Source organism: Passer montanus, unplaced genomic scaffold (genome assembly GCF_014805655.1).
Source record: "Passer montanus isolate IOZ18808 unplaced genomic scaffold, ASM1480565v1 scaffold8, whole genome shotgun sequence".
Classification (NCBI taxonomy): domain Eukaryota; kingdom Metazoa; phylum Chordata; class Aves; order Passeriformes; family Passeridae; genus Passer; species Passer montanus.
Genome location: NW_024373256.1, coordinates 1,808,992 through 1,879,161, shown reverse-complemented (window position 1 = coordinate 1,879,161; position 70,170 = coordinate 1,808,992). Strand labels below are relative to the sequence as shown.

The following is a 70,170-nucleotide window of genomic DNA, read 5'->3' as shown; positions in this document are numbered from 1 at the left end:
TTTTTCTTGATTTATTAGAATATTTTATTTATCCACGAATTTTTATTAATTTATTTGAGACTTTTTATTAACTCCTTAAAGGATTAATCCCATTCCTCACAAGAAATCCCCACCACAAGCAAGAGCCGAACCCACCAGAAGCCGACCGCGCTTTCCCAGAGAAACAACCATTTCTGAAGGCCAAAACTCCCAATTTACCCCATTCCTTGTTCTTCCAGCGCCTCCACACCGAAGTCCTGGGCCCAGTTCAGCCACGACAACATTTCCAGGGCGGAACAGGAAAAATTGGCGTCGGTGCAGCTCCGATCCCTGATCAACAGCATCATCCACGACGCGTCCGAGGACCTGCGCATGCAGCGGGCGGCCGTCAACGAGGCCTTCGACACCCACTGCAGGGAGCTGGATGATGCCAAGCTGCGCCTGGAGCAGCACCTGCAGCAGGTCCGGGGTGTCTCCTGCAAGTCTGGCGTCGTTAAACCAAAAAAAATTGGTTTAATCCATGGGGGAGTGAGATATTTTTGTGTCGGATTAGGATGCGGGGTTTGGTTGTGATCGTGGTGCTTTTTGGTGGGATGGAGTTGAGTTAAACAATTTAATCCTTGGGAGTGAGATATTTCTGAGTTGGATTAGGATGCGGGGAGAGGTTTCGGGGTTTGGTTGTGATCGTGGTGCTTTTTGGTGGGATGGAGTTGAGTTAAACAATTTAATCCTGAATGAAACACTTTAAATCTGAATTAAACACTTTAAATCTGAATTAAACCCTAAAATTGGCTGAGCAGGGAGCTCTGGTTGAGCCAGGATTCCCAGATTTTTCTGGAATGGCAGCGAAGTCAACCTGGCAGGTGACTTCAGCCTCCTCTAAAGTGGAACAGCTCCTTCTTTTGTGGGTTTTACTGGATTTTACAGGGAATTCTGTGCTCTTTAAAAATTATTTATTATTTTTTTTAAATGATGGCCTGCTCCTTCTTTAAAAACTTTGGGAGTAAAGATTTTCCTCATCTCTGCACCGAGGCCATTGGAAATGTGGGGAAAAATTCATTCCCTAGCCCCTGGTGGTAATTCCTGGGCTGGGGATGTGTTGTCATCCCACAGAACAAATGGAAGTGGTTTTGATGGAATATTTTCTCCTTCTTTTAGACTGAAAATGGCATTTTCCATGTAATAATAAAAATAAAGAGGTCAAAACCACCACAGTACTTTTATTTTTTCTATGAACAAGGGTGGCTTTGGGCCCTTTCCTTTTTCCAACATGGAGCAGCTCCTTTTTTCACTTTCAGCCATTGGCAAGTGTGGAAAAAGTAATAATTCCTTAGGATCTGGGAATGACAGCTGGATAACTTTAATTTTTCATGTGTATCAATGGTTATGAAGGGAAGGATTTCAGTTTACTGTCTTTTCCATTTTCTTGAGAAAACCAGGTCTTTCCAAGCTGATCAGCAGCTCTCCTTCAAAATAAATCGATTTTTTTCTTGGATTTCCAGTTAAAGTTTACAATTCAAAGCACTCCATGGAGATGGGATGTGTTTTCGTCCCACAGGAGGCATGGGAGAGGTTTGGGATCTCTCCCGTGGTTTTGGGACATGGCAGAGGCTGCAGAATATTTTCTGTTTTATTTAAACTAAATCTGTGATTCTCCGTGTAATATTAAAAATAAACAGGTCAAACCCACCTTAATTCTTATATTTAATCTTAAATAAAATTTAATTGTATTATCATCTAAAATGAAAATTATTCTTGTACTTAATTCCCCAGACTGGTGGTGAAGATTTTAACGCTTCACCATGAACGGATCTTTTTGGGGATGATATTCATCATTGTTTGAAGGGGTTTTTTTTCCATGGATTTTCTCTCCAGATCCTGAAGGATATTGGGGATGAGGAAGCCAACATTGCGAACCTGAAAAAAGCCATCAGGGACAAGGAGGCCTACCTGAAGGTGGCTCAAACCAGGCTCTACGACAGATCCTTCAGGCCCAACGTCGAGCTCTGCAGGGATGAGCCCCAGTTCAGGTCATCAATCAACCCCAATTTAGGCAATTAACCCCAGCTTAGGTCATTAATCAACTCCTCCAAGGCTCCTGTTCCATCTCAGAATGATTTTGGGCAATTTAGAAAATTTTTTTACCTCACAACTTCTAATTTTTTGCCTCATGACTTTTAATTTTTTTACTCAAAGTCAGAAATTATTTTTGGATTCTGTAGTTGATCTTTATCCCAAATCAAATCTTTTATTGGATTTTTCTGAGGCTTTTTCCTGATGACTTTTAGATTCTGTAGTTTATCTTTATCCCAAACCCAATCTTCGATTTTTCTGAGGGTTTTTCCTGACAAATTTTAGATTCTGTAGTTGTTCTTTATCCCAAACCCAGTCTTGGATTTTTCTGAGGCTTTTTCCTGATATTTTTTTTTTTATTCTGTAGTTGATCTTTATCCCAAATCTTATATTTTTGAGCAATTTTTCTGAAGTCTTTTCCTGATGAATTTTAGATTCTGTAGTTGACCTTTACCCCAAATCCAATCTTTTATTGGATTTTTCTGAGGCTTTTTCCTGATGACTTTTAGATTCTGTAGTTTATCTTTATCCCAAACCCAATCTTCGATTTTTCTGAGGGTTTTTCCTGACAAATTTTAGATTCTGTAGTTGTTCTTTATCCCAAACCCAGTCTTGGATTTTTCTGAGGCTTTTTCCTGATATTTTTTTTTTATTCTGTAGTTGATTTTTATCCCAAATCTTATATTTTTGAGCAATTTTTCTGAAGTCTTTTCCTGATGAATTTTAGATTCTGTAGTTGACCTTTACCCCAAATCCAATCTTTTATTGGTTTTTTCTGAGGCTTTTTCCTGATGAATTTTAGATTCTGTAGTGTTCTTTATCCCAAATCCAATCTTGGATTTTTCTTAGGTTTTTTCCTGATAAATTTTTTGTTCTGTAGTTGATCTTTATCCCAAATCTTATATTTTCTTGGATTTTTCTGAAGTCTTTTCCTGATGAATTTTAGATTCTGTAGTTGATCTTTACCCCAAATCTAATATTTTCTTGGATTTTTCTGAAGTCTTTTTCCTGATGAATTTTAGATTCTGTAGTTGATCTTTACCCCAAATCCAATCTCTTTTTTCACCACCCCCTGATTTCTCATGACTGAACCCAACTCCTCCCAGGCTGGTGAACGAAGTGGAAGAGCTCACGGTATTCGTGGAGGCCCTGAAGAGAAAACTGATGGAGTCGGAGCAGAACCTGAAGAATTTGGAGGAGACCAGGATGAAGCTGGAGAAGGAGATTGCTGTGAAAGCCAACAGCATTTTTATTGACAGGGAGAAGTGCATGGGCAACCGAGTCCGCTACCCCGTGGACCTGGAGGTGGCGAGTTACAAACAGTGATTTCTGTGCCCAGCCTGCAAAATCCAGGAGAAAAACAATTCCTTCTTTTCTACTGAGCCATTGGCAAGTGTGGAAAAAAATCTGAGAGCTTTCGTATGAAATAAATTGAGAAATTGTACATTAAAATGTATTCACTTGGTTTTCTTCTACTTGGGTTAAAATGCTTTAAGTTCCTTTCCTTTCCTTTCCTTTCCTTTTCAATTTATTCCACCTGCAATCTATCTATAGCATGTGTGCCTATTTTGGGGGATTTCATCCTAATAATTAAATAGGAGTCAACATTTATTAGGAATAATAAAGAATGGGAGTGAATATAGGAATAATAACAATATCCAGGTGGAAATAAAATATTTATAGCTTGAAATGAGAGCAATAAAACTGAGGATCACCCACTCAGCAAGGAATTTAAGCTGCTCAGATATTATTAATAAGAAAAACCCAAATGTTCTACAAATTTTCCAGGTTTGATGCCAATCTGCCCTTGGGAAAACCGCTCCCAATCCATGGCACCTGCTGAGATGAATCCAAGGATTTTTAATTTAAATTTTTTTTCAAGAAAAAAAAGGAAGATGTAACCAGTTTAGGGATGCAATCCTGAATTTCCACTTCAGCACTGGGATGTGGAATGGAGCTGGTGCTGTGCTCTGGCTTTTCCCTGGAAGCACAGCCTGTGGATGAGCTCTTATCCATCATTTCACATTTCATCTGCAATTATCCACGTCAGCTCCCCCTGCAAATGCCATGGAGCCATTATTGGGCGTTTGTTACATATGTGACGTGTCCAAAACCAGGGAAAAACGTCCAGACCAAAATTCCATCATTTCCTGTTTTACAGGGAGTTTTAACCTTTAAAAAGCAGCTGCTCAAAGGGGAAAGGAAAAGAAAAAAAAATCCTTAAAAGCAAAATTCCCACCAAAAAAACCCTGGCCAGGGGCATTTGCAGAGCCCATGGATGGGGTGTGGGGTTGGAATTCCTGGAATTTTGTGTTATCTGAATTTAGGATTATCCAGGAATTGCTATTCCTGCTGAAAGCTGCTCATTTCCTTTGGGGATGGCAAGGAGGGTTTGGGATCCAAGGGTTTGGGTTGTCCTTTGGGGTTTTTCATGGATTTCTCTTCATGATAGCGTTTGATAGTCCAGACGTTGGATCCAGAGGGAGAAATCAGGGAATCCTGGAATGACTGGGCTTGGAAAAGGCCTTAAAGCCCATCCAGTTCCAACTCCAACACCTTCCACCATCCCAAGTTTTTCCAAACTCTGTCCAACCTTGAACATTCCAGGGATGGGGCAGCCACAGCTTCACTGGAATTCCATCCTAGCCTGGAATTTCTTCCCAAAATCTTCCCTCTTTTCATTGCTAAACATATTTATAATATGGAATTATTCTATTTTTTAGGGTTTAATATAGAATTATTCTATTTTTTAGGGTTGTGACTGAAGGGAAAACCCTGGAGCAGCCTTTATCCCGCTTTTCCCAGGATTCCAAACAGCAAAGTTTTGCTCCCACCCCTCCCAACCAGCAGCACTTGGAAAAAGAGAAACCTCGGCGTGGGAAACCTCAGCCTTTAATCCATAAAAAGTGAAAAAATGGGCTGGGAAAAAAGAATCCAAACATCCCAAGGCATTTGAACAAATATTCCAACACATTTATCCAATACCCTGACACATTTATCAAATATCCCAACATTTATCACCCTCTGCTGATAAGAGGGATTTTATTCCCAGCCTGCTTGAAAGTTAGAGGGGGAAGGGTTGGGAAATTACAGTGAAATGGAATTTCTTTTATTTTCTATAAAACCCAAACGGTTTGGGTTGGAAAGGACTTTAAAAATCACCAGAATTCTGGTTTTTTGGAGCATCTCCTCTGTAGGGAGGGGTTGATCCCATTCCCATCCTGCCAAGGGCAGGAAAATGTTGGGAGAAGGATCCCAGAGCGGTTGTGCCCCTCAGGGAGAATTCCCAGCCCCTTTCCCTCCATCCCCAACCATTCCCCTCCTTTCCCCCCGGTGGTTCCGGCTGTTTTCCCACTTTCCCCGCAGGGAGCGGCGGTGCCAATCCCTGTGATTCAATTCCTGGGGATAATTGGTCTGGAGGGAAAATGGAATGAAAAGCAGAGGAGGCAGAAATGAGATTATTTTCCAGGCTCCATTTAACTGCCTGTGCCATCGGAGCGCACGGATGTTCCCGAGGAACGGGCAGGGCCCATTTGGCTGCAGTGGAAATGTTTCATTCCTGGGAAAACAGAGCCAATTTGGCAGATTATTGTAATTATTTTAGACTGGATCTGCTGGAGAGAGGGAGCCTGGGAGCTGGGATAGTGAAAAATTCTGGAAAAGCAGTGAGGAACAGGGCTGGGAAAGCTGCACAACCCAGGGATGAGCAGCTTTGGGATGGGGCTATGGGGCCTGGGCTCTCTGGCTTCTCTTCATCCCAAATTTTACATCCATGGGTCAACCTTCCCTTCCCCTCTTTCCTCCCCTTTTTCCCTTTTCCCTTTCTCCTCCTTCCCCATTTTCCCATTTCCTCCCCTTTTTTTATTTTCCTTCCCTTTTTTTCCTTTTCCTTCCCTTTTTCCCTTTCCCTTTTCCCTTCCCCAGCTCCAGGACAGGTCTCACCTTCCCACCCCAGCCCCTCCCTCTGAGCAGCTTTTCCTCCTCCATCCTCAAATTTCAGGGAACATCTGCTGGGATGGAGCTATTCCACAGGTGGAAAAAAGGTGGGAATTAAATAAACACCAGCAGCTGGGAATAAATTAAACCTCATTTAGGATGATGTCCCCCAGGGAATGAATAAAAATGGAGTGGCAGAAATCCGCCAGGGAGGTAAACACAGTGTTCCTGCCGTGTTTTCCTGGTGGGATTTGCCAGAGGAAAAACAGGATCCTAAATCTGGGAAGGGCCTGAGGGATCCCATTTCCCTCTGTGGGATTGGGAGCTGAGGCATTCCCACATCTCAGGTTGGAAAATAAAGGATTTTCTGTGATCATTTCAGGGAGCAGTTCACTCATAAATCAAACTTTTCCCTGATTTTATTAAAACGGGAGCAGGGAAGTGGGAATGGTTTAGAGTTTGCGGGAATAGGAAAAACAAAAGGAAAGCTGGGATGATGCAATTCCTCTCCCAAAATTCTCAAACTCAGCCATAAATCCTCAATTTCCCAACTCTTTTTTCATCTCAGGTTTGGCAATGCCAGAATCCCCTCTGCAATAAAATTCCAGCTGGTTTTGCTGCCCTGCAGGGAGAAGTGAAGGAGGTTTCCTCTGAAAAAAAACCAAAATTCCTTTGGAATTAGGACTTGCTGGGTTCATTTGGGGCCAGAGCCTCCTCCACCACACCAGAGATTCACCCTTCATATCTGGAATTTCTCCTCTCTTTGCTCCCTTCCCATCCCGGCATTTTCTGGAGGAATCAGGTCGGGAATTTTATTTTGGTGTGGATTTTTAAATTCCCACCCAGAACAAACGGCAGGAAGGAGCTGCCAGTTTTTCCAAGGATTCCCACGCAGGCAGGGCAGGAATTTCTGGTGTTTTCCTTAAATACCTCAGTGTTTGCAAGCTTGAGCAGATTTTTCCAGCAGGTGGCAAAGGATTTATTCCTGGAATTTTCCTCACCCACATTCCTGCTTTGCCTTCCCCACCCTGGGTTTCTCCAGAACCAGGAGAATCTTGGAGCCGCAGCTTTGGGTTCAATGATTTTCCAGAAATAAATGAAGGCAGAATTCCTGCCTCTTTTCCCAGGTTTTGCCCCAAGCCATTCTTAATTTTGCTTTATTTTCTGGAATTTAAATCAGGAATATCCAGAAGATTCCTTGGCTCTTGGACTGTCCCAGCCAGACCATCCTGGAGCCACTTCGGGGTTATTTCCATTATTTATTTCCATGGGATTATTTCCATGGGATTCCTGGGATTTGGCAAAGTTTTCTGCTCTTTGATGATGGGAAACAGAACCCAGGGAAAATGGATGGAACTCCCCAAAATCACCCAGGATTGTGGTGGATTTCCCCATCTTTCCTTTCCCTTTTAGGGGAGAAAAATCCCTGATTTTGCCACAACTGGAATGAATCCATCCCCACAAAAAACCCCTTTTTTTCCCCTAAAAATTCTTCCACTCAGCCCAAACTCCTTCACATGAGGGGAAAATCTGGGATTTTCCAGTGGAGCAGAACAAATTCCACAAGATTCCAGAGGCTGGGCTGGGCCTTGGCACTGGGTCTATTTTTAATCTACCCCCAGTTCCAAAATGTGGGGTAAAAACCCATTTTGGGGTAAAAAGGGGGGATTAAAATGTTATTTTTAGTACTCAAGGTGGATTTGGTTGGACAATTCCATTTTTCTTTATTTCCAGCAGGGATTTCAAGGATGGCCCCTGAAAATTGGCTGCTCTCAGGAATGGGGGAAGCAGAGTCTTAGCAGAGCTCCCAAAATATTAAAAATCTCCTTTATTGTGCCCTGGGAAGAAGCAGGAGAGGGTTTTGCTCCTGGAATTCTTTCTTCCAGCAGATCTCTCCCAAGTGCATTCCAGAGGGATCATTAGGAAAAGGCTGATATTCCCAGAATTCCAATTCCAATAGTTTTTGGGTCCTTATGGCTAAAACCATTTTTATTCATTTTTGGGGGTTTTTAATTTCCATAAATGGGATTCTGAGGGATTTTGATGAGAGCTGAGCGTTGTTATCTTCCCAAGGCAGGAATATTCACCAGAGGTTCCTTCTGCAATGTGAAAATATTCCCAAAATTCAGCACTTGGGATTCCTGGGGAGAAAAGCAGGAATCCTTTTCCTCCAGGGAATTCTGGGAGCCCCTGTCCCTTCCTGACCCGTTCCTTAATTTTATTCAGAGTCTGGCATGGTGGGAAATGCATTTCCAGGAATTTCACCACGTTTCAGAGGCGCTGGACAGAAAGAATTCCAAAAATAATGGGATTTTGCACGAGTTCCTGTTCGGCTTTGTCCGGGAGAACAATTCAAGGCTATCAGGGATTGTCAGGATTTGAATGGATTTATTCAAACCTCGTGTGAAAAAAAAATTTCAGTGCTGCTGGTTGGCACCTCAGCCCCAATCTACGATTTTTAGGGAACAATTCCATCCGGGAATGACTCACTGGAAGCAATTAGAAACTTCGGGCTTGTTTGGAAGTGGGAAAGTTAAATGGGATTTAAAGTGGGTTTAGTGGGAGCAGGAATAAGGCACTGCTGTGCTTCAGGATCAGCTTTCCCTGCTGAATTCTGTGGATTGGAAAGCATGGAATTCAGGCCGGAATAAATTCCTGCTGGGAGTGGGAGCTGGGGGGAAAATGAGGCCAAAAAAGGGAATTTTTGGTGCGTCTGGAGCCTCTGCAGCACCACGGAGAGCGACAAACCACGAACGCGTCCTCGCCAAGGGTGGGGAATTTTGGCAGATGGGAGGAATGGGAAAATAAAACTGATAAGGGTCACAGATAAGAGAAAGAATTTCCGAGAGGCTCATCCATCCTAAAGGGGATTTAACTCTTGTTTTAGGCTTGGTTTTGAACGCTCATTTAAGGCTTGACTTTAACAGATGAGCGGTGGAGGAACAGGAGAATAAAGCTGATAAGGGTCGAAGACAAGATAAATCCTTTTCTGGAGGCTCATCCATCCCAAAGTGGATTTAATTCTCGTTTAAGGCTTGACTCGGAGTTTAACTCCTATGAGGCTGGAGGAACAGGAAAAAAAGCTGAAAAGGCTTAGAAAAGGTCACAGATAGGAGAAATCCTTAACCAGAGATTCATCCATCCCAGAGTGGATTTAATTCAGGTTTAAGGCTCGACTTTAACTCATGTAGACTGGCGGAAGAGGAAAATAAAACTGATAAGGGTCACAGATAAGAGAAATCCTTTTCTAGACGCTCATCCATTCTAAAAGGGATTTAATTCTTGTTTTAGGCTTGGCTTTGAGCACTCGTTAAGGATTGACTTTGAGCTTAACTCATAAGAGGTGAGGGAACAGCAAAATAAAGCTGATAAGGGTTGAAGACAAGAGAAATCCTTATCCAGAGGTTAATTCATCCTAAAGTGGATTTAATTCTTGTTTAAGGCTCGACTTTGAGTTTAACTCATGTAGTCTGGAGGAACAGGAAAATAAAACTGATAAGGGTCACAGATAAGAGAAATCCTTTTCTAGACGCTCATCCATTCTAAAAGGGATTTAATTCTTGTTTTAGGCTTGGCTTTGAGCACTCGTTAAGGATTGACTTTGAGCTTAACTCATAAGAGGTGAGGGAACAGCAAAATAAAGCTGGGAAGGGTTGAAGACAAAATAAATCCTTATCCAGAGGCTAATTCATCCTAAAGTGGATTTAATTCTTATTTAAGGCTTGACTTTGAGTTTAACTCATGTAGTCTGGAGGAACAGGAAAATAAAACTGATAAGGGTCACAGATAAGAGAAATCCTTTTCTAGACGCTCATCCATTCTAAAAGGGATTTAATTCTTGTTTTGGCTTTGAGCACTCGTTAAGGATTGACTTTGAGTTTAACTCATGTGAGGCTGAAGGAACAGGAAAATAAAGCTGGGAAGGGTTGAAGACAAGAGAAATCCTTATCCAGAGGCTAATTCATCCTAAAGTGGATTTAATTCTTATTTTAGGCCCAGCTCTGAGCACTCCTTTAAGGCTCGACTCTGAGTTCAACTGACATGTGGCTGGAGGATCCACTCCCAGGGATGGGGCAGCCCCAGCTCCTCTGGGAATTCATCCCAGCCCTCCCAGCCAGGAATTCCCGAAATCCCATCCATCCCTGGCTCTGGCAGCCATTCCCTGTTCCTCCATCCCTTGGAAATATTCCTCTCCATGTCTCCTGGAGCTCCTCCAGGCCCTGCAAGGCCACACTGAGCTCACCGAAATATTCCTCTCCGTGTCTCCTGGAGCTCCTCCAGGCCCTGCAAGGCCACACTGAGCTCACCCCGAAGCTTCTCCTCTCCAGGGGAGCATTCCCAGCTCTGCCAGCCTTTCCCTAGTGTCCTATCCTGATTTTTGCTCCGTGGGGAACAGCTGGAAAGGCACGGAAAGAAAAATAAATTCCCAGGCAAGCTCCAAGCTCCAGAAATAAATTCCCAGGCAAATTCCAAGGCCAGCTTCCCTCCAGGTGGCAAATCCAACCCTTTGGTTTCCTGCTCCGAGGAAAGTTCCCAGCTCAGAACTCCCAGCTGGAGAAATCCAACCGGGAATATCTTCCCCGTCCCAATTCCCAGTCTGACACCAGATGGGTCTGGAATTGCAGCCCCCTTGGAGAGGCTCTGACAGGCGCGGATTTCCCTCCCTCTGGAGCAGAACAAAGGGAGGTGAAACCGTGTCCTGAAATTCCTGAATTTCGCTGAAATTCCCAATTTTCTCGGTGTAAGGAAAACCTTGGGCTGCAAACTGGGAATGTCACGGAGCTGCTCCCAGTTGGGAGCTGAGCTTGGGTTCTGGGAGCTCCCAAAGTGCTCAGGCTGAACATCAGCGTTAAAAAAAGCCAAAACAAAAAACCCCTAAACAAACAAACAAAATTTTAAACAAAGTAAAAATAAAAATAATTAAAAAATTAAAAAATTAAAATTAAAATTAAAATTAAAATTAAAATTAAAATTAAAATTAAAATTAAAATTAAAATACAGAAATAAAAATTAAAATAAAAATTAGAAATACAATTAAATTTTTTGAAAAAATTACTATTTAAATAAAAATTTAAAATAAACAGAAAAATAAAAATAAATCTTCCTGCTGCACGTGGAATTCCTGGGAGAAGGAAAACCTGGGAACCAAGCGCTGTGGCTGGAGGTGGTGATGGATATCTGTGGATATCTCTGGAGCAGGGAGCAGCAGCAAACACATCCATTTATTTCTATGGCAACAGGAATAACTGAGGGCTCACCAGAGCCTAAATCTCAGCTGCCTTTGGAAACTCCAAGTGATGATTTCCGCTCTGATCCATGATTTCCCCAGCAATATCCAGAGCTCTTATCCCCTTCATCTCCTTTTTCTCAGGCCAAGTCAAGTTAAAAATCAGAATTTAAAATCCTTAGAGGAAAGCGTGGTGGGAATTCCAGGCAAAGGCTGGGATGGTTCCTCAGGAGTTGGGATTGAGTCTCACATTGACTGGAAATGCTGGGTCTGGCTGGGATTGGGATCTTCCCAAGGCCCTCCTGCACTTCAGGGAATTTTGTGGGAATGAGGAGAGGACAAATCTCCAGCCCCAGCCCTCTGTGTAAGCAGGAACTGCTTCCCTCTTTTCCAAAGCCTCCAACTCGATTTTTTAAAATAAAGCTGCCCCTTCACCACTTGGGAGGGTTTTGATTCGGTTGATTCCCAACTTAGCCAAGCTCTGCAGGTTTTCCCTCATTTCCACACTCCTTCCACTGGCTTTGACCCTTTTCCTCTGCTGGATGTGAAAATTCTGCATCAAATCCTTCCCATCCCATCCATTTGCGGAGCAAAGGCTCCAAAAACTGGGAGCAACCCAAGGACCTTCTGCTCCTCGGTCCCTCTGCTGTTCTGAGGTTTAAAAGGATCTTGATTTGCCTATTCCAGTCAGAGTGAGCTCCAACTCCAGCATTCCCATCTAATTCCAACATTTCCATCCAATTCCAGCATTTCCACCCAATTCCAACATTCCCATCCAATCCCAACCTTTCCATGCAATTCCAGCATTTCCATCCAATCCAGAATTTCCACCCAATTCCAACATTTCCAACATTTCCACCCAATTCCAACATTTCCATCCAATCCCAACATTTCCATCCAATTCCAGCATTTTCATCCAATTCCAGCATTTCCACCCAATTCCAACATTTCCATCCAATTCAAACATTTCCATGCAATTCCAGCATTTCCACCCAATTCCAGCATTTCCATCCAATCCAGAATTTCCATCCAATTCCAACATTTCCATCCAATTCAAACATTTCCACTCAATTCCAACATTTCCATCCAATCCAGAATTTCCACCCAATTCCAACATTCCCATCCAATTCCAACATTTCCATCCAATTCCAACATTCCCATCCAATTCCAACATTCCATCCAATTCCAACATTCCCATCCAATTCCAGCCAGGCTTGGACCCGAATCTCTCCTGGAGGTGATTCCACACCCCTCATTCATTAATGCCAATCTCCACTGGGAGAAGCTGCTGCCACAAGTTTCTCCAGGAGTTTTTCCTTCTAAAAACAGGGATGCAGCTCATCCGTGCTGCCTCAGCCAGATTCCAAAGGCAGGAGGAGCCTCCCGAGCCCTGTCCCTGCAGCTCCCCCGTGTCACTCCCGCAGGAGTTGGGCTGGGATGGTGCCAGGACGTGTGGCAGCATTTCCCCATCCTCAGCATTCCCGGGGAAAAACCCAGCCAGGGATCGTGCCAGGACATGGAATTGCTGGGTGGGATGGAGTGAGGAGGCTTGGAACAGAATGAGGGGGATTTGGGAGGGGTTTGGACATGGATCATGGAATCCTGGGATGGGGCAGGCTGGGAGGGAGCACGGGGGTCATCCCAGAGTGGGATCACATCCTGAAATTCGGGAATATCCCCAAGAGAGAGATCCACACCCTCTGTGGGATCTGCTCAGGGCTGGGCAGAAGTTCAGGGGGGATTCCTGGGACCAGTCCCTGCCTGTTCCTCTGGAGCAGAGCCCTCCCTGCAGGACAGGGTCACCCGGGGACACCCAGAAAACCATGGGGACACCCAGGGACACCCAGGAACAGACAGGGACACGTGAGGATACCCAGGGACATCCAAGGCCAGACAGGGACACCCAGAGACACCCAGAAATCCATGGGACACCCAGGGATATCCAGAAATAGACAGGGACACCTGGGGACACCCAAGGACACCCAGAGAGACCCAGGGACACCAGGAACAGACGAGGCCACCCAAGGACAGACAGGGACATCCAGAGACACACAGGGATGTATGGGATACCCAGGAACCCATGGGGACACACAGGGACACACAGAGACACCCAAGGGACAGACAGGACCACCCAAGGACACACAGAGACACCCAGGGCCACCCAAGGATGCAGAGGGACACCCAGGGACAACCAGGAACACCCAGGGACAGCCAGGGCTGTGGCTCCTCTCAGCTGGGGCTCCTCTCCAGGCAGAGCAGCCCCAGCTCCCCCAGCCTTTCCTGGGCACGGAGCTGCTCCAGCCCTTCCTCATCCTCACAGCCCCCCAGGAGCTCCTGTCCCCTCTGTGCCGGGACCCAGAGCTGGACACAGCACCCAGAGGGGCAGGGTCACTCCTTGTCCTGCTGGGAACGCTCTTCCCCACACACCCCACCATCCCATTGTCCTTCACAGCCACGAGGACACGCACAAGGAGCAGAACCAGCCCAAATCCCTCATTTTGAGGCTTTTATCTCCGCCTCAGCTCTCCTTCCTCTCCGCAATGTCAACGTAAAAAATGTCCCAGGCGCGCGGATCATCAAATATTCCATCCAGCAAAAGGAGAGACAGAAAAATTCAAAAGAAAAGAAACCCTCCCATCCCTGTGGGGGGCTGTGCCCTGTGCCACCAAAGGTCTCTGTGCCACCCATGCCAGGAGCTCTTTGCCCTCTGCTCTTTGCCCAGGGGAATCAGGCACAGAAATCAGGATTGCAGGGAATGCTCTCCCAGGCTTTGTGTTCCCTCCATCCAGCCCCAACACGGCGCTGTTGGCTCAAGTGGGTAAAGAATTTAACCAGCCTGGAGAGCTTTTGAAAATCCTGCCCTTCTCCCTGCACAGATCCCAGTAAAATTCCTCTTTTCCCAGTGTTTATTTACAGGAAAAGTGCTGCTTTCTTCAGGGCAACTTAGGCACCACCGTGTTTATCCAGCAACATTTTCCCTAGCACAAACCGCCAATAAATTCTAATAAAATAAAGGTAATTCCTTTAAATTAACCCCATTTGGCTTCAAGCTGTCATTCCTGGCGGGATCACTGCTGGGCAATAAATTGTGGGCATTTTCTGGGCGTGTTTGCCGAGCAGGTGATCCGAAGCTCCTCTGCTTGCCTGTTTATCATGCCAAATTCTATTTTTATCAGATGACTCTTCCCATTGTCATGGCGAGAGCAGGCTGGAGTCTCACTCGCATTTAGCAACCCATGCCCATAAATACATCAGCAGATTGAATTCCAGCCTGACATGCCAGCAGCAGCTCTGCCTCGCTTTTTTTCCCCCGTGTTCACACGTCTGACTCAAGCACCCGGCTCTAATTGAAAAGCCTCAGCAGAGGATTAAGATCAGATCCATTATTATGAGCGCGATGCTCTGTGCATGCTGATGAGGAGGGGCTGAGCTCGGGGCTGCTCTGAGCCCCCCAGCCTGCCCAGAAAGTGGGGAGAAAACACTCGAGGTGATGCTGGGAGTGAGGTTTGAATATGTGACAGCACAGGGAGGGTGCGGGGAGGAGGGGGGAGAGCTCTGCCTCACTTTTATCGCACTTGTTGCATCGCAAAATACTCAAAATCCCAAATACTTCAACCTCTTCCTGCCCAGCAGCACCCCGGGGAGTTTAGGAGGGGGTGAACCCAACACCGGGCTCCCCTCGCTGCTGGATTTTCAGCCCCCATCTTCCCTCCAGGAGCGATTTTAGGGCCTGACTCGGAGCCAGCTGGAGGAAAACCTCCCCACATGGGATCGCGCTCTCCGGGGAGACGCTCGATGTGTCCTTGGCACTCGGGCTGTGCTTCTGCCCAGGGACAGGGCAAGAAACCAGAGCCCCGCAGGTGCCAGAGCCCCCCAAACGCTGTCCCCAAACGCTGTCCCCAAACGCTGTCCCCAAACGCGAGAAACCAGAGCCCCGCAGGTGCCAAAGCCCCCCAAACGCTGTCCCCAAACACTGTCCCCAAACGCTGTCCCCAAACGCTGTCCCCAAACGCAGCCTGGGCTCGGCTGCCCCCTTGGGGGGTCGGGAGGGGCTCGCTCCCAGCCTGCGGGAAGCTTTGGAGGAATTATCGGGGTTGGACAGGAGATGGAGCCGGGGGAAATGCGGCTCTTCCCAATCTGGCTCAGCCCCGGGAGCGGCAGAGCCGGGTGAGGACAGCCCGGGATGGGGAACGAGGACAGGGATGGGGATGGGGGACGGGGATGGAGGAATAGGAATGGGGATGGAGGGACAGGGACGGGGATGGAGGAACAGGGATGGGGAAAGAGGAATGGGGATGGAGAACGGGGATGGGGATGGGGATGGGGGACAGGGATGGGGATGGAGAACGGGGATGGAGGGACAGGAATGGAGGGACAGGGATGGGGGAAGAGGAATGGGGATGGGGAACAGGGAAGGGGATGGGGAATGGGGATGGGAATGAGGGAACAGGGATGGGCAGGGGGAACAGAGACAGGGGACCAAGCATAAGGACAGGAGCACAGGGATGGGGGAGTGGGGAAGGGATGGGGACACAGGCATGGGGAGGTGGCACAGACATGGGAAAGGGGACAGACAAGAAGAGGTGGCACACACACGGGGGGTGGCACACACACACCCGCAGGTGGCACAGACACACGGGGGGGTGGCACACACACACGGGGGGGTGGCACTCACACACACGGGGTTGGCACACACTCACACGGGGTTGGCACACACTCACACACGGGGTTGGCACACACACACACTCGCAGGTGGAACACACACACACACGCGCACACTCGCGGGGGCACCGGCGGGCACAGCCTCCCTGCCCAGCGCTCCCGCTGCCCGCAGCAGCCGCCCCCAGCTCCATCCAGCCCGAGCTGCCGAGCAGGGGGCGGCCCCGGGGCTGCGGCACCCCCGGCCCCTCCGGGCCCCCTGGCTCCTCCCGGGGGAGCGGCCAGCGCGGGGAGCGCTCCCGGCGCGGCTGCGGGAGCGGCAGGCTCTGCTCCGGGAGAGCAGCCCTGGAGCCGCAGGTGAGCACGGCCGGGATGCGGGAGCGGCGAGCCGGGATGCGGGGAGCGGCAGCGATGGCTGCGGGGAGCACGGGCACGGGGCAGGGGGGGGCCCGCGGGGCGCACCCCGCTTGGGGGCTCGATGGGAACCACCGGAGCCGCCGGTGCCGCTCGTGGAGACACCGAATTTGCATTTCTGAGGGGGGGGTTGGTGCTGGAGTGACTCCATCCTGGCTGGGGGATGGCGAGGGGACGCTCTGGGCAGGGGGGTGACCCCTCCTGGTCACCTGGTCACCCTCCCGTCCTGGTGGGGATGCTGGAGAGGGATCCTTTGGGCAGTGGGGTGACAATCCTGGCTGGAGGATGACAAGAGGGGACCCTCTGGGCAGTGGGGTGACAATCCTGGCTGGAGGATGACAAGGAGGGACCCTCTGGGATGTGGGGTGACAATCCCGGCCGGGAGGATGACAAGGAGGGACCCTCTGGGCACTGGGATGACAATCCTGGCTGGAGGATGACAAGAGGGGACCCTGTGGGCAGTGGGGTGACAATCCTGGCTGGGGCTGCCCGGGAGGGACCCCGGCCGTGGGGAATGCCGCGTTTGAAGCCGGAGCAGCCTGAGCGCGGCTCTGGAGCTGAAGGGACGCGAAGGCACCAGCGGGCACAGCCCGGGGCCGCTGTCACCCGGGGCTGTGACAGAGCCCTGGGGTGACACACGGCAGGGAGAGCAGGGGGGGCAGCTGCTCCAGGGGGACAGCGAGCAGATGTCAAGGTCACGGTGACATCGGGGGGGTCGGGCCAAGGTGACATCGGGGGCCGGGCTGGGAGCAGCTCCGGCTGACCCTGGGCTGGCTCCCTGCAGCCCCCAGCCCCCGAGCCCAGAGCAGGGAAAGAAGAGCCGGGCTCAGAAAGAGCCGGGCTCAGGAAGAGCCGGGTTCAAGCGGTTTGGGCTCAGGCAGAGAGTTTTTGTAGCTCTGGGGAGGAGGAGGAGACCCCCGGGTGAGCCCCACAGCTGCTCCCGGGGTGCTGGGATGAGTCTGGGGGTGCTTGAGGGACCCCCAGCTCCTGGGGACAGCCCGCAGGGCTCGGTGCTGCAGTGGAGCTGTATCCAAGGCAGATGGATCCCAAAGACACCCCAGATCCTGGAATTTGCCCCCGGAGCTGCTGCTCCTGAGCTCCTTCCACCACGGGGCCCGGGGCTGTTCCTGCTCTCCCTCAGGCTGGAATTAACGCTCCTGCACCCATCTGGAACATCCCTGAAACCTCCGCGTGTCCCTGGACTGCAGAGGGGAAGGGAGGAACAGAAACCTTTGGGAAAACCCCCGGGGTTTGGGGAGGTGCTGGAGCTGGGGCCGGTTTGGGAGCTGCACCCCAGCCCCGCTGCCCGGCGGGGGAGCAGAGATGGAGCTGCACACCTTGCTCTGCCTGGAGCAAACCCAGCCTTAAATCTGGGGCCAAACCCAGTTTAAATCCAGGAGCAAACCCAGTTTAAATCTGGGAGAAAACCTATCTTAAATCTGGGAGCAAACCCAGCCTTAAATTCGGGAGCAAACCCAGTTTAAATCCAGGAGCAAACCCAGTTTAAATCTGGGAGAAAACCCATCTTAAATCTGGGAGCAAACCCGCTTTAAATTCGGGAACAAACCCAGTTTAAATCCAGGAGCAAACCCAGTTTAAATCTGGGAGCAAACCCATCTTAAATCTGGGAGCAAACCTGCCTTAAATTCAGGAGCAGACCCACCTTAAATTCGGGAGCAAGCGCGCCTTAAATTCGGGAGTAAACCCATCTTAAATCAGGAAGCAAACCCAGTTTAAATCCAGGAGCAAACCCAGTTTAATTCTGGAAGGAAACCCAGCTTAAATCTGGGACCAAACCAAATTTAAATGTGGGAGAAAACCCAGTTTAAACCTGGGAGCAAACACATCTTAAATCTGGCATGAAACCCAGTTTAAATTCAGGTGCAAATGCATCTTAAATCTGGGAGCAAACCCACCTTAAATCCAAGAGGAAACCTACCTTAAATTCGGCAGCAAACCCATCTTAAATTCGGGACCAAACCCAGTTTAAATCTGGGAGCAAACCCAGTTTAAACCTGGGAGCAAACCCAGCAGGATTTGCTTTCCACGAGTGTTGGTGAGGCAGGAGCAGCTCAGCCCCAGTGAGTAATCCCTGAGCACGACTTAAACGTGTTTGGGGAGGAAAAAAAGGATTCAGCAAAGATTTGGGTTTATGAGTTGTTTCATGAGTTGTTTGCTCCTAAAAATCGGAGCAGCTTCTCAGGTGCTCTGGGAAACCCTGGGATGAGCTGAGGGATAACCAGGTGGTGACAAATATACATTTTAAAAAGATTTTTTAGGGTTAAAAGTGGGAAGAAGTTGTTGAACTCGGAGTTCAGCCGATTGGTTTAGTCCCAATTCAGAGAGTGGAAGCAGAGGAGCAATTTCAGGTGAGAAAGTTTTGTTTTCAGCAGAGAAAAATCCATAATTTGTTTTTTGGGGGTAACAAACTCCCCCTGAGAAGCATCAAAGGCAGATTTGTCCAAGAAGAAAATTCCTTTTTGGGAGAATCTGAAGGATTCCTTCATTTTTTTAAACTCCAGGTGGTGGGAATGGGACACCAAAGGTGTCTCTGCTGCATTGTACAGAACATTTTCATCCCTCAGAGCTGAGGCAGCTCTCGGGGTGATGCTGCATTTATTTCCCTGCTGCTCCCACCCAGTTTCCCGGGATTCTGAGTTATCCCAGAGCTGCACTGCCAGGCCTCTCCTGCCTGCTCCATCCCCCAAACCCAGGAACGAGCCCCCACGGCTCTCTGGGGAGCAGCAGGTGATGGACACTGAGCTCCAAGCCATGGAAATGATGAAAAGATGAAAATCCCAGGGATTTATTGCAGCCAGCTCCACGGGATGGGAGCTCTGCTGCCGGGAGACAATTCCTGGAGAGTTCTCCGGGTGCTTTTCCTCCCAAGACAGTTCGAAAAGCCTGGATTCCCACTGGCTGTGTTATCCCTAATTATCCTGCTGCTGGAAGCAGCAATCTGCCCTGCTGGTGCTGTAATTCCATTCCCAGCAATTATCGTGGATGAGAGAGTGATGATTCCAGAGGCAAACAGGCAGCAGGATCCAATCCAGCTTGGAAAATCAGGTTTAATTCCTGCAATTCCTGCCTGAGCCCTGCCCCACTCTCATGCAATGTTCTCCATGGAGTTATTTTTGCTTTCCTGCTGTGACCAGAGCCCAGGGAAAACTTCAGCCTTGATCTGTCTGAGCATTTTTAATTTTAAATTAAAAATTTTAATTCCATTTTAAACGTTTGTTTTTCCTTAGGTCGGGACGATTTTTCACTCGCTGTTCTGTTAATTCTTGGCTTTTTTTCACCCAGGTTTATTTAGGAGTTTTCACAAATGTGAAATTCTAGCACCATAACACCTCTGCTATTTATTCCCCGAAGTTTTTTGGGAAGCAGGGACAGAGATATATTCAGCTGCTGTGGATGCTGATTTTTTTTTCCTGGATGGTGCTCTGTTAAAACTTGGAATTCTGTCAGTGATTATTACAGGTCTACATTCCCAGCTCCTCAATTTTAAGCAGAAAACCCAAAATTTATGGACAATCCCAGGGTGGGGGCTCGGAAATCAAAGAGAAGAAAAGCTGGATGAGAGGAAATCCCCTGGAGGCGTGTTTGTTATTAATCCCTTAATTAAGAACAACAAACAAGGCTATGAGGGATCAATCAGCTCCTCTTAATTACCTTTAATCATCGTCTTTAATCAGCCTTTGTGGAGGTTCAGGGTCGTGGTGACAAAAGGAGCTGAGGCCAAATCGCGCTGGTGAGGGACAAATTGTCACCTGGATAAAATTCCCTGTGCTCCTCCAAGGCAGCCAGGAAAACATGGATTTGCAGCTGGTCAGGGTTTTTTTCCAGGAAAAATCCCAGAATTGTGGTGGCCGCAAGGCAAAGGCTGAGGGAGGCAATTGTGGGATGGGGATCTGGGTTTGGATTGCAGATCTGGGGGACTTTGGGACGTCAAATCCTGGGAATGGGGAATGTCCAGGTGGAGTAAATTCCTTCCTGGTGCTGAAAACAGCAGGAAAGAGTTGGAAGGAATTGCAGCAGAGCCCTAGGAAATGGATTTTCCCTCAGGAAATGCACTGGGACATCCCTGGAATTGTCCACATCCAGGCGGGAGCAATCGGGGATATTGGGAGGCCCTTCTGACCCAAAGCGTTCCAGGGTTCTGGGATTCCCTTCCCAATCCTCTCCGTATGACAGGGAATGTTGTACAGTTCATCCCACGGAACAAAAATCGCAAGGGAAAGGTGAATATTCCCACAAACCCACAGGAAGAGCCCCAAAACGCTGAGGAGACAAAGTGTCCCTGACTCCAGGAGAAGTCTGGCTGCTGAGGGAGCCTGGAAGTTCCTCTCTGTTGGAAAATCCAAAAAATAAATCCAAAAATCCACAAAACAATCAAAAATCCCACCCCTCTCCATGGAAAACACACCCAAGTCCTTTTGAAAACCCCTGGAATGCCAATGGACGGCTGGGAGAGCCCGAGGCCCTCTGCAAACAGGGATTTGGGGCTGGAGGATTTCTCCAGGGGGAGAAGAAATGGGAATTATCCAAAGAAAAAAGCTCCTCTTTCCAAGGCCTGAGCTCCAAAGGCGCTGAAAGGACCAGGACTGAAGTTATTGTGTAATTCCTCCAGTCCTGAATCCAAGGATGTGCACTGTGGAAAAGAGACTTTGGAAAATGTGTCCTTTTCCATTTTTTAGAGGATGAGCCACACTTGCCTGCCCCTCCTGACCTTCCCTGCTGAGCTCCAGCACTGCTTCTTTCCCTGCCTTCTAATTTTTCCCAGGCTCAGGTGGAAATTTGGGTTTTTTGGGCCCAGCCTGGATGTGCCGAGCTTGTCTGGGAAGAACATTCCCAATCCCAAGGATGCAGCTCCATGGATATGAGTTTATAAACCCTTCCTGACCGATCCCATGTATTTTTCCTGCCTGTCCTTCCCTTCAGTGATCCCAGTGGGGTCACAGCAGGAAAATGGGAATTTCCAAACCCCTCCCAGCTGAGAATGAGGGGTCCCAGCTTCGGCTTCTCCCAGAATTCCCCCATAAATAACCTGAGGTTTGCTACAGCTCAGGAATTCAAAACAGGTTGGAGGTCAGGATTTAAAATTCCACTTTTTCAGCCAGAACTGGGCTTTTGCTGTGCTGTTTTACCCAGGCCCTGACCCACTCCTGTTTCATTTATGAGCAGCTCGGCTGACCTCTGCCTGCAGCGGGATGTTGGGAATGGCAGGGATGCTCCCAACACCTAAACCCCAACCATTCCAGCAGCACATCCAGCTCCTGCTGCCCCATCCCCACCCCCCCGGAGCTCCAGCAGCTCCCTCAGCTCTCCCTGCACTCCCGATTTCCCCGGTGCATCTCCACCCAGCCACGTGAGACACCTACTCCCCATCTGCACATTCCCAAAGCAGCTCGGCACATTTGTGATTCCTCCCGGGAGCTGCAGGGGCTCCTCCTCTCCCCCAGGTTTTCTCACCCCAGGAGAAAGCCCAGCCGCTGATGGAGGTGGTTTCGGATTGCTCCTGGAGACAAGGAGTTTTTGCAGGGCTGTGGGCTGGCTGTTTGTGATTCCAGATCCAAACCCCCGGATTATTGTGGGATCGTCAGGTGATGGCAGCAAAAATTGCTGGGTGTTTCTTCCACCTTCACCAGGATTTGCTGTGGGATTTGGTGCTTTAAGTCTCCATTTTTTAATATGATGTTCCCAAGTTTCTCCACCTGATAAACTGAACCTCACTCTGACAAAAAGGTGGAAAAATATTCCTGGGAATCAAGCTCGCTACAGGAAAGGGGTGTTGGAAATTCTCCACCTTTTTCAGAATGGCTGGAAAAATTTATTCCAGCTTCAAATCTGCTCAGTTGTCCTGGAGCTGCCCACTGCAGCTTGGATTTCCTGCAAGAAAAGGGAATTTTTGGGATAAAAAGCAGTTCAGGGTGAGAGGAGAGGATGTGGGAACACAAATATTAATTGTGAGAGATGGAAAAAAGGAGTTTATTCCTTCCCTTCTCTGTGCACACGCCCTGACCTGGTGGGGAAGATCTCAGACATGATCCTTTCTGTCTTGGAGCTCAGGGATTTTTTTCCAAGGGTTTTCCATTGTTATGGAAAGTTTTACTTCCTCCCCTGATCCCAGTTCCAGCCCCATCACCTTCCTCTATCCCAGGTTGCTCCAAGCCCCGTCCAACCAAGCCTTGGACAGTTGCTGGGATGGGGCAGCCACAGCTTCTCTGGGAATTCTGTTCCAGAGCCTCTCCACCCTCACAGGGAAAAATCCGTCACAGCTTCACCCAGCCCTGGATCCTGTGAAAAGGAAACAGAACCTGGGATCTGCTGGGATGAGCACTGGGATGAGCATGGGGATTCTCCCATTGTGCAATTCCTTTGTTGGGCATTGATCCCATCCTACTCCTTGTCTCAGTAATCCAACCCCAAATCCTGAATAGAAGAGAAAATGGAAGTGATTGTAAAAGTCCACTTTGTAAAAGTCCTGTCTCTCTTTTCCTTGAATTTAAATTTTTTTTTAATTTTTGAATTTCTGAAGTTTTGAATTTTTGAATTTTTGAAATTTGACTTTTCGAATTTTGAATTTTCCTTCCAGGAACAAGATGCCCGTGAAGTTTAATCTCTCCTAAGAGGAAAAGCCACGGAGAGAAAACAAAACCCCATGGATCCCCTGTACTTTTCCAGCACGTTCAGCATGGAAGCCGCTCCCGGCGAGGCGAACTCCTCCCTGCTGCCCAACGCGACAGAGAACGGGACGCTGGCGGAGCCGCCGCCGTTCCAGTACATCCACAAGGTGCTCATTCCCATCTGCTACCTGCTGGTGTGCGCCGTGGGGCTGAGCGGCAACGCCCTGGTCATCTACGTGGTGCTGCGCCACGCCAAGATGAAAACGGTCACCAACATCTACATCCTCAACCTGGCCGTGGCCGACGTGCTCTTCATGCTGGGCCTGCCCTTCCTGGCCACCCAAAACGCCATCTCCTACTGGCCCTTCGGCTCCTTCCTCTGCCGGCTGGTGATGACCGTGGACGGCATCAACCAGTTCACCAGCATCTTCTGCCTGACGGTGATGAGCATGGACCGCTACCTGGCCGTGGTGCACCCCATCAAATCCACCAAGTGGAGACGCCCCAGGGTGGCCAAGCTCATCAGTGCCACCGTTTGGACCTTCTCCTTCTTGGTGGTGCTGCCCGTGATCATCTTCTCGGACGTGCAGGAGGACTTCCAGACGTGCAACATGAACTGGCCGGAGCCGGTCAACGTCTGGTCGGCGGCGTTCATCATCTACACCTCGGTGCTGGGTTTCTTCGGCCCTTTGCTGGTCATCTGCCTGTGCTACCTGCTGATCGTGGTCAAGGTGAAGTCCTCGGGGATCCGCGTGGGCTCCACGCGGCGCCGCAGGTCGGAGCGGAAGGTCACCAGGATGGTGGTGATCATCGTGGTGGTCTTCGTGTTCTGCTGGCTGCCCTTCTACACCATGAACATCGTCAACCTGATCCTCATCCTGCCGGCCGACCCCGTCCTGGAGGGGCTCTACTTCTTCATGGTGGTGCTGTCCTACGCCAACAGCTGCGCCAACCCCATCCTCTACGGCTTCCTCTCCGACAACTTCAAGCAGAGCTTCCAGAAGGTTCTCTGCCTCCGGAAGGGCGACGGAGCGGAGGACGGAGACCCCGTGGAGCACAGGCAGGAGAACAGCAGCCGCCTGCAGGAGTCCATGCTGACCCAGAGGAACGCGGAGTTCAACGGGCACATGCAGACCAGCAAGGTCTGAGGGCACGGCCCGGCACTGCAGAGTCCCTGGAGGACTTGGGGACTTCAAGGAGGGCAGGGCCTGGCACTGCAGAGTCCCTGGAGGACTTGGGGACTTCAAGGAGAGCTCAGTTCATGCAAAAGGAAAATGTGGAACCCCAGAAGCTCCCAGCAATGTACACAGAGGGCTCTTCCCTGCTTTTCCCAGCTGGAAGTGCCAAGCTCTCGTGGTGTCCTGATGGATTTGATGTCTGGGACCACTTTGGGTCCTCCAGGGAATGATTTCCAGGCTTCGTACCCCTTTAGTGATGCAAATCAACACTAAGCCAGTTCAATTCCCTCGTTAAGCTTGGTTTAAGGCTGCTTTGCACTGCTGGGATCAGCTCTGAGCAGCAAACAGCTCAGCTGGGATCTTTGGGAATTCTTCAAGGGGATTTCTGAAAGGAAAATGAGATTTCTTCAGAGTTTCATGCAAAAAAGGCACCAGCACTGCTCTGGAAATGGGTTCTGATGTGCTGCGTGCTGCCTTTGCTTTGTTTTCCTGCCATGAACCCATCCCAGGGAGCCAGCACAGCCAGGAACCCTTCAAACACAGCCAGAAAGGATAAAAAACCAGTGGAAATGAAAACATTGTGGAAAGGAATCAATGTAGCCATGACATTTCCACCTTCCCACCCCATGAAATGTGCTGTGACCCCGTTGTTGTGATGTCAGTGCTGATGGCTGTGGGGTCCTGGGGGGATTTTGTGTCCATTCCTTGGTTCTGAGTGTAAATCTGGACTTAAAGCTGTGATTTCAGAAATTAAACCCAGCTCAATCCCCTCTGAGTGTAAATCTGGGCTCAAAGCTGTGATTTCAGACACTAAACCCAGCTCAGTCCTGTCTGAGTGTAAGTCTGAACTCAAAACTGTTTTCAGAAATTAAACCCAGCTCAATCCTGCTGACTGGTGCAGTTTCCAGGGGGTGTTTGTCAATCCTGGAGGTTTTTCCCAACTTTAATGATTCCATCATTCCATTTATTCTGTTGGATGTGACACTCACATTCCCAAAGCCAGGAAATCACAGGATGCACCCAGAGCCTGGCTGGGACCATGAGTAATTTACTCCCAGGTTTCTCCCAGTAGCAGGCAGTGCCCACATTCCAAATCCCAGCACAGCCAGGTTTAGCTGATTAATTAATAAAATTAACTTTTCCCATTGGTTTGGTGTGAGCTGGGCTGTGATTCCCTCAGTTTTCCACCTGAAATGATCCCTCCTGGAAGCTCTGGAGTGGGAAATGACTGGAAAGCTCAAGGTTGGGGCAGGAAAATCTGCTTTGGAAAGAAAAAGGATTTTAATAAATTCAGATTTCTGGGAAGGAGCTAAACCCTGTTTTGAGCAGAGCAAAGAGCATTTGTCCCTTCCTTCCATGGAGTTTGATCAAATCCTTGGAATTAAGCAAGGGAAGTTTTATCTGAGGGGAAAAGAGGTGGATAAACCTGGGCCTTGTTTTCCACCCGCCCCAGGCTGATCCCACATCTTTTCCCACCCCCTGGATCAGGACTGGGGATCCCAATTCCCAGAAAACAGAAATTCCAGCCAGCCCATCCAGCATTCCCGTTGGGAATGCTGAAATCCATCATATTTAAGGAGCAAATTTAGGAAAGCTTTCAATGCCCCAGTTCCCAGAAAAATTCCAACCAGCAGCTCCCTGGCGAATTCAGTGCCATGGGAATGCTGCTTTGCAGGAGTTTATTTTTTTCCTGACCCAAGGAATTTTTTTTCTGGGAGCAGCTCCTGCAGATCATCTCTCCAGTGCCACTCAGCCTTTGCTCCAAGGGATTCCCTCCCCATCCCAAAAAATCTTTCCCCAGACCTGCTCGGTGCCTTAGGAAGCTCTGCTGGCTTTTCCCTGAACCCCAAACGCCGATCCTGGGCTTCTCCTGGCAGCTTGGCAGTGGAATTTTGAGGAGCCAGCTGAGCTGCCAACCTCCCTGCACACATTCCATCAAAACATGTCATCCTTCCACAAAGACTGACAAACTCCCTGGAAAATCTGTCCTCCCAGCCAGCCCTCCCCAGGAGGCTCCAGACAGCACCGACACTCCCCAGATCCCTTTTTTCTCCACACATTCCAGCCCTAATCCCTCAGCCCCAGCGATTGAGTGACATTTTTAATATCTCGACAGACAATCCTTCCAAATTCCAGCTTATTCAGCTTTTCCTTTGATTCATCCAAGGATTCCAAATGTTGGCTCTGCTCTGCTGGAAAAAAAACAACAAACCCACGGGAAGATCATGGAAAATTTGCCTGGTGCCTACCTGACCTTCAGGAGGTGGAAAAATCATTTGGATAAAATAAAAATGAAATAAAATAATAAATAAAAAATAAACTGGGATTTCTGGTTCAGGCTCCAGCTATGAATATTCAATGAGATCCATGCAATAAAGGGAATTCCAGCTGCTGGATACCAAAGGATGGGAAGGAAGGTTGTGTGGAAAAATCCACCAAGCAACTTTTGGGATACAGGAGCAGCTTCCTTCAGGGATTCACTTTTTATTCCATGAAAAATGGGTTTAATTGAGGGGGGAAATCATGGATTCAGTTTGGACAAGTGGCATTAGGAGATGGCAATTCCAAAGGGCAGATTCCAGGTGGGCATCCCAGAGGGTTTGGGATTCATGGGCACTTCCTGGGTTTCAGCAGGGTCACCATGGAATCCTCTGGCTTTGGGATCTCTCCTGGCTGCTCCCCAAGGGAGGAAAAATCCAGGAAAGTGCCTGAGGTGTGGAATTTATCCCGGGATTTAAGTGTGGAATTTATCCTGGGATTTATCAGTGGCTTGATACTGGAGTAAGAGCAGGGCACACATGGAATTTTTGCACCTTCCCTCTGTTAAACTCCAAGCTCTCTGTTCCCTGAGGTTCCGGGACTGGAATTATCCCTGGGATCCAAACATTCCCTGCAGCACAAAGTCCTGGCCCAGCCTTGATCCACCAGCAGCATCCTTAAATCCTACAAATCCCAATTTCCAATGCCTGTCCCTGCTCCTTGGAACTGCAGCCGAGGCAGGAGCGGCTGATTTCATCCCCAGATTTATTCCCAGGATATTTTCTCCAGCTCCAGCCCCTGGCTCACCTGGGATGCCTCAGCTGCTCACCTCACCCTGCTCCTGGTGTTCCTGGATCCTCCATTCCCACCCTTTTGGGCGTTGTTTGGAGAACTCCATGGAAATCCGGCGCTGTTGCCATGGGATGGGCGGCGCTCCGGGGTTTCTGTGTTCCCTCTCCCTTTCACACTTAATCCTCCCTATCTGCCCATCATTCCCTGGAAAGTCACGGCAGGTGAAGCTGTCCCTGCTGGCTCCCTGCTCCTGAGCCTTTAAGCCCCGGATCCCGTTCCTGACCTCGAGCCAGGAGTCATCCCAAAGGCTGGATGCATCCCACTCCCTCAGCCTGGGATGAACCCGCTGTGCTTTCCCAACGGGAAAAGCAGCAGCCCTTGGAAAAAGCTGGGAATGAACAACCCTGGTCTGTGGGGGTGGGAGATAATGCAGGAATTTCTGTGGGGATTTGGCCCTGGATGCAAACACAGCCCAGGCCTGGAAGTGCAGTGTCCTGGGAATTATCAGGGAAGAGTTTTCCCTTCACCTTCCATGGATCACCTCTGCTGGCTGCATTTGGGGTTTATAATCCTGGTGCATCCCTCTGGGATGGGAGATCCAGGATTACAGCCCCCCCTGCTCCAGAGGATCCTTATTTCATATTCCAGAGGGAGATTTGGGGCTTTTCCCCTCCCTGCTCCAGAGGTGAATCCCACCACGGTTTTCTCTGGAGGATCTGGTGGAAAAACATAAAGAATAAAAACCCCTCCAAGGCCTCAATGAATTTCTGCACTCCTGGCTTTTCCTAGCAAAACAAAGAATCATGGAATGCTCTGGATTGGGAGGGATTTAAAGCTCATCCCATTCCCCAAGAGCAGGACCAATTTCCTCTGTCCCAGGGTGCTCCAAGCTCTGGCCTTGGACACTTCCAGGGATGGGGCAGCAGTCCTGGACACAATTCCTGCATCCAGGAGGAACAACAGAGCCAGGCAGGACAAATCCCATACACAATTCCCAATTCCAAGAGCCAGGCAGCACAAATCCCATACACAATTCCTGCACAATTCCCAATTCCAAGAGCCAGGCAGCACAAATCCCATACACAATTCCTGCACAATTCCCAATTCCAAGAGCCAGGCAGCACAAATCCCATACACAATTCCCGCTTCACCGGAGGAGAAGCGCTGGCTCCGGGAGCCGTGGTGACAGCAGCTCCCCTGGGCAGGGTAATTAATTAATTATGCATTCCCAGAATTAATGAGAGCATCCTGTTTGCATCCCTGTCCCGTTTTTCCACAGATTCCAGCCCCATATGCCGGGTGCCAGACAGGGCTGACGGGCCCCCATCCCACACTTGGAATTCTTTTATTTCCTGGCGTGTCTGTGCCTGGCTCCTGACAGGAATCAGAAGCATTTCCATGGAATTAATTCATGGCACTCGATGGTGTTTTGGATTTTTCCAGCACGTTTTCAGGGAGGGAAAAGCAGATCTGTGGATTTCTGACCTGATAAAAACCTGGGAGCTGAGCTGGGCCACGCAGACACAGGCAGGAAATGGGAATGGAGGGTTCTGCATCCCTGGAATCACAGGATCACTGAGGGGGGAAAAGATCTCTGGCAGCACTGAGCCCATCCCTGTCCAGGTGTCTTTTCCGTCCTGGAAAAATTCAGGATTCTGACTTCAAAGGGATGAAAAACCAGAAAATCAGGGAGAAATGATCTGGTGGACGAATTGTTTTGGGTTCTTCCTTGCATGGAAAAAGGGAGACAATTCCAATGTGATCCCCTGGGAATTTACAGGCTCTGTGCTGGGTTTTGGATCAGCAAAACCCCAAATCCAGTGGCAATTCCTCAGTTTCCTGCACGTGGAATTTCAGTCCTGAAATGGCCTTGGGGTGGCTGAGATTGCAGCATTCCAGCCTGGAGCCAGCAGAGAGGGATTTGCTTCCAGAACAATCCAGAGAGGAAGCAATTCCTTGGAGAGCTGATTTTAATGTGATTTTCCCTGGAAATAGCATTAGGCTGTCATTCCCAATGTCTGGCAGGAATTGTTGGGTGCCCAAATCTCTGCAGCAGCTTTTGGCTGGAATACAAAATGCAGCTGGGGAGGGAACATCCACAGCTTTGGGAACAGGGAAGAAAATCCCTCCTCGTCCCAGGGATCCAGCTCATCTCCCTGTTTGCCCATTCCTGAGGGGATGAACCTCTTCCCACATCTCTGCAAGGACACAAATCCAGAATTTTCCTCACAGGAAGGCCCTTCACATCCAAATCCTAGGGATTTTACTGAAAAACCCGGGAGAGAACAGGAAATCTCCCAAAATTAAGCAAGGAGAAGGTGCTGATGTTAGACAGCACATGGATTTTCCAGGTGCTGCAACCTGGATCTTGCCAGGAAAAATAAAACTGCTCTGGAAAGTCAGGAGAATGAGGAATCCTCAGGATTTACAGCAACAGAGCAGGGAGCAGGAACAGGGAACCCCAAAATGAATCCCACCTCTCATTCCAGGGAAGGATAGAGATTCCAGCCTGTCCACGTTTGGGAATTGCCTTTCCCAGCCTGTCCACGTTTGGGAATTGCCATTCCCAGCCTGTGCAGGGATTGGGAATTGCCATTCCCAGTCTGCCCAAGGTTTGGAAATTGCCATTCCCAGCCTGTTCTCTGTTTGGGAATTGACATTCCCAACCTGTTCTGGGTTTAGGAATTGCCATTCCCAGCCTGTCCAGATTTGGGAATTGCCATTCCCAGCCTGTCCAGGTTTAGGAATTGCCATTCCCAGCCTGTCTAGGGAGGGTGTGGAAGGCCAAAGTCTCCATCGGAGCTTTTAGCCAGGATTGCTCCCTGGCTTGGAAGCGCTCTCTGTTTGTTTTCCCACTTTCCCCCTCCCATCTCCTGCATTTTCTCCCAATCCTTGGGGTGGGATAGATCCTTGCTGGAGTCATTAAATCCTATTCCACTCATCCAGAGGCAATCCATTAGCCTGATTTGTTGCCTGGTTTCCTTATCGGCCTCGATGTTATCTCGTTCCTGTCGTAAATCCAAAGTTTCCTCCTGGAGAGGAAGGGAAGAGTTTGCCCAAGGCACCCGTGCCTGTTGTTATTCCCGAGAAAAATCCATCCAGAGGGACAGAACCACACCCAAACAGGCTCTTTGTCCCCAAAACAGGCTGGGAGGAGATGGGAAGGAGGGATTGTGGCATTCCTGGGATAGAGGGAGCGGAACAACACAGAGCAGAGGAGGTTTCACTTGGATTTTAGGGATTCCAGCCTGGGAAAGGGATTTTAAAAGGTGGCAGTGGGAAAATCTTTGGACATTCAGCTTTTAGAGATTTAATTCCCAGAAAACCTCAGCAGGCTGAGATTCCTGGTGGTTTTTAGGCCATCTGGATCTTGTGGACACTCTCTGGATTTTGCCCCTGGAACTGATGCAGATTTCAAGATTTCCTTCTTTATTCCCCAAACAGGCTGGGAGGAGATGGGAATGAGGGATTGTGGCATTCCTGGGATAGAGGGAGCTCAACAAGCAGAGCAGGGGAGGTTGAAGTTGGATTTTAGAGGTGTCCAAGCCTGGAAAAGTGATTTAAATGTGGGAACATTCAGCTTTTACATATTCCAGTTTTTCCCCAAAAACCTTGGCAGGTTGAGATTCCTGGTGGTTTTTAGGCCATTAGGGATAATTTGGATCCTGTGGATCCCTTTGGATGCTTGGAAAGGTCGTTGTGCCACTGGAATTGACGTGGATTTAATGATTCCCCTGCTCCTGGCACTGGGATGAGTCATGAGAGCTCCAAAATCCAAATATCCCTCCTGGAGATGAGTTTATTCAGGGATAAAAATGATGGATTTTTTGCTGCTTCCCAGGACAAAGGGATTTCTCTGGAATTCTGTGGATTGAAAACGTTCTGGGTGTGGTTTTTCCAGCCCTGGAAATAATCAGGGAATTTTTAATTGTAATTTTAGTCAGTGCAGCAAACAGGGAATGGGAAAGAGCCAAAATTGTGGAAAACTGCTGGATCTGTGAGGAATGAAGAATTCCAGAGCAGCTGGGAATGCTCCTGCTCCACCACAGAGCTCCTGCCAGCCTGAGAATTCTTTTTCCAACCTAGGGATGGGATTAGAAATAGGAAAAGGAGGGAAAAAGATATGGAGCTCTCCAATGTGGCTTTAAAATCATGGAAATTTCCCAGGTTTCCTTTTCAGGATGCAGGTTGAGGGAAGCCAGAGCACACTCGAGGCTTCAAGGTTTGGGATCCATTTTTATCTGGAGTTTTCTACTCAAAAGTCCCTATTTTCAGCAAATTTGGGAGATCTTGAAGATTTGGGATTTATTTATAGGAAAAGGAGCTGGTGAGAGCTTCCTTTTGGGAGTTTTTTGGATTACAGGAGCTAAAATTGCCCCCAGAGACTTTTCCAGGGGCAGTGTGGTGCTTTTAGCCAGGGAATGCAGAAAAACTTATGGAAAAAACTTGTGGAAAAGAGAGAAACAACCCCAGGTACAGAAAGCAAAATCTTTATTTCAGCTACTTTTCCCAAAGCTGGGGAAGGTGAGATCCATGGAAGAGTTTTCCTGGTAAGAATTTCCCTGGATTCCTTTTACAAAAGGTTTGGGAAGCAAACGAGAGACTGGGAGAAAGGAAAAGAAGGAATGGGATAAAATGATGAGGTTTTGCTGCATGCACCATGGTTCTATGCATCATTTTTTAGGAAAAAAACCCCAAATCCCTAAAAATCCCTCCTTGAAGAAAAGCTCATTTTTCTTTCCAGTTTTTCCTCCACTTTCCATAAATGATGGTGCCATAAGATGGTGATTTCTGAGAAAAACACCCCCAAATCCCTGAAAATCACTGCTTGAAGAAAAACTCACTTTTCTTTCCCAATTTTCCTCCATTTCCCAGAAATTATGGTGCTCCAAGTCAGTAATTTCTGAGGAAAAAAACCACAAATCCCTAAAAAAACCCAACCAAAACAAACAAACAAACAAACAAAAAACCACCCCAAACCATTTTCTTTCCAGTTTTTCCTCCATTTTCCAGAAACCACAAATCCCTAAAAAAACCAACCAAAACAAACAAACAAACAAACAAAAACCCCAAACCATTTTCTTTCCAGTTTTTCCTCCATTTTCCAGAAATGATGATGCTCCAGAATGGGAATGTCCAGATGGGAGCACAGCCTGAAATGCCAGCTTGGCAAATCCCAAATTCCCAGCACGTTGTTCAGTTGGGAAGCACATTCCCAGGCAGGCTGGGTGTTCTTCTGGGAAGTTTTTCTCTGGAGCTTGTGGTTGTACCGAGCTCTGTTTCCCTGGAAAAGCTTTCCTGAATCCATCTGCTGTTATTGCTGTAATTCCACCATTCTGCTGGAACCATGGAATGTGACACAGAATGGAACCAACCCGGAATTTGGGATTAATTCCTGTGCAAAATATTGATTTTAATGCCAAAATTCTTGCCTGAGAGGAGCCAACATTGTGCTGATGAGGAGGGTGGCTCTAATTAGCCAAGATTTTTGTAGGAATAACAAAATTCCTTAATTAGCACCTGGATAATCACTCTGGTCCTTAAGGATGATTATTTTATCATAATTATATCCTAATTATTGTAATTCCTTATCTAAAGCACAGCAAAGGAGGGAAATTCTGCTGCCAACTTGGCAAATTTTTGGGGATGTTCCTGAGGGGCTACACAGGGAGCTGGGAATCTTCTGGAATTTTTGTGCAGGTGGAACAGTTCCCTCCATCCACAAAGGGGTGGAAAACCACTCTTCAAATATTCCAAATGGGACAGGAGATGCAGAGCAAGGTGGAATTTCTGCTGTCAACTTGGCAAACTCTTCAGGGGTGTTCCTGAGGGGCCTGGGAACCTTCTGGAATTTTTGTGCAGGTGGAAGAGCCACCTTTGTCCACACAGGGGTGGAAAGCCACCCTTCCAGGGGTGGCAAATATTCCAAATGGAATGGGAGATGCGGGGAAAGAAGGGAAATTTTTGCTGCCAACTTGGGAACTGTTCAGGGATTTTCCTGAGGGGTTACACAGAGAGTTGGAAAACTTCTGGAATTCTTGTGCAGTTGGAACAGTTCCCTCCATCCATAAAAGAGTGGAAAAACCACCCTTCCAAGGGCTGCAAATATTCCAAATGGAGTGGGACATGCAGAGAAAGAAGGGAAATTTTTGCTGTCAAATGGACAAACTCCAGAGATGCTCCTGAGGGGCCACAAGGGGAGCTGGGAACCTTCTGGAATCCTTGAGCAGCTTGGACCCACACAGGTGTGGAAAAACAACTCTTCCAGGGCTACAACCATTCCAGATGGAATTAGAGATGCACTTCTAGAGGGCAGACACTGCTGGATGGCCCAAAGCTTTTCCCTGGAGCCCAGGAGCTCCTACTCCAGGGCGGGTTTGATCAGGTGCCCGTTGAAGATGATGTACACATCCGACTCCTCGCTGTAAATGGCGTTTTCCCTCTCCCTCTTGAACATCCTGACCCAAACCTCATCCCCTTCCTGCAGATCCAGCATCAGGCTCTGGCTCTGCATGATGCTCCTGTCGCTGGGCTGGGCGTACAGGATGGCCACGGCCTGCTCGTTCCTCATCAGGTGCACGTAGGTCTCCTTGAAATTCCAGGTGTGCACGTTGAGGCTGAAGTAGTAAATCCCAGGGACGTAGCAGAAGAACTTCCCGGTGAACATGTTGAAGTGCTGGTAGAGGTTGACGAATTCCGTGTCGAAGGTGACGTGCTGGAAGTAGTCGGAGCTGTGCAGGGCCTTGCGGCGGCCCACGGAGAAGGCGGCGAAGAGCTGCTTGCAGGAGTGGCCCTGGGGCCCGGGCTGGCCCTTCTGGCCCTTGCGGCCGCTCAGCCCGCGGGATCCTCGCTCCCCGGCCTTGCCGGCTGCTCCCGGGAGTCCCCGCTCGCCCATCTCGCCCTTCTCGCCTGCCAGGGGGAGGGAAAAGCGGGGAAACACAAGGATGGGGAGTTCAGGTTCCAGGAATGGCATGGAGACAGGCAGCAGAGGAGCTGCTGGGGCAATGCTTGCCCAGCCTGGGAGTATCGGTCAGATATCAGCACCTTCCCCTTCCTCTGAAGGTTTAACCCAGGAATATCAATCAGATATCAGCACCTTCCCAATTCCCGGAAGGATTAACCAGGAATATCAATCAGATATCAGCAGCTGCCCAATTCCCAGAAGGATTAACCAGGAATATCAATCAGATATCAGCACCTTCCCAATTCCCAGAAGGATTAACCAGGAATATCAATCAGATATCAGCAGCTGCCCAATTCCTAGAAGGATTAACTTTGGGCCATGTTTGGGCACCACTATATTTTGGGGACCCCTTGACCTGGTTTTGGACACATTTGGGCACAACCATATTTTGTGGACCCCTTGATTTTATTTTGGGCACCACCACATTTTGGGTGGGCACATTTTGTAGTCCACTTGACTTTATTTTGGGTACATTTTGGGCAAAACCACATTTTGGGCACCCCTTGACCTTTGCTTGGGCACACTTTTGGACACCCCTTGACCTTGTTTTGGCACTTTGGGGCACATTTGGGGCACCCCTTGATTTTATTTTGCGCACCTTTGGACACAACCACATTTTGGGCACGCCTTTACCTCGTTTTGGGCACAACCACATTTTGGGCACCCCTTGTCCTGATTTTGGGCACTTTTGGGCGCCCCTTGCTTTTGTTCTTGAATTTCAGGCCGAGTTCTGCTGTTGGGAAGCACCAAGGAAGAGCAGCAAGGAGAAGGCCGGGAGCCAGCAACACCCACCCACCTTTGAGGATGGTGATGTCGATGGTGGGCTGGATTTTGGGCACGGAATATTCTGGCTGGGCGCTCATCCTGGCAGACCTTTGGGAGAAGATGGACACGGGCTGCTCCGAGGGCCCGCAGCACCTCACGCACGCCAGGCGCCGCCGGGGCAGCGCCTTCTCCGGCTGGGACGCGCCATTCCCGGCGGAAAGCAGGAGCAGCAGGATCACGGCGCTCATCCTCCCTCGGGAGCAGCTGGGGAGGAGAGGGAACACAAACCATTAACGGGGCGATCCCAATCAGGGCCACCTGGCCAGTGCTTTCCTTGGGGTTAATGATTAACGGATCCTGGAGTGGCACCGGGAGACTCCGGGTGGGAACGGTGCCCCTCGGAGCGCTGGGAAAGGCGATTCCTGGCTGGCATTACCTGTGACAGATGCTGAGAGACACCAGGTCAACAAAAGGACGGGGGGGAAAAAAATCCCAAGCCAAACAAAACCTGCTGGGAGCAGAAGCTCGGCTGGAAAAGCTCTTGGAACAACCGCTACAGGAAATTGCTAGGGAAAAGACAAAAGTGATATTCTGTTGGTTTGCTTGGTGCCTCAGTATCCCAAAAAATTCAAAATTAAGGAAAAAATATGGAATTTTATTTAAATATAGAGCCGAAACCTGATTTTTTTGGGGACAAAAATCCCAGAAGAAAAACAAAAGCAACAAAAATCAAAAGCATTTCTATCTTTAAATGTTCTCTGGCAGCTTCTTGCTGGTGACTTCTTTCCATGGTTTATCCATTCCCATATTCTCTTCCAATCGGAATTCCTGTGTGTATTTTCCAGTTTGAGTTTCCCATGTGTGGAATGGAAACCCAAAGAGCTGCACTAAAGTGGATTTGCTCGGCACAAACCCTGGGGTTTGGCAATCCTTGGTTAGATTTTCATCTGTCTGATTTTCATCTGATACTGGGAGAAATCCAAGGGAAAGAATTGGCTCACATGGGGGAAAAAGAGGAATTTTCTCTGGCTCCTCATTTACCTGTTCCTAAGGAAAATTTGAGCTGATTCTTGGAGAAATCTGGGGAGAAAATTCCTCTTTTTCTCCATCTGAGGTATTTTTTCCCTGGATTTCTCCCAGATTCAGCTGAATCCTTCCCTAAGAACAGGTCAGTGAAGAGCCAGAGAAAATTCCTCGATTTTCCACATCAAAGGCATTTTTCCTCTGGATTTATCCCAGAATCAGCTCCAACCCCTCCCTAGGAACAGGTGAAAAGAAGAGAAATTTTCTCTGGCTCCTCACTGACCTGTTCCCAGGGAAGGATTGGAGCTGGAGACTGGCCACTCATTCCCATTCCATGTGTAATTAGTGTCATTGCACTGATTGCAGTGGAGCCTCATCCAGGACAGATTTCTTGGATCGATGCCTCCGTGGATCTTCTCCAAAGTCCAATTAGTGAGATGGACTCGGGCTGACCCTGGGCTGGGAATGGCTCCTCTTCCACCAGCTGGAATTCCTGGAACAGGTCGGGAAGGGGTGGATGGCCTGGATTCCATTGAAAATCCAGGATTCATGGATTTCATGGATTTCATTCCATGGACACCCAGAGGGAGGGAAGGAGGGAAAAATTCCAGCCTTGGAGCTGCTTCCTTGGGAATAAAATGAGCCAGGTGGGGAAAAAAGGAGGAAAAACCTGTCAGAAGTGGGATTGGAGCAGCATTCCTGGGAAATGTTTTCTTCCCATTCTTCCCTGCTGCAAATAAAGTGTCCGTCACACTGTTCCAGCTTCCTGGAAATCCAAGAAATCTTCATTAGCAGGAAAATAATGACTTTGCCTCTGAGAGCAGGGAATGTTCTTTCCTGAAATCCTTTGCATTTGTAGTTGTACCTCATTCCAGTGGCAGCTGGAGGAGGGATCAATCCCCCTTTCCCATCAGCATTCATTGCTTGAATTCCATGTTATTAAATCCTTTTTCATTTCCATTAATTTTTAAAGTCATCTTTGAGTTTCCAGCTGGAAATGGAAGCACAGGAAGATTAAATGGGCAGAAAATCCTAAAAACCTGCCCAGGATGGACTTGATGATCTTGGAGAATTTTTCCAACCTCAGGAATTCCAGGACTCCCTGAGCCACTCTCTGAATTCCTGCTGATGTTTTCCTTCCTGGGGTTATTCCCAGGGCTTCCCTTGGAACAGAAATCCATAACAATCCTTGTTTTAAATTCATGGACAACACCAGGCACTGCCCCTTTTAATTTAGGACAAACCTCGATTAAAACCCCACAGTTAAACCCAAAACCTTGATGGAAAACTCACGGATGTGCCAGCCCCGAAGCTCAGCACCATTCCAGAAACATGGAAAACATTCCAGTTGTGCCTTTTTACCTTTTATCTTCTGTCCAGCCTGAAGCTCCTCAGGGCTCTGGAGCTCCTTGGAAGGGGAGCAGCAGGAAACGAGGCATCCTCAGGGCTGGGATTGTCCCACACTGCGCTTCCTCTTGGAAAGGATTTCCCGGGATTTGTTTTATTTTCTCCCCCAGGAGGATCTAAAATTTCTTAGTGGGCAGCTCCCTGTGGAAAAGCCCAGAACACTGGAGGATTTTGTGCGTTTTCCAAGGAAAATGCTGCTGGATTTTGGTGCCGAGCTCCGGCAGCTCCTGTCAGATAAAATATCCCAGAGATCCTGCAGGAGCTGAGCTGTGGCAGAAGTGATTTGAGAACTCCCAGGCAGGAATATTTGCATCCCAAAAAGGAAGTGGGTTAGGAATTCCCACTGCCTGTCGTGGTTGGAGGATGAGCGAGGTCCTTGTCCGGGGTGTTTATCCAACCCTGGGATGATGGAGAAGAGGGGCTGGATGTGCTGCTGGAGCTGTGAGAGAGGCAGGAATGGAGGGAAAAACAGGATCCAGCCATGGAGAGATCCAGGAGTGCAGCTGCAGCTGGATTTGCAGTGAGGCTGGATGTGCTGCTGGAGCTGAGAGAGGCAGGAATGGAGGGAAAAATGGATCCAGCCATGGAGAGATCCAGGAGTGCAGCTGCAGCTGGATTTGCAGTGAACATTTGTCTGGGAATTTGCAGCTCATTTTGCAATTATCCAGTGTATTTTTAAATTCCTGATGTTTTTTAGCCTGGGCTTGTTTCAACTGGGGGTGATTCCCTGAATTCCTCCATCCTGGGAGGAGCCAGCCCTGAGCAGCAACCACTGGGGTGCTCGCCTGCTGGGAATTCACCAGGAATTCACCAGGAATGGGAAGAGACGAGGTTCCCAAGGAAATATCCCTGCACCAAGGGAGGTTTGGATGGATTTAACACAATTCCATGGCGGTGCTGCAGGAGGAGAGGCTGTGCCTGGATGGAAACACTCCTGGATTCCTGCAAATTCCCAAGGTTCCATCCTGCCCTAGCAGGAGGAGGTTCCTCATTCCCAAGGGAACACGGACAGAGAGCAGAAGGGGGTTTGTGATTCCCAAGGGAAGAGCTTTTCCCTTTTTCTTTCTCTTTATCCCAGGATTCCACCCTGCACTGGGACAGGGAGCAGGAGGATGATCCTGATTCCCAAGGAACACGGACAGGGAGCAGGAGGAGGTTTGTAATTCCACAGGGAGCACGGACAGGGAGCAGGAGGAGGTTTGTAATTCCACAGGGAGCACGGACAGGGAGCGGGAGGATGTTCCCGATTCCCAAGGAACAGCTCTTCCCTCTCTCCTTCTCCGTGTCCCTGCCCGCACCTCTGACTCCTGCAGTGTCCTGGAATTGTCCCTGCTCCAGGCTGGGCGGCTCCCTGGCAGAATTCCCGGCTCCCGAGCCAGCCCAGGCGGTGATTCAGCAGGAATTACAGTAAAAGTCATTCCCAGGGCAGCTTCTCCCGCAGGACAAACCCCCCGATGGAAGCGATCCCTCCTTCACCCTTCCCGATGGAGAAGCAGCTTTCCCGGGATTTGCCAGTCTTGGGAAATCAGCGAGAATTCGGGGTTGTCCCTGCAGAGACTCCCGGGTGGGATTTTTCCCCCCAGGATGCGATGCCTGAATCCCGATCCCATCCCGGAGCGAGCAGCGCATTCCAAAGGGCTGGAGAAGCGAATTCCTTGGAAGTTTCCACGCCTGTGGAGACTCCTGGAAGTCTCCTTCCTTCTCCTTCCATCCCCATCCCGCCGGGAGCAGCATCCCGCTGGGAAAAGCTCCAGCTCCGTCCTGGGGCGTGCAGGGTGGATAACGGGACAGGGAATTTTAACTGGGACAAATTAAAGCCAGCCCAGCATTCCCAAACCCCCCAAATTCCTGCTTTTCCCAAGGAATCTGCTCAGCAGGGTGGGAATGTTCCCACAGGAGATCCCATTCCTTTATCCCGATCCCTGTAACTCACCTGGTCCCTCAGAATCCCGGGATTTTCCTTCCCTTGCTGTTCCTCAGCTGCTGCTGCTGCAGCTCTCCAGCCAGGCTGCAGCTTCCGTGCTGGGATCCAAGAGAAACACGGAAAGTCAGGCTGGATCCTTAGGAAACCTTGGCAAAAGGAATTTTTTCCCTGGTTTTCTCTGCTTGCACCAACTTGTGCTGAGCTCCTGAGCCTTTGTCCCGCTCCGGTTTCCTCGGGATTCGCTGCCAGTCTGGAATTCTGCAGGGCCTCTCCCAGGGATGGAAATAAAAAGTGAAAAAAATGGGATTAAAAAAAAAAAAGGATGAAAAAACTCCACCACAGAACCCAAAACCACATCCAGAGTTCCAGCCAAGAGGGAAAGTGCTGGGATCACATGGAAAGAATTTTTCTTTGGGAGTTTTCGGCATCTTTTTAAGCAGGAGAAAGGAAAAAAAGGAAACAACGAAGCCACAATAAAATCTCTGGGATTTGTGCATGAGCTGAAAAAGCAGGAATGGCTTTGAGGTGAAAGAGGGGAGATGCAGATGGGATATGGGGAAGGAATTCTCCCCTGGGAGGGGCTGGAATGGATTTCCCAGAGCAGCTGGGGCTGCCCCTGGATCCCTGGCAGTGCCCAAGGCCAGGCTGGGCTGGGTTTGGAGCACCCTGGGATGGTGGGAATTATCCCTGCCCATGGAGCTGCATCAGCCTGAAGGCCCCTCCCAACCCAAACCATTCCAGAATTCCATGATTTTCATGCCCACACTTTCTCACCCTCGGTCCCTTCCTTGGGAAAAACACTTTGGGGATTTATTTAAAGTCACTTTGGGCTGTGAATTTCTTTTTCCCATTCATTTTTCCCATTCCTTTTCCCATTCCTTTTCCCATTCCTTTTCCCATTCCTCTTCCTCTTCCTCTTCCTCTTCCTCTTCCTCTTCCTCTTCCTCTTCCTCTTCCTCTTCCTCTTCCTCTTCCTCTTCCTCTTCCTCTTCCTCTTCCTCTTCCTCTTCCTCCTTTCCCATGAATTGCAGCAGGGTGGAAGGTCCGGGTATCCCACGGCAGCTCCAGCATCATTCCTTCAGCAGGGATGAGAAGGAAAAGGGAATCTTGGATCAGCCTGGGAACACCAGGAGGGAACGGGGAGTTTTGCCCTCTCTGTGCCTTTCCCATGCCAGGATTGAATATTCCCTTCCCTGGAGTTTTCCCGATCCATTGGAGCTCCCAGAAATTCCCATTCTGCCCCAATTCCCAGTGCTCCCAGTGCTCCCCACAGCTCTGAGCCTGGAGCAGAGGCGGGGCTGTTTCCATGGAAAAGCTGACACAGCTCTGGAACAGCTTTTCCAAATAAAAGAAGGAAAACAACCTTTAAATCCATGGGTGGAGCTGGGATAAATAAGGGAAAAAAATCCTTGGCGGATGAGTTTTGTCAGGAATGGTTTGGAGTTGGTGGAGTTTAAGGAAATGAGCAGGTGATGATTTTTATAATGAATAAAAGGATTTTTGAATATAAATACATTCAAAAATTGAAAAGAAAAATATTTTTATAAGGAAAATACTTCATGAGTGGAATATTTTATGGATAAAATTGTTTTATAAATAAAATATTATTACAAAGAACAGGTTTTATTAATGAAAATATTTTTATTTTAAAAAAGTTTTCCCGCTGTCCTGGCGTGATCCCGAGCAGGATCCAGCTCTCCATGGGGCACCCTTTGGATCCCAGCTCCTCCAAGCTCTCCAAGGCCAAAAAAATCTGGAATTTGAGTGGGCACAGCTCTGTTTCCACAGGGGGTGAGGCTGCAGCCAGGAGCTTCCACACGTGGAGAGGAAAACAGGGACTAAACTGAAGAAAAAAGAGCATTTGGGGGTCTGAAAACCTGGAAAACTGGCCCCAAACTGTCCAGGAATGGTCCAAATGGGAGCTTTTAATTTAGTCTGGATTTTATGTAAGCAGCGCTGGTGTCTCCAGAATAAACAGGATTTTGCCTCTTGGAATGACAGCTTGCTTTTTGGGAATAATAATCCCATTCAGGGAAGGATATTCCTGTTTACACAGTGGATTTATAGGGCTTGGATTTTGTCCATGTGGGAGAAAAAAAAAAAAAAAGACAAAAATCAGTGCAGAAAAATGAGGAATAGGGAATCCAAAAAAGAGGGAATTCAACAATATCCAGGTAGGAGAGAAGAGGCTGAGAAAATTGGGAATATTTCCCTGGAGAAAGGAAGGTTTGGGCACCTCAGACCCCCCTGGAGAGGCTGCAGGGAAGCTGGAGAGGCAGGAAAAGTGGGAATGGCTTCACAGCTGTGAAACCTCCTCATGATCCCCAGCCTTTGGACATCCAGGGAAAATCCAGGCATGCAAAGGGTTAACCGAGGAGCTCGTGGTCTCCATTTGGAACACAAGCAATGGGAATGTGGGATCTGCTGTTGTTTCTTGGAATGTTTGATTGAATCCATGGGAGTTTTTATGCAAGCTGTGCCTCATACTGAATTTTGGGCACCAACCATTGTGCTTGATATGGATTTAAAATATTCCAAGCCCCACTATTCCCAACAAAATAATGAGGCTGGCTTTATATTTGTGTTTTGCAGAGCCTGGAATCCCAGTGAATTCCTGCAAACTGGATTTGGAGCGCTGCTGGATGCTCAGTGCCAGGCAGCAGCACGGGCGGGGCCCTGGGAGAATCCCACAGTTCCCATTGGGATTGTGTCCCTCATTCCCTGGGAGAATCCCACAGCTCCTGGCTGGAATTGTGTCCCTCATTCCCTGGGATAATCCCACAGTTCCCATTGGGATTGTGTCCCTCATTCCCTGGGAGAATCCCACAGCTCCCATTGGGATTGTGTCCCTCATTATTTGGGATAATCCCACAGTTCCCATTGGGATTGTGTACCTCATTCCCTGGGAGAATCCCACAGCTCCCATTGGGATTGTATCTCTCATTCCCTGGGAGAATCCCACAGTTCCCATTGGGATTGTGTCCCTCATTCCCTGGGATAATCCCACAGTTCCCATTGGGATTGTGTCCCTCATTCCCTGGGATGATCCGATGGTTCCTGTTGGAATTGTGTCCCTCATTCCCTGGGATGATCCCATGGTTCCTGTTGGGATTGTGTCCCTCATTCCCTGGGATGATCCCATGGTTCCTGTTGGGATTGTGTCCCTCATTCCCTGTCCCTCCAGATGGACACACCCCAGTCTGGGTTCATTCCCAAGAATCTGCATTCCCATCCAGCCTCCCGGATCCTCAAAATTATTGGGAATAATTTGATGGGATTTCACCATCTCAGGGAGGGTTTGAAACAGGACACAAACCCTGCTCAACTTCACCAGCATCCCAAAAGATCCTTGGATTTCATATTTAATTTTTTGCTATTTTAAATTCCAAGAATCCAAGGATTTTACATTTAATTTTTATTTCAAATTCCTGAGAGGGCCAACAATCCAGGAAGACTCCGAGCTGAGCTCATGAAGAAGCTTTTCCCAGGCAAGTTTCCCAAACCAACTGCAAGGCTTGGTGCAAAAGGGATTTTGTGGAGCAGCTGGAGCTCCGTTTTTTTTCTGGGAACAGCTTGAGCTGGAAGGTCAGGGAAGATCATTGTGCTCCCGAGGAAAGGGAGCTGGGCCACGCCTGGAGGAGCACGGGGAGGGCACAGCTTGCCCTGCCACGAGTCACTGCTGGCCAGCCAAGGGCACCTTGTCCTGCAGCTCCAAAACCAGGAATTCTTGATAGGAGAACGGAGAACGGGCTTGACCTAAAAATGGGTTGATTTAGATATTATGAAGTTTTTACAGTGAGGTGGGCAGGCCCTGGCACAGATTCCCAGAAAAGCTGTGGCTGCCTCATCCCTGGAAGTGTTCAGGATGAGCTTGGAGCACCCTGGAAGGTGCTGAGGTTGGAGCTGGATGGGCTTTGAGGTCCCTCCCAACCCATTCCCATTCCGTATAAAATGGAATTTTGTGCTTTCCTACGGGAAATTCCTCCTCGTGCTTGATCCGGAGCAGAGCTTGGCCATGAATTGCCACTATTCCTCCCCAGCCCCGCAGTTCAGGGAGGTTTTGGCCATAATTCCCAGGGTTTTTTTACCATCATTCCCAGGAGGTTTTTGCCATTGTTCCTAGGAAATTTTGCCATCATTCCCAGGCGTTTTTTACCATCATTCCCAGGAGATTTTTGCTGTAACTCCCAGGAGGTTTTTGCCATTGTTCCTAGGAAATTTTTGCCATCATTCCCAGGAGATTTTTGCTGTAACTCCCAGGAGGTTTTTTGCCATAATTTCCAGGGGATTTTTACCATAATTCCCAGGAGGTTTTTGCTGTAATTCCCAGGAGGTTTTTGCCATCATTCCCAGGAGGTTTTTACCATAACTGCAAGGAGGATTTTTGCCATAATTCCCAAGAGGTTTTTGCCATCGTTCCCAGGATTCTCCTGCAGATGGCTGGGTTGGATTTGCCCTGTTTTGGGCAGAGCCATTCCCTGTCCCATGGGAATAAGCAAGAAAGAAGGAACAGCACAACACAACCACTGAATTTTCCACTGTACAGATCCATCCTCAGGGCAAAAAGTCCCAATTTTCAGCTCCTAAAGCCAGATCCAAACATTTCTATAAATCCAGAAAGGGTTTCTATGCAACTCCTCTTCCCACATTTTTCCCCCTGTGATTGAAGGACTCTCACTAGAAATAAGAGATGTTTTTTGTGTGATGTCTATTCCTGATAAATCCTTGCCAGCAAACACCATCCTCACCCAACCCTTTTCCCTCAGTTTTGAGAGGGAATTTGTGGCATTTGCTGCTTTGCCCAAACCTCCAGAGCAGCTCAAAACCATTGTAATTTTTTGGCACAGTTATTTATCATCATTTCCCTTCCTGCTGAACCTGAGAATTGCCAGGCAGTTGCACAAAGCAGGGGCTGAAGTTGGCAGCAAAAAGAGGGAAATAAACCAGGAATAATCCGAATAATCCCCCAGAGTGATTGGCACAGCTTTGGAGAGAGCTGGCGCTGATCACCACTCCCAAAAGTGGTTTCTTAATGCTTTAAAATCATTTATTCAGGCAGGGTTTGTCTGACCAGGTGGAACCCAAAATCCACTGATGGGTGAAGGAGAGTTCCTGAGGGGACAGCGAATGTGGGATGTGGGGATTTATCCTGGGAAAAAATGATTTTACTTTGTTCTCTGTAAGTGCTGCATGAAAAATCTGCAGCTGGGCCCTGGAGATGGCTCCAAACCAGGCCCCAAATCAGACCCCAAACTGGGCCCCAAATCAAACCCCAAATGAGACCAAACCCAGGCCCTAAACCAGATCTATAACCAAGTCCTAAACAGACCAAAACCAGGCCCTAAACCAGACCAAAGCCAGGCCCTAAACCAGATCTCTAACCAAGTCCTAAACCAGACCCCAAAGCAGACCACGAACCAGACCCCAAACAAGGCCAGAACCAGACCCCAAATCAGGCCCCAAATCAAACCCCAAACAAAACTTTGTTCCAAGTCTTAATTTATTAAAAGAAAATATTCAGAATTATCTTTATCTCCCATTGTAAAAGCACCAAATGTCCCAAATAATGCCAGTTTAAAATTTGCCTCATTTCAGTCGGATTTTTGATGTAAGGTTGGCTTGGGAAGATCAGGATTGATAAGGAGCAGAAAAACTATTGGGAAAAGAGGGTTGAGTTCTTGAAAGAGTACTTAAATTTTCTAATTATGTTTTATTACTAATTAGGAAGTCTGATACTAATTATTTATTACTAATTAATAAGTCAAATCACTTGTTTTTCATATCCTGGGAAGGACAACTCAGGAGATGACACCACTAGAGGCCACTCTTGTATTTTAGGAAAACAATTCTGAAGGAAATTCTGCTGTTAATTCCATCCTTTATTAATTTTTTAAAGGAAGTTTTCAATGGGTGCTGACCCTGAAGCTAAAAAGGTGGATTTTTTTTTTTTTTTTTTTTTTTTTACCAAGGGAATTGAGCTGCCATGAGCTTCCTTCTTCTTTCCTTCTTCTGCTTTGCCTGGAGGAATGAAATCCAGAGCTGGAAACGGGAATTCCGGAGTCCACCAAAATTGCCACAAAAGCTCAAAAAAGAGGAATATTTTACATTTCACAGATATCAGGATTTTCCCACTGATGTTATTCCTTCTCTCCCATCCCTGCAGGGTTTATTTATTTATTTGTTTTTTCTTCCCAAGGGAATTGAGGTTCCATGAGCTTCCCTCTTCCACTTTGCCTGGTAGAATGAAATCCAAAGCTGGAAACTGGGGAATTCCAGAGTCAACCAAAATTGCCTCAAAAGCTTGAAAAAGAAGAATATTTTACATTTCACAGATATCATGATTTTCCCACTGATGTTATTCCTTCTCTCCCATCCCTGCCGGGTTTCCACATCTCTCTCATTTCCCAGGTTTGCTTTTCCAGAGGGTGAACCCCTCCCAAGTGGCCCAGTTGGTCATCCCAGGAGTGTTCCCAGCCCTGGATCCCAGTCCCACCACGTGGCCACCCAGACGGGCTCAGCCTCCTCCTGCAGGATAAAAAGCCACATCAATCCCAGAATAGTTTCCCTACAACAAATTCCTCCCTGGGAGCCCCTCAATCCCATTTTTCCATGCAGGGATTGGGATCCAGTTGCTCTCCCAGCACCGTTGAGGCAGGTGATGCTGACTCTCCCAAGATGTTCCTCTTCCCATGAATTCTTCTTCTCAAGCTCTAAATTATTCCTGATTTTATCCTGCGGTGAGTGACGGGTGAATCTCTTCCAGGATGATGTGCTGTGATCCCCATTCCCATCCTGGAAAAAGCAGAAACTGGAAATGCCTCCTCCACCCTCAAAAATCAATTTAATAATCAAACACCACCTGGATATTTGGACTGGGAAGCAAAGCAATAAAAAAGTCTGATCCCTGAGGAAGAAGCATGTTGGATATTCAGCTGGATTTTTGTGGATGTGCCACTAGAGGGGAATGAAGATCTGTAATATCTCCCAGATTTGCAGTGAAAAACCTTCTGGAATGCGGGGCCTGGAGGTACCAGCCCCGTGTGGATGTCACTCCTTATCTGCAGCAGGAAAACAATCAACGTTTTAATTGCAATTATCCCAGGTGAAGGAGAGCAAATCCAAGGATTCCCAACCCTGTTAACCCTGGCACCTAGAGCAGGTGATAAATGAAGGAAATCTACCCTGATAACGCCTTTGCTGATAACGTTATCTCGGAATGGGGTGTTTGGGATAAACATGGGAAAAACACGTGTCAAACACAGAGGGATTCCTTCCAAACCATCCATCACTTCTGTGGAGAGCTTCCCAAACCGAGGAATTCTCTTCGTGCAGTCTGTCTGGCAATGGCAAAGGTTGATAACGTGATTAAGACGTTATTAATTAGGGAGGCATCACTCATTTGCAATAATCTGGAGGCGTTGAAGCTGACGATCATTAATTAGGATGCTCTGGAGGAAACATGCAGGAAAGAAAAGTAGGAGGGGGTTTGGAATTCTCTCCAGAACACGAGTTCCCAGATGAAAAGGAAAGGGTCAGAAAATGAGTGATTTAATTAATTTAGAGGAAAGCTAAATGATCTGGAATGATAATGTTGGGAAGTTTTAATACTTCTGGAGGGGTTGGAATGTGGGTAATCCCAGCAGAAATTGGGATTTGGCAGGGATTTGAGTGGGGGAGTGGGAAGATTTTGGATGTGGAGAGGGAGGACACATCCCATGGAATGGACTTGGAGCTCCAGGGATCTCAGGGACTGAGGAGGAAAACTCAGGAGGAACGTTCTCCAAATCTGCACTCCTCGTGTCCCTCCTCCAGCTGCTTCCCAACCCCTCATCCCAACTTTCCCTCTTCTCTTTAGCCTGCTCCATGGAATGTCAGGAGAGAGGGAATGGGGTGGCCTTGCTGGATTGGCACAAACAGGAACTCCCTGCGCTTGTCTGGATATAAAAGTCATGGAAAAACCCAAAGGGATGCTCTTGAAGATCCGGCAGATTTCTCCAGCAAAATGTCAGCTTTTTTTTCCCAGGATCATGGGAAATCCTTGTTGTTGGAGGCACAAGTGGAAGTTCACTGGAAGATTTGAAAGGAGGAACAAAAATTTGGTGCAAGAAGAACTTGGAGCTGAATTCCTCTCTCCTTGGTGTGTGATAAGGCAGCAAATCATCCCTTGGTACCCTGAGCTTCCCAAAGGCTCCAGGGTGGAAGTTTGGACCCACAGCCCAAATCCCTCATGGCTTCCAGCCCAAAATCTGGGAGATTCCCAGACTGGGTGAGGTTGGGATCATCTCAGCCCAGCATCAGGTGCCACCTCTGAATTAAACCATCACACCCCAAAAGTCTCCATTTATTCACAGAGAGGATCCAGCTCTGCTCCAAATCCTGAGAGATTTGTCCCTCCCAAAGCATTTAATCTAAATTTCCAGAGCTGGAAAAAAATCCAAGGGGAGACAAACACACCTCCAAATCCTGACAAAACTCCAGCCCTGCGGCCATGATCAGCTTTCCTGATCCTAAATCCTTCTGAAAGCCACCAGCAAAAGGACCCTTTGGAAGTGACGTTTGCCCCTTCCAATGCTGGAAATGCTCCCTGATCTCCTGCTAAAAAGGGGTGAACTCCTTTTGGTGAGGACACCACACTGGGCACATTTTTTAGGACACTAAATCACGACGGAGTTACTCTTTCCCAGAGGGCTGAAAAATAGCTGGAAATCAAATCCCAACCCTCAACCAGCCAAGGGTTAATGTTTATCTTCCACCAGAGGAACGGGAAAAGTTGGAGCACCTCGGCTCCGCTCAGGGTGAAGTGAAACTCCCAAACTTTCTCTTAAATTAGGCCCGGTGGGGGCGGCAGAGCCTCCTTGGGGACCACAGAGCTGTGCAGCAAATGATGGCAGCTCCACCAACTCGCGTTCATTATCGGTGTCGCTCACTCATGTCACCTCCACAATTATTTTAGGACCTGTCACCGGGAACATTCTCCCACCAGCAAATGCTTCCCGCTGGCTCCTAATGGGGAGGCTGAAGCTCCAGGCAGAAGCTCCCTCCTCCCTCGCGCTCGCCGCCTTTCCCCAGAGCTCCGGGAAGCTCTGGAGGGAGGGCATGTGGGGCTGTGCAGCTCCCCAGCTTCAGAGTGAGGGGGAAGACGGGATGGATGGGCAGCACCAGGATCTGGGAAGTCAATCCAGGTCTGTGATGGTGAAATTCCAACCCAGAAAGCCCCAAATTGCAGTGGGGTTAATGCCAGGCTCCTGTGGATGGAAGGGGAGGACAAAGAGGAGGTGAGGGAAGTCTCCCCTGCTCTAGGGTTGTCATCCTGGTCCTCAAGGCTTGGATGAACATTTTGGAGCTTCCGGGTTTTTGGAATGTTGTGGGAAATTGCCAAGCCCTGTGTCACACTAGGACAGGTCTGAAGAGATCCTGCAGCTCCCTAATCCAGCCCCAAAAGAGGCACAAGCTGAGGAGAAAATTCCAGGGCTTCACCTGGATGAGCATCAAAGAGCTCCAAGGATGAGGGTCCACACTTTTCCTGTTCCCCTGTGCAAGGACTTTTCCCCTCTTTTCCCCTTCCCTCCTATTTTCCCCTCTTTTCTCCTCTTTCCCCTTTTTTTCTCCCTCTTTTCCCCTCTTTTTCCCTTCATTTCCCCTCTTTTCCCCTTCCTGCTCCCCTTTTCCCCCATCTTTTCTTCTATTTTCCCCTCTTTTCCTCTTTTTTCCCCTCTTTTGCCTTCTTTCTCCCTCTTTCCCCCTCTTTTCCCCTCTTTTTCCTTCTTTCCCCCTCTTTCCCCCTCTTTCCCCCTCTCTCTTCCCATTTCACCCTAGCAGGGAAGGCTCTGCCTCATCTCCCCTCAAAGCCCCCCCATCTCCTCCCCACCTCCGCCCCCCCATGCTCCTGTCCCCACTTTGTCCCCACTTTTTGGCCGCTCTGCTCTCGCTGCTGGGGCTGGGAGAGGCTCCAGCCCGAGGTGGAGGCTTGGGATGAGCTGTGTGCGGGGAGGGAGCAGCTCGGATTAAGTGGATGATGCTGGAAATCAGCCCCGGACAAAGCCCTGAAATGTTGACAAGAGCTGCAGCACGGAGGGGAGGCAGTGATTAATCAGCTGCAGGGCTGGAACTAATCAGTGTTTGCAGGAACTTTGGACCTGGGAAGCATCGGAGGAGAAATCCTGGGAATGTTTTCTCCGGGATATTGACAATTCGTAGTGGTATTTTCACAATTGTATTGATATCTTCCCAAATTACATTGATATATTCACAAATTACATTGATGTATTCATAAATTAGATTGATATATTCACAAATTACATTGAATGTTTTCACCTGGTATTTTCACAATTCTGTTGATATCTTCCCAAATTGTATTGATATCTTCCCAAATTGCATTGATATATTCACAAATTACATTGAATGTTTTCACAATTATATTGATATCTTCCCAAATTAGATGGAATGTTTTCACAATTACATTGATATATTCATAAATTACATTTATATTTTCCCAAATTACATTGATATATTCCCAAATTACATTGATATATTCATAAATTACATTGATATCTTTACAAGTTACATTGATATATTCACTAATTACATTGAATGTTTTCACAATTCTATTGATATCTTCCCAAATTACATTGATATTTTCATAGATTGTATTGGTATCTTCCCAAATCACGTTGATATATTCACAAATTACATAGTTTTCACAGATTATTTTGATATACTCACAAATTACACTGATGTTTTCAAAGATTACATTGATATCTTTCCAAATTACATTGATATCTTCCCGAATTACATTGATATATTCACAAATTACATTGATATATTCACAAATTACATTGACATATTCACAAATTACATTGATGCCTTCACAGATTCTGCTGATGTATTCACAAATCACATGGATGTCTCCCCAAATCTCACGGGTATCTCCACAGCAGGGAAAAGGGGATGATTCCTTTGGTAGGAGGGATGTTTTCATGGAATCACAGGAATATCCTGAGCTGGAAGGGATCGGAATCATCAAATCCAACTCCTGGCCCTGCCCAGGACACCCCAACCACCCCACCCTGTGCCTGAAGCGTTGTCCAGAGGCTGCTGGAGCCTTGGGAATGTGGCCATTCCCTGGAATTCTGTTCAGTGTCCCTCCGCAGAGCCTTTCCCTGATATCCAAGCTTTTCCTGGTGCTTCATCCCTCAGGCTCCCCACATCCCAGCTCCATGGCTCTGCGTGTGTCGGGATTTTGGGGTCACCAGGTTTGGGTGCAGCCAGGAGGGAGTGAGGTGTGTGGCCCACAGGAACCTCCCTGCGCCAGGATTTCTGTTCCATCCCTCTATTCCCTCCCATCCCATTCTCCAGCCACTCATTCCCTGGGTAATCAGGAGCAAACAGATCAGAGCCCATTATCAAATTTTCCTTCACTCCAACTTGAGCTGGAATGGGATTTTCTAGGGAAGAACACCAAATTTCACCACTCCACAAGTCAGCAAACAAAAAACCCCAATTTCTGGTGAGAAATTTCCATCCTTTTGGAAATATTTCTGGGAAGAGAATCCTTGGAGCCAAACCAGTGGCCCCATCTTGCCCCCACCAGCGCAGACATCCCCAGACACCCCAGCCTGAGACAACAGGTGAAAAGCGAATTCACGGAGAATTTTTCCTTCCTCCAGTTTCCCTTTTTTTCCCCCCTCCCGCCTTTTCCAGCACAACACATGGTGGGGGTCATGTAACAACAAGAATTCCCAATGTCAGGCAAATAATTTTTCCATCTGTGGGGTGTTTTTTTCCTGCCCAGTTGATGTTTTTTAACGGAAGTGGCATCTGCGAGGTGCTGGCTGTAAATGATCCCTGCAGGAGCTCTGCTTCATGCCCAGCATCCCATTTTTGGCTGCTCCAGCTGTTGTTCTGGAGAGGGCAGGAATGGGTTCAGCTGACAGCTGCAGGCACTCCGAGAAAAGGAAAGTTGTTTTTTCCTGGTCTCCAGTTGTCTCTCCCTTCCCAGACAACCACAGAGAGGTTTTCCAACAGGCAAAGGTTAAAAATGATGAGGAATAAGCACGAGTGTCCTCTTGGATTAAATCCTGAGCCTTTTCCCAGCCTGATTTACCTGGTTGGGAATGTTCAGGACACTGGGAAGGTCTGAGCTGCTCTGGGTTGGGATAATTCCCGTCAGGAATGGGATAAGAGAGAACTGAGGGAAGAAAATCCTCCAGGTTCAGAGTTCGAAATGTTTCTGTGGAAACCAGCTCTGAGCAGTAATAATTAAGGATTTGGTGCTGTTTCCCTGGAAATGGAAACATTTCCATCACTGGAGAGCCCCTGTGGGAGCTGGGAAGGGGATGAGAGTAGTGGAGCCCCTCTCCTCCGGAGCCAGGCTGGGAAAACTGGGCTAATGCAGCCTGGAGAAGGCTCCAGGGAGATCTCAGAGCCCCTTTCCCAAAGCCTGAAGGGGCTCCAGGAGAGATGGAGAGGGACTGGGACAAGGAATGGAGGGACAGGACACAGGGAATGACTCCCACTGCCAGAGGGCAGGGCTGGATGGGATATTGGGCAGGAATTGTTCCCTGGCAGGGTGGGCAGGCCCTGGCACAGGTGCCCAGAGCAGCTGTGGCTGCCCCTGGATCCCTGGCAGTGTCCAGGGCCAGGCTGGAGAGGGCCTTGGAAGTTGTCCCTGCCCAGGCAGGGGTGGCACTGGATGATCTTGACATTCCCATGGCCATGCCAGGGTCACCCACAGCCCCTCAATTCCCCTGTCCCCATCCTGGGAAATTCCCTCCAGGTGTGAAGGACCTGGCACAGCCTCCACCCATTGCCAAGTCTGAGAAATCCAGGGATTCAAGCTGTGCCAGGGAAGGCTCAGGTTGCACATCAAGAGGAATTTCTCCAAGGAAAGGCTGGTCAGGCATTGGAATAGCCCAACAAGGTTTGGAGTCCCCATCCCTGGAGGTGTCCAAGGAATTCCTGGATGTGGCACTCAGTGCTCTGGGCTGGGGAAAAGGTGGGCATTGGGCACAGCTTGGACTTGATGACCTTGGAGGGCTTTTCCAGCCTCAGGGATTCTGGGATTCCAAATCCCTGGATAAGTGGGGTCATCACCTGCCATCCCACCCAGAGAAGGAGAGGCTCAGGCAGAGCTCCAGCCACACTTTGTGCTCCTAAAGGAACTTCACGGAGACAATTCCCGAGGTTTGCACGGAAAACCTTCCTGCACCATGGACCAGCTCACCCTGTGCCGTGACCACATCCAACGGGAAGCCGCCAGCCCTCCTGGATCAGCCCCCAGCCAGCAGGATCCCCAGCTGGAGCCCGGAGTGGGGGCAGGAGGTGACACATCCCGCGTGCCGCCCCCCGCGCGCTCCCACCCCGTTACACAACCCCAAAGCTCGCCAGCGGCTCCTTCTCCTTCCAGGCAGGGTCTGATTCCTCCCCAAATGCCGTGTGGAGGTGGCAGCGCTCCTTCCATCGCTTCCCTGCCCACGCTCCTCCTGTGACATCCCACACACGTGGCAATCAAAGCCGGGAATTCAGCCCGGCTTCCCGAGCGCTTCTCCCCAGCCTGGCAGCGCTGGGGGACGTTCAGCTCCGAGGTGTCCAGGGGCTCTCTCCTCCACGGGAATGGCACATGGAATGATTTGGAAGCTGGATACAGGAGGAATATTTGTCCTCAACATCATCAAGGAAAAAAAAAAAATCAAAGATATTTGTTTATTTTTTCAGCATTTGTTTATTTTTCCAGATCGTGGAAGGATCGTTCCCTACCTGGTAAAATCCTGAGAAAATGGAAAAAATATTCCTCATCTCTCCCTGCTTAACTGGAAAAGCATTCCCAGCATCCTTCTTTTATTAAATGCTGTTTTTTTCCAATCCTACATGTAAAAAAGGGGATTTTATTGGGTAAATATAATGCAACAACCATGTGTTGTTTCCCACTCCACGGCAAATGTTTCCACTTCCTGCCAGGATTGATTCCAGATCGAAAAGCGCTGCTTCATCCCAGGACTTTTCACACAATCTGTTCGACTCAGCCTACGAGCCGTGGAAAATTTCCTTTTCCATCCCATTTCCCTGATTTTTATCTCAATATTTGGGGAGCCAGAACTCAAACTCAAAGATTCCTTCCAGATCAATGGTTTTTCCTTCTGTGTTTCCTTTTCCTGGTTGCATATCCATGAAAAGAGAATTTCCTGATTGTGGAAAACAAAGGAGAAAGGGAATTTTGTGGAAAATTTATTCCAAATTGGCCAAGTGCTGGTGCTGACCCTGACTCGCCTGAGAGTAAAAGAGGAAAACCATAAAATCCTGCAGTGTGGACAGCTTGGGAAAGGTTTTTCCCTAAAAAGATATGGATTGACGGATCCTCTGCACCAGCAGGAGGAATGACATTTCCTCTGTTTGAAGAGAAAAATCTGAACTTCCCACATTCTAACTCCATTATTTTGGGGGTAGATTCCATCAAGATCCAAGAATATTTCCTTGTTGCTGATGGAAATCAGGCGGAACATCCAAACCCTCTTTGAAAAAGCAAATTTCCAATGATGTGTGATTGTATCTTCCTTCAGGAAAACATCCAGAAAACCCCAAATTCCCATGGATTTGCACAGATCTGACTGAGCCATCAAGAAGGAAATCCCGGGATGGTGAAATCAGGGAATCTCTGCTTTGGGATGGCTTCTGATAAGGAAAACCAAGACTGAGATCTCAAAGCTCTCCTGTGCCTGATTTTCATGTGGGGACATCCAGACCTAATTCCAGGTGAAAAAGTGGGAAAAGAGCTGTTCCCAAGCAGTTCTCATCCCATCATTCCCTCACCTGTCCCAATTTCTGGAGCAGGAATTCCACCTGCATGGACGGCTCAGCTCAGCACCCACTCCTGCATCTTCTCCCTGACTTCCAAGACTAGCAAAGTCCAGGCATGGAAATGAGACTGGGAAGAGCCAGTTTAGACTGGGAAAAGGGTGAGGATGCTGGGATCAGGGCATGGAATAGCTCCCATCCATGGAAAATCTGCCATCCCTGAACGCCAGAGGGTTTTCCTGCAGCTCTTGGCCCTGGGGGGATTTTCCACCCTGTCCCTCACAGCTGGTCTGCAGGATCCCATTCCTGCTGGACTCTCTTTCCTTGGCTCTTCCTTCCCACGTGTCCAACCAAACCTGCTCTGATCCATGATGTAATCCTGGATCCATTCCTATCTTTTTTTTCCCCTTTTATCCTTGCTCTGGCACAGACAAATGCCCCAGTGCCTCCATCCAACCTGTTGGGACACAACTTCCTCCAGACTGGGAAAATCTTGGCCTCCAGATCCCAAGACAATGATTTTTTTTTCCCTGTTGTTTTAAGCTGTTGATTTCTCGGGGGCTCCACATCTCCTCAGCATTCCCAAACATCCGATGATTTTATTCCAGTTGCCTGGTTATCCACAGCCAGGCTGCTTTTCCACTCACCCAAACCTTCGGTTATGAAACACAAAAACCATGGAATGCTGGATGTTTATTTGATCTCTTTTCCCCAGAGAAGGAGTTTAATAATTTAACAGCAAATCTGAAACTGCTCCATGAGGAACAATTTGCTTTAGGGGGAAAAAAATGAGAGGATTTTTTTTTTCTTCCCTCTCCCACATTCCCAAATAAAGGTCTGGTTTGCTTTGGATCATGTTCACTCTCCGAAGACTTCGTTTTCCTATTAAAATCTTTATTTCACTCCAGATTATTCTACCATTCCTTTGTCTCTCTGCCTTTGGAATGCAGCTGTCACCATGGCTTTTAGGATCCTTCTTCCCATTGGTTCCTGGGAATGCTTTATATCCCCTTGGAACAAGCCCATAAAGGAATTCAGGTGCTTTTGAACCTGCCAAGTGCAGCTCATCAAGGGACGCATGGAAAGGAAGGGCAGGAAGCAACAGATTTGGGGTCACGATTTATTTACTGAGAGCATTTTTTTTGGGAGTTTATTGCTTGTTTGGGCTCCTCAGGAATTGTTTTTCCGTCTGGAACGGCACCTCCATGCTTGGAGTGTCCCAAAATGAGGGATCTGTGTGTCCATGTGCATCCAGAATATCCCTGCATCCCTTCCCTGCACAGCCGGGATCCATAAATCACATTTGGAGTGTCAAAGCCCTTCTACACAATTCCCAAAAATGTCTGAAGTTTAACAACTTCTGAAATCACCAAGATTTTCCCAAGACCCGTTCCCAGAGGATCTGTAAGACCTGGAATCTCAGCAGCAAGGAAAGATCCCAATCCCTGCACATCCATGCTCTGCTTTTCCCCAGGATCCTCAGCCCAGCCTAAAACATTTGGGATCCCCTTTGCTCCCAAATGTTTCCCTCCTCCTTGAGGACACCCCCTGGGAAAAAATTCAGGAATAAATCATCAGATCACAGCTTTTCCAACTGCAAACTCCTCCAGAAAATCCAGTTCCCATCCTTCCCAAACGGAAACTCTGCTTTATTTTTTAATATAATCATTATCTATATAATAATTATAGATAGAATATATATTTAATTTTTTGAAATTTGCTGCTTTTAAAAAATATTTCTCATGGGTTCCCTCCTCCCCTCAGTGATTTTTAATCTGTGGCACATAAAAATATGAAGCTGAGGACACTGTTCCGATAATTCCTTGGAAAACACTCTCCAGATGTGTTGCTTTTCCACAGGGGGAATGCATTGTGCATGTCTGAAAAAAAAAAAGAAAAAAGGGAAAACAGGGAATTTTTTCCTAAATTTGGCTTTTGGTTTGAAATAAAGGAAGATGAGCCACACTTTGGGGCTGGAGATGAAAACCAGCACACCCAAAACTTCCAGAACAAAATGAGGATCCAGGAGAGGTCGTTTGAGGAAGGAAAAGTGGGAGAGTAAAAAAGCAGGGAAAAAATCCCACCCAAACTTAGGAATCAGGAGCAGAAATAGGAGCCTTGTTCCCTTTAAGCTCAGCTAATCTGAGTCAAAACCTACATGAATCAAGTTAAGCTGAGCTCAAACTGCTGCTCCTTCCCACTTGGATGCACTCACACAAATTCTCCAAGATTTTAGTGGCTCCTGCTTTGTTGGGAATCACATTTACTTTGTTGGGAATCACAAATCCCACTCTCAAAGAGGGCTGGGATTGTTTGGATTTTCCAAAAATTGGGCTTTCACCCCCCGCAGTGTTTTCAAAGCATTGTTCAATAATCCTCGAGGGAGGTGGGAAAAGTCGGGATCGTCATCCCTGTTTTACAGAGCAGGGAGAAGCCAGGAGAGGGGGGATCCCTGCCTTGCCCAGGGAGAGGGCAGGATGGGATTAATCCTAAGAATCTGCAGGCTCACGGCCCGGGATCCACTGCCCTGAGCTTCCCTTGGGATGGGAATGAGGAAAAGACAGGACAGAGGGAGGGAGGGATCAGCAGGAATTCTGCGCCACAAAGAGTCGCTCCAAGGAATTTTTGGCACCAAAAGAATGTGCCAGGAAGCTCAGTGGTGCCAGCCCGATCCTGTCCTGCAGGATGCTGATATTGGGATGAGGGAAGGAGTTTTCCCAAGGTTCTTTCTGCCCCAGCTCCTTCGGACAAACGCAAGCTGGATTCCAAGAGGGAATGAGCAGCAGGTCCGCGCTAACAGAGCTCTCCGGACAGAGATGGATGAGGGAGCGCTGACCCCGGCGGCCCTGCTGGCAGGGGAGCAGGGACAAACAGCTGGGAGCTGCAATTCCCTCCCCCGGAACAGCTGGATCTGAGGGAGGACATCTGTCTGCAGTCTGGGTGGTTTGGGAGGAAGAACAAGCACGGAGCGAGCCGGGATCCTCGGGATGCGGAACGCGGATCCGCCACTGGGATGGGGCCACGGGGCAGGGATGGGATGGACTGGGCCTCCCACGGAGCAGAGGTGGCAGGAAGAGCCCTGTTAGGGGGTCGTGCACTCCAGACCCTCCTCAGTGTCCCGGGATTGTACGTGAAGCACCAAAATTCCATAAATCCTACAGCACACATGGAGGCTCCTCACCCTACCGGGGCCAAAGAGCCAAACAGGTGGAGGGAAAGTGGGAAATCTCTCCAAATTTTTCCATGGCTGCTAGCCCTGGCTTAGCAAAGCTGCTGGATGCTTCTGCAGCTCCAAGAGGGATTTTTTCCCCATGGATGTGCCAATCCCACATCTCACAGCTGTGCCCAGAGCCTCGTGGGTGATGCAAAAGCACCTGAGGATCCCAATTCCAGGAGTTTTCCTGTCCCTCCCTGGCTTCCAGCAGCAGGTGAAGCTCCACGCACTGCCCAGCCTCTCCATCCCAACTTTTGGGAAGCTCACAGCCACTTCTGCCAAGCTTTCCCTGCTCCAGAGCTGCTTCCCGACTTCCCAGAGCAAGATCCCAATGCAGCACTCCTCAAAAATCCCTCTAAGAGCCAGAAAATCCAGTTACCACAGGTGCTTCATCAGGGAGGAAAATGAAGGCAGAGTTTGCACCTCCTGAGACGTCAAAGCCTCAGAAGGGCAAGAAATCCATGTAGGAAACCAAGCTCTGGAGCTCAGGGTTGTTTCTTACCGAGATTACAGGAAATTCCCTTGGACATCCTTCTCCACACGAGCAGGAATGTTGGTTAAGGATTAAGTTCAGCTCTGTTTCCTGAGAATTTTACTGTCTGGAGCAGTATTTGCATGGAATTTCTGTGTTTGCCCTGGGAGAAACCAAACATTCCCTGTTGGAGGCACCTTCACCTCGATCCCAGGTGGCAGCATGTGGAGGACAAACCTTATTCCAGCCAGATTCCAAAGCCAGGAACAGCTGGACATAGGAGTGTCCTACCAGCTCCACCACCCTTTCCAAACTGGCACCAGAGCCCACCAGGAATTCAGGGTAGGAATTTATTGACTACGAGTCCATGTAAAGCTGAGCTGGCCAAGAGTCAGGACCAGTGGACACCACACCAAGCAGCTCCCAAAAGCTGGAATTCCTTCTCCTGACTTTGGCTGGAAGTTCATCCCAGTTCACAGCAGTTTTGTTTTCCCTTTGTTCTGCTTCCCTGTGCACGAGCCCGTGGCCTAGAGGGAGAAATGCTGCTTGAATATGCAGGAAAGCTGGGCTAGATTCCCGTTCTTTTGCTCCTCCAACTTCTTTAAAAGGAAAAGGAGCGGGGTTTTCCAGCCACAGGGGTGTCACATCCACGGATCTCGTTGGGAACTCGCTCTCCAAGCCTCATTCCCTTTTGTCTCCCGCTCCAGGAGCGGGGCCGGGGGTGCTGCCAGACCGTGGAATGCAGCTCTCACCCCTTGAAAAGTCTTTCAGGAATTCCAACTTGGCATAGGCGTTTGGAGCCAGCCCAGCTGCCAATTCCACATGAGACAACCCGGAGATAAAGGGATGTTTGTGATCCTCCAGGTGCTGGAAAAGGGAGGAACCGTTCAGGTGAGGAGTTGGTTGAGTTTACCTGCTCGGGGTGATTGAACTGCAGGGTTCACCCACACTTTTTGCAGTGCCACTTCTGCCGTGCTCAACACTGCAATTACTTTGATTCCCTTCCCTTTCCTGGTGTTCCCAGCTTTGGGAAGCCTGGAGAGTTTTTCCAGGTTTCCCGTCACTAATAGGAGTGGAAAATGGTCCTGCAACTGGGGATTTGGGCTCCTTGTCACTGTCAGGGGGAGGAAATAGCCAAAAAAATTAATGAACCAATGGTTTGGCTGAGAAATCCTACAGCAGATTCCTGGGATGTGCCGGGATCCTTCTGAGGGAAGGAGTGACCCTCCCTGGTGACCCTCCTGGCGCCAGAGCACTCAGAGGAGAACTTCAAGCAGGTAGAACTCACCTGGCCTGGGGATTTCATGGCAAACCCATCTCCAGGGCCAAAAGTTGGCTGTGTGGGGGGAATCTTTCTGAAGTGGGATTTGCTGGCAGGGAAAAGCTCAGCCCCGAACTGCTGGAGCCCTCGGGCTTCACTTAACCCCTGCCTGGCCCCCTCAGTCTGAGCCCACGCTAAGCCTGGCTTTGATACAGCCCCACACCCCCCAACAGCTCAGGGGGCATCAAATAAACCCCAGAGCCCCAGGGGCTCAGCCCTGCCCCCTCTGCCAGAGCCCATGGAGAACGTGGAGTGCATGGAACATGTGGAGCATGTGGAGACCATGGAGCACATGGAGAACATGGAACACACAGAGACTGTGGAGAACATGGAGACCATGGAGCACATGGAGCACATGGAACACACAGAGCACGTGGAACACACAGAGACTGTGGAGCACATGGAGTCCATGGAACATGTGAATCATGTGGAGACCATGCAGAACATGGAACATGTGGAGCTCATGGAGAACATGGAGAACATGGAGTCCATGGAACATGTGGATCATGTGGAGATCATGGAACATGTGGAGCGTGTGGAAACCACGGAGAACATGGAGCACATAGAGCACATGGAGAACATGGAATATCTGCCAAGGACAGATGTTGGGGCAGGGAATTTCCCAACATGCCAAGAAGTGTCTGCCATGTTGGGACTGAGCATTGCTCTGCCCTTTGCGTGTATCCTGCAAGGTCCACTGGCTGCTGCTGGCACTGCATTTGTGGGATATTTGTAGGTTTGGGGATCGAACATCACCCTGTCCTTTCTGAGCATCCTGCAAGGTGCATTCCCTGCTGCTGGTTCCCAGTTGGAGGAGATTTACAGGAACCAAGTGCAGCACAGCAGATGGACACAGCGAATCCAGTTCAAAGGATTTATGGAACCACGACCTCAGTTAACCACGCGTGGCTTCCTCCGAGCTGACACCTCCTGATGGTGCAAATTTCCTGGGACTGGACAGGCAAGAGATGGGTAACACCATGAGAAAACAATAAAATCCTGGAATGGTTTGGATTGGGAAGAAATTTTAAAGGTCATCTAAGTTTCAACTCCCCACCATGGGCAGCGACACCTTCCACTATACCAGGGTTCTCCAAGCCCCATCCAACCTGGCCTTGGACACTTCCAGGGATGGAGCAGCCACAGCTGCTCTGGGAATCTGTTCCAGGGTCTCTCCACCCTCTGAGGAAAGGCCTCAGGTGTCCCCTGGGCAGGGCTGGTGGGGCAGATGTCACTCCTCCTGTGAGGGGACACTGATCCAGCCATGGCCACGCTCCGGAGGGTGGCACTGACCCCCTGGACAGGCCGTGGAGCCTGCAAGGCTTGGGTCTCTCTCCTTGTCCTAATCCACGCTGGATCAGCTGATTTCATTTCTAATTTCCTCACACATGTGCTACAGCACAGCTGTGGAACATGAGCCGAGTCTGCAGAGGAAATCCTGAGATTTACACAGGCCCCAGTGGATTATAAAAACCTGGAAACCGGACAGATAACACTCATGGAACAGACTCGGAACATGCTGGGGAGAAAAAAACCCCACGATAGATTAAAACCTGCTGTTCCCTGCTAAATGTAAAAGTGTCTTTTCCAACACTTTGAACTACTGTGGTGAAACTTTGTAGGTAGCTGTCGTTTCAAAGGTGCAATCTTCAGGAGGATTGTTTTCCCTTTTTTTTTCCTTTTTAATGGATTTGTGAAAGCTGCAATAAAAGAGTCCTTAAAAGGCCTTGACCTTGAGGCCTGTGAGCCTTTAGCCTGGCGAGGTTCAGCCCTAAACCCTGTGCAGCTTCCAGAGCTTCTGAGAACTTCCAAAATCCGAGCTGGCTGCTGATGTTACAGCCCAAGGTGGTGGGAGGAAGAAGTAAACAGTTCCTGTTGGGAGATGTTGCGTTTTCCATCCCACTGGAGCCAGTTGGACACTCCGTGGGTTTCTGACAGGGGACAGGGCTGTTTTCCCAGCTTTTCCCTGCCTATGGAAAGGCAGCTGGAAGGGGAATTATCCTGGAGAAAAGGAGGCTCAAGGGGGACCTTCTGGCTCTGCACAACTCCCTGACAGGAGGGGACAGCCAGGGGGGCCAGGCTCTGCTCCCAGGGAACAGGGACAGGAGCAGAGGAAAAAGCCCAAAGCTTGGACATCAGCAGGAATTTTTTCATGGAAAGGGTGCTCAGGCCTTGGAACTGCCCAGGGAGCTTTGGAGTCCCCACCCTCGAGGTGTCCAAGGAATTCCTGGAGGTGGCACTCAGAGCTCTGGGCTGGGGACAAGGTGGGGATCAGGCACAGCTTGGATTTAATCATCATGGAGATTTTTTTTTCCAACCTCAGTGATTCCACGATTTTATGATTTTGAATAAATTCAGCCAACGATCTCAAGGATGCTGCTGTCCTGGAGAGACATTTTCCTGTTCCCCATCTCAGCAGGACGGATTTTTTTCCACCCATTTTCCAGTGGGCTGCTGGCTCAGAGTTGCCATTTTTGTGCTCCTGCAGATCTCCAGCTGCATCAGTGGGATCGAAACAAAGCCCAAGGTCAGACTGGTTTTTCTTGAGCTGTCAAACGGATTTATTGCTTTTCCCAGGATCAATGACTTCAGAATTTGGGCTGCCAAGCTGCGCTGGGTCATGTCCATCCAGGGCCAGAATCTCTTGTTTTGAGGCCTCTTCTTCCCCCAAGAATTGTGGGAATCTCACTCCTATTTTATCTTGAGCATCAAAAGAATTTCGAGGAGGGGTCAGATGAAAGTTTGGGGGGTTTCCTCCCTCATTTCTGTGAAGAAGAAACCAGGATGGTTTGGGGCTTGTGAAAGCAAAATCAGCTTGAGCTGGATCTCAGATCTATTTTATCTCAGTCCCTAATCTTTCATTTGAATTTGGGGTTTCCAAACCAAAACCCAGGGAAGACTTTGTGAAAAAACCAACCTGAACTCCAACCTCCTCCACACATTCCAGACGGTTGCTGAGAGGAATTCTCCTCCAAGTTCATCTGAATCAAACTGTGACAAGGAAAAACCTCGGCTGGCACCCACCTCCCCTCTAAAGGATCAAATCCCACCCCGAGAGAGGCAGGAAGAGAAAGAGGGAAAGGCAGACAAGACCCGGCGTGGTGTCTGTGCCACCAAAATGCTCCAAGCTGGAATTGTTCCAATGCAAAACACCAAATCCAGGCGCCTCCTGACCTTCAGCAGGGCTTGAGACACTCAAAAAGTTGCAATATCCTGGGACAAGAGAGAGGAGAAGGTGCTGAGATGTCCGCGGAATGCCAGAGTTGTTGGAGCAGCCAAGAGAACAGAGTGGTTGGAGTCTGGGCTCCTCATAAGTTGATGGAGAAGATCTGAAGATGCCTCATGTTGGTTTTTGAAGGCCTTTGTAATGTTGTCCTCAAAAAGGGCATCACCTCTGTCCCAGATGAGTTCAATTTTAGGATTTTCATCTGGGATGTGTAGGAAGTTGGGCAGCGCACAAGGCTCAGGTTTAAACATGGCCTTTCAGCGTTTGGATTTTGAACCTTTAATATCCAGAAAGAATCAGGTCTTGGCAGATGGTCAGTGACAAAAAGGAGGAACTCAGTCCCTGCAGGTCAATTTTTCCACCAGTAACATGATCCCACACTAAAAAAAAAAGTAATTTCCATCCTCTCCCCCTGGAATCTGCGTGTCTCCTCTTGGATCCAACTCTTTACAAAAATCGCTTCCCATTTAAAAAATTGATTTCCTCAATCCTAAATCTGCATTAAGTCCCTCATACTGCGTTTTCCGAATTACCCATTCTTCTTCTCACATCAAAAGTTGTCCCCCGAGGGGTTTGTGACATAAACTGCTGCTTTTGACCCAGAACTGGAGCTTCCTGGGGTGTTTTTATTTGCAGTTCTCCCACTCCAGGAACTAAAAAGTAGCCAAATGAAAACCTGCCATTTTATATTCACACAAATCATCTTTTTATTTTTTGCTGTAATTTTTGGTATTTATTTGCTGCATGTCACTCAAATTAAATGGGAGATAGAACAAATTAAGCGGAATTTGTGGTGATGCCTTTATAATTTAATTTTGTGTTTCAAAATTTTGCCATGACTGGTCCAGAGCAGGGATCCTGTGATGGTCTCAAGGACAAAATTAGGGTGAAGTTGGACATTTATTTAAGTCCTCAGGGAGGGATTTTCACACTCACAGCGTCCCTTGAGTTGCTTCTTCCTGACATTTCCAGCCCTTGGACTTCTCTATCATTTTTCCATGGCCTTGTCCACCACTTTTCCATGGGCTTCTTCACCACTTTTCCATGGCCTTGTCCATCATTTTTCCATGGCCTTGTCCACAATTTTTCCACATCCACTCCTCTCTGGGAACATTCCAGGTGGCACCAGGCTGTGGATTGTCCCCCAGGATCCACCTTTTTGCAGGTACAGAGCCAGAAATCCCAAATCTGCCCCACACCCCATGCCCAGCAAAGGGGACAGTGCCCAACCCGGGCGCTGCATTTCCACTCGGATCCGAGCGGGATCGTTTTCCCTCTGGAAAACCAAAGGGCCAGACTTGGGGATTTTATTGGAGCGTAAACTTGGACAATTAAACTCTTCAGGGAGGAGATTTCTCGAGGCAGTTTTGTCAAGCAGCTTTTTCCAGCTGAGCCTGGGCCCCAAAATAACGAGAGCCCGAACACAGAGCCGCTGTTTGCCGGTCGGGAGCGAGATCCCGGGAATGTCAACCGGGAGCCTGGTGAGTTTTCCTCCTTAATGAGGTGTGAAAAGTCAACGGAGCCGCGTGGTTCTCGCAGGGGAGCCGTGGGGAGGCTGTTCCAGGGCTAGTCCCTTCCACCCTGCCCTGCTTCAAAGCCCCACAATTGTCCTTTGATAGCCACGGATCCAGCCCTGCTTCCCTTCTCCAGTGGCCAAACAGGGAGCCTGGGAATCCTGGAAATCCCTGGAGAGCCCAGCAGCTCCTGGCTCCATCCATTCCTCCAAAGGTTTCTCTGCTGAGGGGATTCAACCCCTGAAATTTGGCTGATTTGGGGTGTATTTCAGTGCCTCTCTGCAGGCACTGAATTTGTTCTCCTGATCCAGCTGGGATTGGATTTTGTTCTCCTGATCCAACTGGGAGTATGCTGGTCATGGTCAGGAACAACACTGAGACCGAGGCACTGGGTAATTCCTTATTTCTGGGTTCCCAAAGAGCTGAAATCCTAATTAAATGCCAAAATTAAGGTGCTGTGGGCTGTGCTCCCCATGGGAAGTGGCCCTGGAGATCCTGGAACCCAGAGAGCCTGAGAGCATCTTCTCCATCCATTCCTCCAAGGGTTTCTTTGCTGAGGGGATTAATCCAATGAAATTTGGCTGGTTTGGGGTGTTTTTCAGTGCCTCTCTGCAGGGTGGATTTTGTCCTGCCAGGCTCCTGATCCAGCTGGAATTATCCTGGTCCTGCAACAATTTATGAGACTGAGGCACTAGGTTATTCCTTATTTTTGGGTTCCCAAACAGCTGAAATCCTAATTCAATGCCAAAATTAGGGCGCTGTGGGCTGTGCTCCCCATGGGAAGTCACCCAGCACTTTGTGCCATCACCTCCAGGGCTGAAGCCACCAGAGAAAATAATTTTCCTGGTGCTTACAGCAGAAAATTCCAGGTTAAAGTCAGCTGCACATTTCTAATATATCCACTACAGACTCTGAGATGAACTCCTCAGGCTGTCCCGGGATACTTCCCCAGCCCAGGAGAAGCTGAGGGAATTTCCCCAAGGAAGAGAAGCATCCAGAAACATCTCTGGGAAGGGGATGTGGGATCCAGGGAAGCAGGGACAGGTTGCCTCCGAGCCGCTCCTGGCACATGTTCCCGGCCGCCTGTTGCTGTCTCCGAACAGATGTGGGCAGTTTGTGGGATGATGAAGTATTGGATCTGTTTCTCCTTCAGGGATTATTCCTACCAAATAAATCTGCAGGTTTATATGTTTAGCAGCTGACGGAGATCCCTTTTCCCTCCCCTTCCCCGTTCTGTTATTCCTTGCAGCCGGAGCCAAAACAAGGCTTTTAAGGCAGGGAGAGGAGGGGGAATGCTCAGGATGGGATTTGGGAAATTTTGGAGACAATGCTACAGCAAATGGGGGCAAAACATCCTGCCCAAAACACAGCTCATGGATCCATCTCAGCTTGTTCCAGGAGGGATCCTGGACTCCAGGAGTGTTGGTTTAACCACCAGGTCATAAATTCGTCTGGGAGCTTTAGGATTTGTGGCCTGGGGAAAGATCTTTCCCTCTCTCCTGGTGGTATTGGATTAATTTTTTCCCCCCTTCTCTTTCTTTCTTTTGGCGCTGCCTTGGGCTTGGATTTACAGTGGTTTAAATTCCTCTCAAAATATTCCCTGATCAGCCCCAGGATGAAAGACAGAGAGCGTGTGATGAAGGAGCCCAGCCTGCTGGCAAGGGCATCCCAGGTTTTCTTTGGGAATGGCAGGTAGATCCAGAGGCATGAGCTGAGTCATGGATGTTGATGTTTGGATGTCTCATTTTTAGGGAGAGGGTCTGAACTTCCTTTAAAGCCCCTCCAAACCCAGTCTGGAAGGCTTGGCTGCTTCCGTGGCTCCTGGATGTCTGGTGCCACAGATCCTCCTGCAGGGCTTTGCTTCCTAAATCCTCCTTCCAGTTCCTAACTTCCCCTTGTTCCATAAACATCCAATTCCAACTGCCAGCTCTGGAGGAAAAAGGGACGTGCAGGAAACACTTGGTCCTTAAAATGATGCAGTCACTGCTGCACCTGAAAAGCTCCAGGAGAGCTTTACCTGGAATATTCCTCAAGGGATGGGGAATTCCTGGAGATTCAGCTGCTCTGGGAAAGGAGCCCAATCCAGCACTCAGTCCCTGCACATGGGAGCCAGGGAGCAGCTGCTGAAGGGTGTCCTGGGATCGTGGAATATCCAGACTTGGAAGGGACCCACAAGGGTCAACGAGTCCAACTCCCAGCCCTGCAGAGGACATCCCAAAAATCACCCCACTGTGACAAATCACATCCTGACACTAGGCCATGATCATCATCATCATCATCATCATCCCGATCAATGAGGCACCATGAGGAGAGGGAAGTGGTTATGGATTGAGCTCATCCAGAGCCTCGGGAAGCCAAGGAAGCAGATCCCACTTGGGTGGAGCAGGAAGGTGCCTGGTGGTGTTTGAATCTCCCTGCTCATCCAACCATGGATTGAAAAATCGAGACCTCTGCAGGGGGAAGTCAAGATTCCACAGGGAGGATGTGAAAAACTGGGAAGGGTGACTGGAATGAGGGTTTGGAGGAGGATGAATGCCCTCAGTGTGACAAGGACACAGCGGGATTCATGCACTGTTGGAATTGCTGATCTTAAAGGGCTTTTCCAGCTTCTGGATTCTCTGACTCCATGTTTTCCTTGGCTGCTGTGTTTGGGATGGGGATGTGGCCGTGCCCATCCATGCCCTGGGAATGCAAGGCCATATCCCTGTGGGAATGGTGGCTGCTGAGATGTTTTAGGACAAAGGACAAATCCCTTGGCTTGTGGGTTTTCTAACCTCACCCTTTGCTGCCTTTTCCATCCCCCATTAAAATAATTAGTGAGATAATTAAACGAGCAGGGATAAAATAAGGGGATCCATGTGCAGATAGAGAAGCTGTTGGAATCCTGACTATATCCCTGACTCCTGTGGCCAGTCCAGGGAATGTGCCTCTGGAGGCGTCTCCCAGACCGTGCTGAATCACCCAGCAATTTGGGAAGAAAAAAGCCAGAGTGGTTCTCATGTTACCCCGGAAAAGCCAATGGAAGTAGGACAGAGCCACTTCCAGAATAAAGCCTGGGGTTAATGCATTTCACAACAGCAAAATCTTTTCCCAGCTTGTCCCTTTTTAATGGTTAAATGGGGGGAATTGCTGTGGAATCCCACAGGGACAAACCTGCTCTTGGACTCATCCCCCCTCATCCCACAGCAAAGCCAAACAAGAAAAAAAAATCTCATTTGTAGCATGTTTTAGACCCAAATAACACAAAAAAAAACCTTTTTTTTTTTTTAATTTTACATCCCAGTTTGTGTGGATGACCACGATATTACACAGCTTTGAGGGAACTTTGGCAGCTTCTCTCGCTGTTTTACAGCACAGTTGTTCTTCGAAACAAAAGGTTTGGATTAATGGTGTTTTAATGTCCAGGATATGACAGAAATGAAATGCAGGAACAGTTGGCTCGCACACTGGGAGCCGAGTCAAGCTCAAATTTGGCCGCCAGCCCATGGAGCTCCTCTGGGACACCCGAAAGGGGTGTGAACATTAACTCATAGAGCCATAACCCCGCTGCTCCCGAGCCTGCTCAGCCTCCCACTAATGCAATAATTGAATCAAAACCATCTTCAATTGTGTTAAAAACAACTTTGAACACTGGAGAAAGGCTCAAAAGCCCAGCAAACCACACATCCCAAGCTATTTAAAGGTCTGGATAACTCCATTTTCCTGCTGAAGGTGAACCTCTGGCACGGGGCGAAGCTTTGGTTGCATTTATTAAGATTTAACAAATTACCCCCCAAAAAGCAGCACTGATTTGGCTTTTTTGTTGTTCCAAGACAACATAAATCCTCTAAATACCCGGAGCAGAAGGCAGGGATAATTATCACTGAAATATCTCTGACATTTCCTTCAGGGTTTGTGAAATCCTCAAGGCCTCTTTCTATCTTTGTCAGTGCCTTCCTCTGCTTCCTACGACCACGTGCCTTAACTCCTCCATCTCTCCAGCCTCCAACTCTTCTGTTCCATTGTGTGCCTGACTTCATTTCAGCGCCAGCTTCTTCCACTCTGTTTTTCTTTCTTCTTTTATTTTATTTTTTTCCCTCATTTTGGTAATTGGGAACAGGCAGAAGTTTGGGTATTTAGAAAAAAAAAAACCAAACCACCAAAAAAAAGGAAAAAAAAAAAGAGCGTTCCACGTAATTGAGAGAAGTTAACAAAGCGTGAAACGAAATAAGAAACACCATCCGGTGCTGATGTCAACATCCATAAATGCAGGAGTGCTCAGAGCCATCCAGGAGAGATTGGAGCTGCATCCCTGTTTTTGGAATGACTTTGTTGCTGTTGTTCCACAGTATTTTTAGGAGGTTTTGATCAGATAATTTTTTTGGCACATGGAATCTGCTTGAATGCTTCAGGTCTCCTGCTTTGGGTACGCTGGTGTCACTCTGAATAATCCCACACACGACCCTCTGGGCACTGGCTGGGGGTTTGATCAGAATCCCAGAATCCCAGAATCCTAGAACTGAGACTGGAAAAGCACTTTAAGATCCTCAAGCCCCAGCTGTGACCGATGCCCACCTCGTCCCCAGCCCAGAGCACTGAGCTATCCACCAAACAACCCTCTGGGCACTGGGGGTTTGATCAGAATCCCAGAATCTCAGAATCCCAGAATCCCAGAACTGAGGTTGGAAAAGCACTTTAAGATCCTTGAGTCTCAACTATGCCCGATGCCCAACTCTGTCCCCAGACCAGGGCACTGAGTGCCACCTCCAGGCATTCCTGGAACACCTCCAGGGATGGGGACTCCAAACCACCCTGAGATCTCCTCCCAATGCCTGACCAGCCTTTCCAGGAAGAAATTCCTCTTGAATTGTGGCTACTCTTGATGAGATCACCTTCTGCTCTTGCTGAAGGTCAGAAAGGCCCATAAGGAGGAAAAATGAATAGGGAAGAGACTCAATACCCACTGGAGTTCCTTGAGAGGATGGAGAGGCACCTCAGTGGTGCTGCCAGGCTGGGAGCTGGAAGCTCCAGAACCAGAAACCATCATTTGACTTTGTCACCAACTGAAAAGTCCCCAAGGAGAGAGGAACCAGCAGATTTTCTTCTGGGTTTTTTCAGCATTTTCTTTCAGCTTGTTTCTCCAGCAGATTTCCCAGTGGCCACATCCACGAGGACAATCACCTCCAGCACAGGTTTGCTGGTATTTTACTCCTTATCTCCAGGAGGATGGATTTCCCCGGAGCTGGGGGTGTCCTGCCAGTGGACTTTTCCCCCCAGTTTGGAGCACTGTGGTCAGATTGTGCCTCCAGCAGTGCCAGTGGCAGCTGCTTTGTGTCTGTCAGTGTGACCTCAGCATAACACGGCAAAAATCGATTCCTTCTCCGTTTCTCCTGTCCCCCTTGAGCCTCTCAGCAGCAAAGTTGATTTCCTGGTTGTGATTAGGGATGGTTTACATCCACTTCCTAAAGTTGTTTTCCTTTTATTCCTATCATTTAAACAGAATTCAGTGGATCGCTGCTTTGCCCGGACATCTGCACTTCCAACTTTGCCAACTTTGGGATGCTGAAATCTAGCTCATCCCTGAGGATTTGCACGGGCTGAGGCTCTGACCTGGACTTCTCCCTGTGAAATCCCAACCCCCTCTGTCATCCCACCACTTCCAAGAGGAGCTGGAAGAGGCTCTGCAGGAATTAGAGCACTTAGAGGAAAGTGTGATGTTAAATCCCTACGTGCCAAAGCCACCGGGATGAGTAATAACGAGGTGTCAGACTGACACCGATCCTCTTCCCACGGAAAAGGAGGGGATGGAGCTGGCCCGAGCCGGGCACAGGCAGGAGGAGCTGTGGGGATGGACGAGAAGCTCCTTCCCTGCTCATCCTCCCTCTGAGGAAAAGCTGGGTGAGCTCTGTGCAGATTTCTCTCCTCCACGGCTCAGCCAACGCTGTCAGCAGGAGTCCAACCCTCCCCTGCCCGTTCCCATTCCGGGAGGAGGGAGAGGGAAGGTGAAAGGGAAACTGGCAGTCCTTGTGAGCTCATTTTTCCCTGCTGGAATTAAGTCATGCTGCTGAGTAAAGAGGTGGATTCACTTCTTCCATGAGTTCCCTGCCACGCTCCGAGGGGGAGTGGAGCTCGTTCCTTCAGCATATTTGGGAATTGTCTGTCCTGAATTTCAGGCGTCTCTTTGCCTTTTCCAGAGGGAGTTTATTCCTTTCTGAAGGCAGAGCAGGAGTTTCAGGTGGATTAGGAGGTTGCACCTTGGGGAAAGGTAACTTCTAAAAAAAGGATGATGGAGTGGCCATCAATGGCAGAGCACCCAATCCTCTGGGAAAGTAGAGTGGATTTGGGATGAATACTGGGAATGATGGCTTGACTGCACCCACACCTCATGGGATTCCATCACCCCACTCAGCTGGGAATAACACAGCAGC

At 48.7% G+C, this 70,170-nt stretch overlaps 3 protein-coding genes across 6 annotated transcripts in view; 2 read left to right on the top strand and 1 right to left on the bottom strand.

Annotated features, from left to right (window-relative positions):
- TEKT4 (tektin 4) overlaps window positions 1–3,510 on the top strand; it is a 7,563-nt gene extending 4,053 nt beyond the window's left edge. The window contains exons 4-6 of the mRNA XM_039732389.1: window positions 219–441; window positions 1,855–2,009; window positions 3,159–3,510. Coding sequence (XP_039588323.1) covers window positions 219–441; window positions 1,855–2,009; window positions 3,159–3,378 — 598 coding nt within the window. The 3' untranslated portion in view covers window positions 3,379–3,510. The remainder of the gene's footprint in view (window positions 1–218; window positions 442–1,854; window positions 2,010–3,158) is intronic.
- A 12,458-nt stretch (window positions 3,511–15,968) lies between these two features.
- On the top strand, window positions 15,969–26,418 carry SSTR5 (somatostatin receptor 5). Of its 4 annotated transcripts, none has more exons than XM_039732681.1 (3): window positions 15,969–16,231; window positions 22,531–22,595; window positions 22,884–26,418. In XM_039732681.1, the coding sequence occupies exon 3, from the start codon at window positions 22,950–22,952 to the stop codon at window positions 24,060–24,062; it is 1,113 nt and encodes a 370-aa protein (XP_039588615.1). In that variant the 5' UTR covers window positions 15,969–16,231; window positions 22,531–22,595; window positions 22,884–22,949; the 3' UTR covers window positions 24,063–26,418. The 4 variants fall into 4 exon arrangements, with proteins under 4 accessions (XP_039588615.1, XP_039588613.1, XP_039588612.1 ...); XM_039732679.1 differs by having other exon boundaries at window positions 22,449–22,595; XM_039732678.1 differs by lacking the exon at window positions 22,531–22,595.
- A 6,818-nt stretch (window positions 26,419–33,236) lies between these two features.
- Window positions 33,237–37,434, bottom strand: C1QTNF8 (C1q and TNF related 8). The gene is made up of 3 exons (XM_039732336.1): window positions 37,258–37,434; window positions 34,904–35,136; window positions 33,237–34,052 (listed from the first exon to the last, which is right to left on the bottom strand). The coding sequence occupies exons 2-3, from the start codon at window positions 35,118–35,120 to the stop codon at window positions 33,505–33,507; spliced, it is 765 nt and encodes a 254-aa protein (XP_039588270.1). The 5' UTR covers window positions 35,121–35,136; window positions 37,258–37,434; the 3' UTR covers window positions 33,237–33,504.
- Between the last annotated feature and the right edge of the window lie 32,736 nt (window positions 37,435–70,170).

Bases quoted from the DNA above. Each gene is read 5' to 3' on its own strand.
- SSTR5 (XM_039732678.1), top strand. From the start codon at position 22,950: ATGGATCCCCTGTACTTTTCCAGCACGTTCAGCATGGAAGCCGCTCCC.
- C1QTNF8 (XM_039732336.1), bottom strand. From the start codon at position 35,120: ATGAGCGCCGTGATCCTGCTGCTCCTGCTTTCCGCCGGGAATGGCGCG. The intron at 34,053-34,903 runs GTGGGTGGGTGT...TCCCCCTGGCAG, and splicing joins CGACATCACCATCCTCAAAG to GCGAGAAGGGCGAGATGGGC.